Source organism: Pongo pygmaeus, chromosome 6 (assembly GCF_028885625.2).
Source record: "Pongo pygmaeus isolate AG05252 chromosome 6, NHGRI_mPonPyg2-v2.0_pri, whole genome shotgun sequence".
Classification (NCBI taxonomy): domain Eukaryota; kingdom Metazoa; phylum Chordata; class Mammalia; order Primates; family Hominidae; genus Pongo; species Pongo pygmaeus.
This window is the reverse complement of record NC_072379.2, coordinates 155,386,405-155,458,493: the sequence shown is the minus strand read 5'-3', so window position 1 is coordinate 155,458,493 and position 72,089 is coordinate 155,386,405.

Sequence of the window (72,089 nt, the reverse complement as noted above, 5' to 3'; positions counted from 1 at the left end):
CACCCTTCCACATACTGATTTCAATCCTTTGGGTCTACACCCAGAAGTGGGATTGCTGGATCATATGGTAGTTCTATTTTTAGTTTTTTGAGGAACCGCTGTACTGTTTTTCATAATGGCTATATTTACTAACCCATTTTTTAATCTGGCTCTTCCTGCTATTAGAACCGTCTACTGAGGTTTTTGTTTGTTTTTACATTCGTATTTTAAATTCATAATATATTTGATAAATTCACTCTCATATCATCTCTTCTATTTGTATGCATGAGCTATCCTTTCCAATTTCTCTGAATGTATTTTTTAAATATTGATTTTGGCACGTTTCTTCGTATTGTTTTTTTTCTCCAACATCGAATGATTCTCTCCCTTGTTGTGGATACGGCTTTCTGGACGAGGGTGTGGGTTGAGCGGATTTCACCATGGGAATCGGTTCTCCTTGCAGGAAGCGCAGGGGCCCAGGCTCAGGCTGTTTACAGGGAGCAGTGAGCGGGGAGTGGGGGTGGCCCGATGAGCATCTGTCCGTTGAAGGGTGGTGGGCTTCTGGGTGCAGGAACTCCCTCTTCATGATGGCTGTGGCTTCGCCTGGGCACAGGATTCACAAGTCACAAAAAGATATTTGCAGATCTCGCCTAACTGGAAACGCTGAGGCCAGCGAGTTCAGAAGCAGGACCCCACTTTGTGATTAATCACTGATGTAATGAGACCCTGGGCTCCTTCTTCCAGCCTGTGATGTCTCAAATTCTGTGTCTAGTCTGACTGAATTCTGTGGGAAAAGCCGCTTTTCCCCAGGTTCTTTCTGGCCTGGACGGGACTGCTGACTCTTTGTTGGTTTTCATCCTCCAAACGGATCCATTCTGTCCATTCACGAGGTATCTTCCAGCGATTCCTTACTGCTCTGCTCTGCTGGTGGAAACCTTCCTAAACTCAATTTTTAAAAATTTATTTTGTCATTTCAATGAGATTTGAGGAAGCAGGAAAAGTGAACACATGCTAATTCAGCCACCTCTTTAAAAGCTTCTCTTTTATTTTTTCCATATCCTCTTCTCTCAGCACCAAAGTCTACTGGAAGACCTGCTCATTTAAAAACATCTCATACTTGGGGTCATTCCTGCCAGCCCCAGCGCACTAGTCTGTGTGTGCAGAGTGACACACTGGTATGGCAAAAATGTATTTAAATTGACCCTCAGCCTCGCAACCCCTCCCCAGCTCTTCTGATGCTGAGCTTGAATGTCTTTTAAAGATCTGCAGGGACTATCAATACCCTTTTTTTCTTTTCTTGAGTTGCAAACTCTTCAGATCTGTAATTCCAACCCTATCTTGTCTCAAAAATGGTAAGAGTTTCTAACTGAATGATAGTTCGCTTTTAATTTTTCTAGCAGTGCTATGTACTGATCTATTCCCCTTTTTATCTTTTTCTAACATTTCCATGTTAGCTCTCAATAAATATCAGCTATAATAATCTCAGGATCAGATCTAGCAATTATTGAGTGTTTGTTACTTACCAGGCACTTCTCCAAGTGCTTCACATGTATTAACTCATTTAATCATCTTATCATCTTCAATCTTATAAGGCATTATTGAGAGGCCAACTAACGGGTTCAAGGTTATAAAAGCTACTAAGTACAGATTTGGGATTTGGAGAGAAGAATTATTAACACAGTCTGCAATCTTAAACAGAAAACCTTTTATATTTTCATTTTATTAACAATTATACAAGTTATTTGTCCTTTAAAGTTTTTTACTGTCTATAATTATTCCTCAATAATACTAATAAAGTAATACATGGAGGGAGAGAGTATAATAATAAGCTGACCCGGCTTGGTACCAGTTAGGATTAGTTCAGCTGCATATAACAGTAAAATTTTAAATAATAGTACTCTAAACAAGATCAAAGTTGCACAAGATCAATTAATCAGGCTGTTAATTGTGTCCTCTAAAAAGATATGTTGAAGTCCTAACCCTCAGTACCTCAGAATGTGGCCTCATTTGGAAGTAGGGTCATTGCAGATGGAATTAGTTAAGATGAAGTCATGCTGGAGTAGAAGGGCCCTTAATGTGATATGACCGGTGTCCTTTTATAAAAAGGAGATTTGGACAGGACACAGACACACAGGCAGAACAGCAGGTGACCATGGAGACAGAGACTGGGGTGATGAGTCAACAGCCAAGAAACACTAAGAATTGCTGGCAAAGGCCAGAAGCCAGGAGGGGCAAAGAGGGCTTCTCCTCTGCAGGCTTCAGAGAGCACATCCATGCTGACTTTCTGCCTCATAATTTGTGCTACTTTGAGTGGCTTTGCCATATTCTAGGGCTTCACTCTCTTCTCATCCCCATTCAGCTTGTAGATAGGAAAAGAGAGGTGGTGGAGGAGCCCTTAGGAGATACTTGGAAGCCTGGCTTGAACTGGTGGCCACCAAGTTTATTTCTTCTCTAGGAAGAACACACATATAAAGTCCACGGGTAGGTATGGCAGCTCCATTATGTCACTGGCCATCTTTCTGGTCTCTGCTCAGTGTTTGTAAGGGCTGGCTTCCAACCTCAGGTTACCTCATGGTGAAAGGTGGCTGCCTGAACTCCAGCTATCACGTTTGTGTTGCAAGCCACAAGCAGGAGCAAAAGCAGAACAACTAAAGGGCTGTGCCTCTGGCTGAGTCAGCTTCCTGTAATCCTCCTTCTGGAAGTTTCATTTAACATTTCTACTCACATCTCACTGGGCTTACTCATAGAACTGCACCTAACTCCAAAGGAGGCTGACAAACATCCTCTTGTAGCAGGTAGCCAGGTGTCTTGCTAAAACAAGAGGTTACTGGAAAAGGAGGAGCAATATGGTTTGGATCTGTGTGTGTCCCCACCCAAATCTCATGTTGAAATGTAACCCTCAGTGCTGGAGGTGGGGCCTGGTGGGAGGTGATTGGATCATGGGGGTGGTTTCTAATGGTTTAGCACCATCCCTTTGGTGCGGTTCTCGTGATAGAGTACTCACGAGATCTGGTTGTTTAAAACTGTGTGGCACATCCCCTGTCCCACTCTTCCTCCTGCTCTGGCCATGTAAGATGTACCTGCTTCTCCTTCACCTTCTGCCATGACTATAAGTTTCCTGAGGCTTCCCCAAAAGCTGAGCAGATACTGGCACCATGCTTCCTGTACAACCTGCAGACCATGAACCAATTAAACCTCTTTTCTTTATAGATTACCCAGTCTCAGGTATTTCCTTATGGCAGTGTGAGAGCAGACTAATACAGGGGGAATGGATATTGGGGGACAACCAGCAGCCCAAACCTCCACTATTAACACTTTTTACTTCCCTGGGATAATTTCCTAGGAAAGCAACAGCCTCGTGGGCTGTCTGAGCTGTTCTGCTAGATCTGAAGTTAATCTGATTTGGGTTCTTTCTCCCTTGGTAAACTGCCTTAATTCTTAATTGACTTACTATCATCAGTCCATAAGTCAGTAAAAATAACTCATGTAATAATTTTTGAATAAACTGAACCAACTAGAACATTCTTGTTACAAGTCAACATAGTCACATTCTTTTTTCCCAGAGAGTAGGTGGTGTAATGTCCTAGAATAATTAACTGGCCTAGTGATACATTGATCCTATATCAAAGCCTCAATCACAAAAAGAAAATTTTAAAAATTCCTTGAAACTATTAAGTAAGATAAATTAATTATAAATGTTACAAAACACTTCTTTTGGAGACAGAGTCTCACTGTGTCACCCAGGCTGGAGTGCAGTGATGTGATCTCAGCTCACTGCAACCTCCAACTTCCAGGTTCAAGTGATTCTTGTGTCTTAGCCTCCCTGAGTAGCTGGGATTACAGGTGCACCCCACTACACCTGGATAATTTTTCTATTTTTAGTAGAGATGGGGTTTCACCATGTTGGACAGGCTGGTCTTGAACTCCTGGCCTGAAGTGATCCTCCTGCCTCAGCCTCCCAAAGTGCTGGGATTACAGGTGTGAGCCACTGTGCCCAGCCCCAAACATGATTTTTTTTTATTCAATGCTTAATGTCTTTCTTTTTTTAACATGCTCTTCAGTAGCTTAAAGTTTTAGAAGTTGTGGGTTTTCACTAAGTTCTTTTTAATTTAAAATCGATATTTTTTTCTAGTAAAATTAGAAGAGATGGATTTATAGTAATAATAAAAGTCTTGCCTCTTGCCTGGCCCTTCAGTCCCATGTAACCATTACCGACCATTGCTTGGACACCTTGCCATATATGTATGTGTATTTGCACACATGCAGAATCTTTTTACTAAACATAGAAAGATAAACATTATTTTGAAGCTTGTTGTCTTTGGTTTCTGAGACACCTTTATTCTTTCTCCATGGAAGTTCATATAGACTTGCCTCATCAGTCCAGACAATCACAAAATATCCCATTGCATAACTATATCATGGCCCATTCAAGTAGGTTTCTACGCAAAACATTTATTTCCAATATTTTATAATTGCACATAATGCTACAATAACTGCCACTCACACACCTTTGCCTATTTGTGTGAGCAAATCTGTAGGCTGAATTCTTAGTGGTGAAAGCATTGGGTCAAACACCATGCACACTGTAGATTTTATAAAAGATGTTACATTTCCCTCTGAAAGACTGTGTGGATATAAATGATTGTATTCCACTCACAGTGTGTGACAGTATGTTTCACCCCATGGGTTTATTAATGCTGCATGCGTCTCGTTTTTAACCTTTGTCAATTGGATAGGTAAAAATTTTTATGTTGCTGCCTAAAAGAACATAGTTGATCATCTTTAGAAAAATAGACAAGGAATATGCATAATCAGTTCTCAGAAAAAATAAATGCAAATAGTCATGCACCAAAACTCTTAAGCTCAGGACTCTCAGCCTTGCTCCGGTGTAAACACTCACTACACTGAGCCCTGCCGAGAACTCCCGGACACCTGCCGGTCTCCCCCGCACTTGCCTCATCTCTAAAGATGGGAGAGGTGTCTCTTGATGATGCCATCATTCACTAACTTAGACTATTACAAAGCTGTTGCTTAGTTTGGACAAGAGCAAAACAAAAGCCATTACATAAACATTACATAATGGGAAGATTTCTCATACTCATTTTAATTTTAAAAGAGGTTTGGCTTACATGCCACATTTTTAACATTTTGAGGGTCTTGATTTATGCATGTCAAGGTGAGGAAGAGAATCGCCAGGAAATGCAACATAACTAGGCATACTTAAATGAGCTTCCGAAAGAGGAGAGCAATACAGTCACTCCCAACCTTTGAGACCAGGAGAAAAAACAAGTTCAAGGAGCATTTTACATAAATTTATTGACAATCATTTCAAAATTAACTATTAAGGGGAACTCAAGGATGATCAAAAAAGCATTCTTAATCTGTTGAGATTCCTATAATGAAGGTAAAATATGCTTTTCTACAAATCAAAGTCAACAATAAATATTTATAGCTGTGCTAAGCACTGTGTTAGGAGGTCGATGAGGTGAAAAGTTAAATGTGTTTTCTGGGCCAGTGTATGTTGCAGAAAGTAAAACTACACCGTCTTCCCCACCATCTGAGTGCAAGGGATGGGAGGAGGGAGACAAGGAGAGTGGCCCTGTTTACCGAGGAGGGGGCTCCCCAGAAAGCCAACACTGGAAGACTGGCAAGCAAGAAGCATAGGAGGAGAGGCCCAGGACCCACACCCGGGGGAAGAGTGAGGCAGCAGGATTGGGCAGAGAGAGGTGCTGAGCTTGGAAAGCCACCGCCAGACCTCAGCCTGGCCAAGGGAGCTCCAAGGCTGGGTGGCCAGCATGGATCGTCCAGTCCTGAAGCAGTCAGCTGGTGTCTCAGTCCATGCAGGCTGCGGTAATAGAGGACCACAGATGGGGCAGCTTATAAACAACAGAAATGTATTTCTCCCAGTTCTGGGGGCTGAAGTCCAAGATCAAGTTGCTGGCAGATTTGGTGTCTGGCAGGGGCTGTCTCATTGTCTTGTAGACGGCCACTGTCTTCCTGTGTCCTCACAGGATGGGTATGGGGCAGGAAGAGAGAGTATGAGCTCCCTGGGGTCTTTTATAAGGACACTAACCCCATCCACGTGCACTTTGCCCTCATAACTTAATCATCTCCCAAAGGCCCCGCTGCCTTTGGGAGTTAGGGGTTAGGTTCCAGCACATGAGTTTTGGGAGGGCACAAACATTCAGACTGTGGCATCTGTATCGTAGCAACATCCCCTGCAAGCTGACAGCCACTGGGAGGAAGACGGGAATAAGAGAGCAGACATTGCCATTGAAAACTCCCTCCTTGCCCATGGGCTGTAATGTAACGGAGGTAGATGGATTCTGGGAAGTCAGAGAAACATCCACGCTCAAGAAAAATAATAGCAACCTTTGTCATCACAGAGGCTGTCCTGCAGCTAGATTGACCGAGTTCAAATTCCAGCCTCACCCGCCACTTGCCAAGTGACCTTGGACAATTTGAACTCTCTGTGACTCCATTTCCTCAATTGTAAAATGTGGACACTCTCTTACCTCCTTGGATTGTGGTAAGGATGAATTGAGTTAATATTTGTAAATAATTTAAAACACGGCCTGTTGCAAAGTGCATGCTATTTGTGAAGGTTGTATCTGTTATTATTCTGTGATTCCTGCCTCGTCCCACCTCCACCATTCCTCTCCAGGACCGTCTCTCACTGCAGACCCTGGCGTCTGTTCCGATGGCTCCCGCTGGAGCCCAAGTGTCTCTCGGGTGGTCTCTTGCTTCCTGTCATGTCACTCCTCCTTTTGGAAAGTCTGGAGATGCACACGTCGGTTTCCAAGTTGTTGTCTGTATCCATCCGTTCTTGCATTGCTATAAGGAAATACTTGAGGCTGCATAACTTATAAGGAAAAAGGATTTAACTGGCTCATGGTTCTGCAGGCTGTACAGGAAGCCTGGTGCTGGTACCTGCTTCTGGTGAGGCCTGAGGAAGCTTCGAACCATGGCAGACGGTGACAGGCAGCCAATGAACCACCTGCTGAGAGAGAGAAAAGGGGAAGGCACCACACACTTCTAAACAACCAGATCCCCTGTGAACTAACCCAGTGAGAACCCACTCATCACCAAAAGGGTGGCACCAAGCCATTCCTGAGAGATCCCCTCCCCTGATCCAGTCACCTCCCAGCAGGCCCCACCCCCAACACTGGGAATCACATTTCAACATGAGACGTGGAGCGGACACACATCCAAACCTGACCATCATCTCTTTTAAACATTCCATACGTTTAAAACTGGTTCTGGAAAGTTCAGAGTGGCAGGCACTCTTTGTAAGCCACCCCACAGGCACAGCATCCCTCTTCCCAGTAGTAAACATGGACATTTGTTCAGCGGTGATGGAGGCCCCTTTGTCTTCACCATCCCCAGGAAGTAAATCACGTTTGCTCTGCATCAGGGCTTCTCAGCCTCGGCACAATGGGCACGGGGACTGATAGTTCTTTGTGGTGGGGGCTGCTCTGTGCGGCGTAGGATGATGAGCGCCTCCCAGGCCTTCACCCATGAGATGCTCGCAGCACCCCTCCCCACTTTACGGCAACCAAACATGGGGTCTCCAGACACTGCCAAGCTGCCTGCCGTTGAGAAACACGGGTCCAAGGTGGTCTAAGCCCCTCCCATTCACCAAATATTTGCTCTCCTGTTCTCTCTGGAGCTGGGGGCCAATGAAGGGAGTCTCCCAAGAGGCTTTGGGAAAATACATCCTTCCTGGCAAAAATGAATGACCTTTTCAGGAGAAAACCTGCTCCTGCTCCTGCTCCTCCTTCTGACTTAGGACACCTGGAGCTGCTCCATCCACCAGCAGCCCCGGAAGAGGGAGTGACACTCAGGGACGCTGAGCTGCTGACGGGGTGCGGACACTCCTACCTCTGTTCCTCTCGTTTTGTGACATCCTTAAATACCATCATCATCTAAGCCATTTTTGTTTGAGCATTCCATTATTATTTGAGCCAGACATATTTTTAATTAACTCATGCAAAGGATTTCCTCTGTGTTCACCTTAGAAGTGTCAGGCGTCCCCTAAACCCCTCAGAGCTGAAAAATGAGCCCCTGTGTGTGCTCTCTATAATATGATTTACAGACAACAATTTCATTTGCCCACAAATGTTAGCTACTGAGGCTGAAAAGTTCTGTTTTTTAAAGTAATTGTAGGTTTTCTATGTAGAAGTGAGACTCAACCAACTATGGTCAACATCCTTGCCTGTGCCCGAGTTGCGTGTCTGTTTTGATCAATTAGGAGGCATGCATAGAGATGTAAGTTATTACACCTTTGCCACATTTCCAAGGACCGAGTCCCCAGTACGATGGGGCTTCCCTGGAAACAGCTGCTCTCTCTGGCCTTACCCATACATGAGCCTCCTTCACTAAAGCCATTGGCCTGCCTATATATATATATATATATATATATATATATTAATTGTCACTGGAGGGAACCACAAAGGTCAATGGGTTCACTTTTCCTGCTGTACAGATGGAGAGACTGAGAACCAGGGAAGCTCAATGGCCCAGGGCCCCGCAGCCACCAGGTGGAGGAGGAGCTGGAAACAGGACTCTTTTGTGCCCTTTATATTTTTCTCTTTCGTTGTTCTTCCGATTCCTCCCTGCTTCTTATGTTTCTCTACCTGGATATTATGTCCTAAATCACTCATTTACAATGTACCCGGGCACCCCCAAGTACTGTGCCGAGGGCTATGGGGTGCACAACAGAATAACCACCAAGGCGCACTCTCCAGGTCCACTAGCTAATTCAGCTTTCCCTGGGAGGGCCCCTGTGGCCCAAAGCCCTCCAGACTGATAGCATGACTGGAACACCCACAAGCCTCCCTGGAGGGCTCGGTGCCTCCTCAATGTGCCTTTGATTCGGATGCTGCGGCAGAAGAGCTGCGCCATGCCGAATGTGTCTCTGATGAGCTCCTGTGTCTGTGAGCTTCTGCCCAAAGTGCTTTCCCATCCAGGATGCAAGTTAAACCTCCCACTGAGGTGGCAAAGTCAACAGGGTAGACACTTTTCTCAACTACAGCTGAGGGTGTTGATGTTTAAGTCCTAGTCAGAGGTCATGCACCGGGGACCATAGCAGCAGCAGGTACCAGGGTCCAGGTCTCAACTTCATCTGTTCTGGCCAGAAGACCACGTCTCCTTGTCTGAGCTGCAGCGTGGACTTCCGCTTCTTCTGGGGATCCTTGAGCTTTGCTCCCTTCTATCTCTTAGCAAAATATGTAGTGAGAATAAACTTGACCCTCTCGCCAGTATCCTGACACTCTCAGCTTTTTATTTTGGAATGTTCATAATTTCTGGCTTCCAGATAACCTACCTCTGATGCAAATTGCACAGGAATCCCTCATTCTGCATCGCTGATCCTGATGTAGACGCACTTGTAATTTCTCTATGAATAGACGTCTAAGTGCTGGTTAGCTTTCACAGAGCGACACGGGAATGAGCAGAAGTGGGCACAGCAGCACATGAATATCAATCACCTCTATTATGATCCACGCACAGTGGAGCCGCCTCGGCAAATCAACAAAAGCTTGCTTCTCCACTCACGGGGCCAGCACGGATTTGGAGGCCAGACCAAGCTACAAATGCATCTCTTAGTTCAATACACGCAGAATGGCTTTGTTATGGTAGTTTTAATTTCTGTTTTCCAGTTGTTATATGTGACTTTCATGGCTAGAAATCCCAGTGTTGCAGGAGGCGCTGCCCTCCCTGGGCCCCTGCATTGTCTGCATACACGCTGCGGCTCTCTGGAGAGCACATCCCAGCCTTGTCTTGCCCTTTCAAATGCCACCAGTGACCAGAGCACCAGGCACTGCCGTTTCCACAACTACACGGGTTTGGCAGGGGGATCCCCTCTAGATAGATTCCTTTTTCTTACCTTGATGACCAAAATCTCTTATATTACCTTTATCTCACCTACAGCTGCTAAATTGTACTTCTGTAGGCTGAAAACTCATTAATAATTGTAGGACTGTTATCAAAAAGTTTAAGCCTTATTGGAAGATAATGGAAAGTCAGGGAGGTTTTAGTGCTTTATCAGTAACTTTTATAGGAACTCTAATGGGGAACCAAAAGAAATAGCAAATGGGAAAGGATTTACAAATTTGGATTTCTCTTTCTTTCTTTCCTCCTTTCCTTCTTTCCTTCTTTCTTTCTTTCTTTCTTTCTTTCTTTCTTTCTTTCTTTCTTTCTTCCTTTCTTTCTTTCTTTCTTCCTTCCTTCCTTCCTTCCTTTTCTTTCTTTTCTTTCTCTTTCTTTCTTTCTTTCTTTCTTTTCTTTCTTTCTCTTTCTTTCCTCCTTTCTTTCTTTCTTTCTTTCTTTCTTTCTTTCCTTCTTTTTCTTTCTTTCTTTTTTTTTTTTTTTGACAGAGTTTCACTCTTGTTCCCCAGGCTGGAGTGCAGTGGCACGATCTCGGCTCACTGCAACCTCCCCTCCTGAGTTCAAGTGATTCTCCTGCCTCAGCCTCCCAAGTAGGTGGGAATATAGGCACATGCCACCACATCTGGCTAATTTTTTGTATTTTTAGTAGAGACAGGGTTTCACCATATTAGCCAGGATGGTCTTGATCTCCTGACCTCATGATCTGCCCGCCTCGGCCTCCCAAAGTGCTGGGATTACAGGCATAAGCCACCGCGCCCTGCCACAAATTTGGATTTCTTACAATAGATACTTGGAAGTCAACTGAGGCTACTGAGTAGGGGAGCGACTGGGGAGGAAGGAATAGGTTCGGAGGGAGTAGTGGAATTCCAGGGGCATGGAATGGAGGCTCTGAAAGAAAGCAGGGGTGGAGTTTGGCTATTATTTTTAATATTTTTATTTCAGATTTTGTTTTCCATTACTTATTGGCGTGTTTTTATATAGCTAGGTTAAATATTTTCAACAATTCTTTGACATAGCAGGTCTATTTAAAAGATACTAAAGTACAGAAATACAGACCAAAATATACAGGAAAAGTATGTCTATATGCACACGCACACAAAGATATTCTTTGTACATTATCTGTAACGGTAAAAAAGTGAAAACAACTTGTATATACATTAATAAGGGACTGATTAAAAACTTACGGTACATCTACAATAGAAAATATGTGGTAGTCATTAAAAAGGATAAGATAGATCTGTATGTTCTGACTTAGGAATATGGCCACAACGTAGGCAGAGTTATATAACAATTTGCAGAACAATATGTATTGAATAATTGTATTTACAAAATAAATATGTGTGTGCATATAAAAAGCTTTGGAAAGGATGCAAACTAATTTTCTGAGTTGCTGTCTCTGTAGATGGGAAATGCGGTGGGTGTCCCCACACTTCCTCCCCTGTTCTATACTGTGTTGTTTGACCGTTTCCTACAAGCATGTATTACTTTCTTAATAATAACAGGAATGGTTGAAAATTGTAGTGGTTCTATTATTAAGCATATACCCAGGAGAACTGAAATGATACACCCACACAAAGTCTTGTACGTGAAAGTTCAGAGCAGTCTTAGCTGAACCTCAGTGCAGCTTCACTCTCCCCACGCCGCCTTCCTTCTCGTGGTGTTCCAGGCCCAACAGACAGCGCATGGTACAGTCTGCCGCAGCCTTCCCAGTGGTGCGTTGGTATAGATGCTCCCTGGGGCCAGCCTTAGCTTCGCTACCATCGTGCCTGCCTGTAGACCTCTACCTCTTCTGTGAGCTAAAGTGTTCATGTCTCGTGATGACAATTCCATCTAAAGTACCCATTTCTGGTGCTTTTCCTGAAAACTTCCAACTTTCCATTCTCAGAACAACCCCTTCTTCCTTCCTCACTCATGGATTTTCTTAGTGACAGCGACTGCTGCATGTACCACATTTACCTTTTCTCCAGAGTGATTTCTCCATGTGTCTGTCTCCCCACGAGCTCCTGTTCTCTTGGAGGCAGGGACTGCCTTGTACACATCACAGCGTTTCCACAATTTCTGGTTCAGTGTCTTGAAATTGGTACATTTTAGTAACTTAATTGGATCCATTTATGACTTCCCTGAACTTGAACTTTTGTCTGCTACATTTATAATATCCACATTACACTTCCTGGCGAATCCAGCCTTCGCTCCCCTGAAGTGAACTAATTTCAGGTTGGAGGAATCTTTGCGGTTCCTTATATCCAGGATGAAGCCTATCTTTGAAGTTTATGAAAAAGACATCTTTGAATAGATCATCAATATGTCTGGTAACAAAACAGCATTTTACCCAGTATGATTCTGTCTTTTCTCTGTCCATGAAAAGCGTCCAGTGGATCAGAACTGGAACACAGTTCCTTCAAGTCTAAAATGCTGTGAAGCCCAATGGACAAAGAGTGGTCACTGGCCAGTGATCCAGAAAGGGTGCTGGAGACCTTCCATCTGGAGGGCAGGGCGGGCGTTTGGGCTGGACTCTGGTGCACAGGGAGGCATGGCAAGCAGGGTGGTGAGGGATGGGCTTGCTTAGATCCCTAAATGACTGTCAATCTCTCTTCATCCTTTTTCTCTGAGATCCCTCTGGATGATCTGATCTATTCAAACATCTACACACTGATGATTTTTGAGACGGTAGCTCTCCTGAATTCCAAACCTGAATGTTCTTTCTATGGGAAATAGCCGTGTGAATGTCCCACAGGCATCCCAAATAAAGTATTAACAAAACTGAACTCCTTATCTTTCTTCCAAAACCTTCTGGTCTTCCTGGGTCTCTATCATGGTTCAAGACATCACTCTATCTTGTCCTACAAGAAATCACAGGTAAGATTTTAGTCCTCCTTCTTTTTTACCCACACAGAAGCCTGTGACACTACCTGTGAGGCACCTCTGTGGTCCATTTCTCTGCACCCCATGGCCATCCCACCACTCCTAGTCCACGGGTACTTAATAGTGTCAAACACGCCTCTCTCTCTCGTTTACTCATTACTCTCATCACAGTGCTATCTTTTAAAAATATAAAACTGTTATGTTACCCTTATGCTGAAAACCTTTGAGGGATCCTGGAAGGTGGGTAGAGCAAAATGGCAGAATAGAAGGTTCCACTGATCATCCGTCCTGCAAGGACAGCAATTTAACAACTATCTACACAAAAAAAGCACCTTCATAAAAATAAAAAATCAGATAAGCACTCACAGTATCTGGTTTTAACGTCATATTACTGAAAGAGGCACTGAAGAGGTAGGAAAAAGTCTTGAATCGCTGATGCCACCCCTTCCCCACCTCCAGCAGTGGTGGCATGGAGTGGAGAGTGGAGAGTGTGTGATAGGGAGGGGGAGAGGGTAGCAATTGCGAGGCTTCGGATTCAGTGCTGCCCTATTATAACAGAAAACAAAACCAGACCAAACTCAGCTGATGCCCACACATGGAGGGAACATTTAAACCAGCCTTACACAGAGGGGAACTGCTGAACTAAGCCTTGCCTCTGCAAGCTAAAGTGCTCTGGGCTCTAAATAACTTGGAAGGCAGTCTAGGCCAAAAGGACTGCAACTGCAAGGGGAGTCCTAGTGCTGAACTGGGCCCAGAGACAGTGGACTGGGAAGTGGCAGGGGGAGGACATGTGACCTACTGAGAAACAAGCTGGGGTGGCTAAGGGGGTGCTGGCATCACCCTTCCCCTAACCCTAGGCTGCACAGCCTCACAACTCTGAAAGAGACCGCTTCCCTCCTCCTAAGGAAAGGAGAAGGAAGCATGGGGAGAATTTGTCTTGTATTTTCGATGCCAGCTCAGCCACAGGAGGCTAGGGGGCCAGTCAGACTTGTGAAGTCCCCTTTCCAGGCTCTAGCTCCCAGACAACATTTCTAGACACACCCTGAGCCAGAAGGGAAACCCACTGCCTTGAAGGGAAGGACCAAGTCCTGGCAGGATTCATCACCTGCTAACTGAAGAGCCTTTGGGCCCTGAATAACCAGCAGTGATACACAGATACTACATTGAGGGCTTTGGGTGAGACTCTGAGGCTTGATGGCTTCAGGTGAGACTCAGCACATTCCCAGCTGTGGTGGCCATGGAGCGAGACTCCTTCTGCTTGAGAAAAGCAGAGGGAAAAGTAAAGGGGACTTTGTCTTGCACCTTAGAGACCAGCTCAGCCACAGAGGGATACAGCACCAAGTAGGCTCTTGGAGTCACTGATTCTAGGACGTGGGTCTTGGCATTTTTGGACCTGCCCTGAGCCAAAGGGGAGCCCACTGCCCTAAGAATGAGTCCCAGGCCAGGCAACATTCACCATAAGCTGACTGAAGTGCCCTTGTACCTTAAGGGTATATTGGTGATAGTCTGCTGGTATTCCCCGTGGGCCTGTGACAGTGATGGCCATGGGATGAGGCTCCTCTGCCTTTGGAAAGGGGAGGGAAGGGTGAGAAAAATTGCGTCTTGTGGTTTGAGTGCCAACTCAGCTGCTGTACAATAGAATACCAGGTAGAGTTCTAAGGCTTTTGACTGTAGTCTCTGGCTCCCAGATGGCACATCAAGACCCACCCAGAGCCTGGGGAAGCTTGCCATCCAAAGAAGACACAGGCTTGCCTGGCTTTGCTACCTGCTGATTGTAGAACCCCAGGGCATAGAACAAACATAGGCCATAACCAGGGTGTGATTACAGGAGGCCTTAAGTGAGACCCCAATGCTTTAGGTATGACCCAGCACAGTCCTAGTGGTGTTGGCCACAGGGTTGCTTTTTGTCACTCCACCCTCAGTTTGAGGTGGCTCAGAACAGATATAGAGAGTCTCCATTTGTTTGGAGTAAAGTAAGAGAGGAGAACAAGAATCTCTGCCTGATAACCCAGAAAATTCTTCTAGATCTTGTCTAAGATCATCAAGGTGGTACCTCTAAGAGTCTGCAAGAACCACAGCATTACTGGGCTTGGGGTGCCCCCTAAAGCAGACACAGCTTAGATCACAACACCCAAGTCCTTTTGAATATCTGGAAAGCCTTCACAAAAAAGGGCAGGTACAAACAAGCCCAGACCGAGAAGACTACAATAAATACCTAACTCTTCAATGCCCAGACACAGATGAACATCTACAAGTATCAAGACCATCTAGGAAAACAGGACCTCACCAAATGAACTAAATGAGACAATAGGTACCAGTCCTGGAGAAACAGAGACATGTGACCTTTCACACAGAGAATTCAAAATAGCTATTTTGAGGAAACTCAAAGAAATTAGAGATAACACAGGGAAGGAATTCAGAATTCTATCAGATAAATTTAACAAAGGGATTGAAATAATTAAAAAGAACCAAGCAGAAATTCTGGAGCTGAAAAATTCAGTAATAGCAGAATTGATCAAGCGGAAGAAATAATTAGTGAACTCAAAGACAGGTTATTTGAAAATACAGATTCAGAGGACACAAATCAGAAAATAATTTTTTAAATGGAGCACATCTACAGGATCTAGAAAACAGGCTCAGAAATGCAAATATAAGAGTTACTGGCCTTAAAGAGGAGGTAGAGAAAGAGATAGGAGTAGAAAGTTTATTCAAAAGGATAATAACAAAGAATGTTCCAAACCTAGAGAAAGAGATCAATATCTAAGTACAAGAAGGTTATAGAACACCAATCCGATTTAACCTAAAGAAGACTACCTCAAGGCACTTAATAATGAACCCCCAAAAGATTCAGGATAAAAGAAGAATCCTAAAAGTAGCAACAGAAAAGAAACAAATAACATAAAATGGAGCTCTAATACGTCTGACAGCAGACTTTTCAGTGGAAACCTTATAGTCCAGGAAAGAATGGCATGACATATTTAAAGCACTGACAGAAAAAATACTTTTACCCTAGAATAGTATATCTGGTAGATATAGTATTCAAATCAAACTATATATACTATTCATTATCAAACATGAAGGAGAAATAAAGACTTTCTCAGACAAACAAAAGCTGAGGGACTTCATCAACACCAGATCTGTCCTACAAGAAATGCTAAAGAGATTACTTTAATCAGAAAGAAAAGGATGTTGATGAGCAATAAGAAATCATCTGAAGGTACAAAACTCGCTGGTAATAGTGAGTATACAGAAAATACAAAATATTACAACACTGTAACTGTGGTGTGTAATCTACTCTTAAGAAGAAAGACTAAACAATGAACCAATAAAAAATAATAATGACCACAACTTTTCAAGACATAGACAGTATGATAAGATATAAATAGAAACAACAAAAAGTTAAAATGTGGGGGGACAAACTCAAGGCTTAGAATTTTTATTAGTTTTCATTTTGTTTGTTTATGCAAAAAGTGTTACGTTGTTACCAGCGTAAAGTAATGAGTTATAAAATAGTATCTGCAAGCCTCGTGGTAACCCAAAAGTATGCAACAAATACACGAAAAATAAAAAGCAAGAAACTAAATCTACCACCAGAGAAAATCACCTTCCCTAGAAGAAAGACAAGAATGAAAGAAAGAAGGAAGAAAAGACCACAAAACAACCAGAAAACAAATAACAAAATGGCAGGAGTAAGTCCTTACTTATCAATAATAACATTGAAGATAAATGGACTAAACTCTCCAATCAAGAGACATAGGGCGTCTGAAGGGATTAAAAAAAATAAGACCCAATGATCTATGGCTTGCAAGAAACATACAGGCTGAAAATAAAGGGATGGAAAAAGATATTCCATGCCAATGGAAAGCAATAAAGAACAGGAGTAACTTTACTTATATCAGACAAAATAGATTTCAAGACAAAAACTATAAGAAGAGACAAAGAAAGTCACTATACAATGATAAAGGTGTCAATCTAGCAAGAAGATATAAAAATTGTAAATATATATGCATCCAACACTGGAGCACCCAGAATACATAAAGCAAATATTATTAGAGCTGAAGAGAGAGAGAGAGATCCTGATACAATAACAGCTGGAGATTTTAACACCTTATTTTTAGCACTGAAGAGATATTCTAGACAGAAAATCAACACCAAAACATCAGACTTAATCTCCACTATAGACCAAATAAACCTAATAGATATTTACAGAACATTTCACCCAATGGTTGCAGAATGTATATATCTTTTCCTCAGCACATTGAGAACATGATCATTCTCAAGGATAGATCATATGTTAGATCACAAGACAAGTTTTAAAACACTTATAAAACTGAAATAATATCAAGCATCTTCTCTGACCACAATGGAATAAAACTGTAAATTAATAACAAGAGGAATTTTGAAAACTATACAAATACATGAAAATTAAACAATATGCTCCTGAATGAACACTGGGTCAATGGATAAATTAAGAATGAAGTTAAAAAATTTATTGAAACAAATAATGGAAACACAACATACCAAACCTATGAGATACAGCAGAAGGAGTGCTAAAAAGGAAGTTTGAAGCTATAAGTGCCTATATCAAAAAGGAAGAAAACTTCAAATAAACAACTCAATGATACATCTTAATGAAAAAAGCCAAGAGCAAACAAAACCCAAAATGAATAGAAAAGAAATAAACCAGAGCAGAAATAAATGAAATTGATATGAAGAAAACAATATAAAATATAAATGAAAAACAAAAAGTTGGCTTTTTGAAAAGTTAAACAAAACTGACAAACCTTTAGCCAGACTAAGAAAAAAAGAAAAAATCCAAACAAATGGAACCAGAGATGAAAAGGGAGACATTACAACTGATACCACAGAAATTCAAGGGATCATTAGTGGCTACTATGAGCAAGTATATGCCAATAAATTCGAAAATCTAGAAGAAATAGACAAATTCCTAGACACATACAACCTATCAAGATTGAATCATGAAGAAAACCTAAACAGACCAATAACATAGAACAAGACCAAGTCGTAGTAAAAAGTCTCCCAGTTAACTCCTTGACCTAATGACTACCCTGCTGAATTCTTCCCCCTACTGTCCCCTGACATTTAAAGTAGAACTAATACCAATACTACTCAAACTATTCTGAAAAATGAAGAAGAGGGAATACTTCCAAGCTCATTCTATGAGGCAGTATTACCCTGATCCTAAAACCAGACAAAGACACATCAAAAAAAAAGAAGTAAGGAAGGAAGGAAGGAGAAGAAGGAAGGGAGAAAGAGAGAAAGCAAGCAAGCAAGCAAGAAAGAAAGCAAGAAAGAAAGAAAGAAAAAGAAAGAAGGTAAGAAAGAAAATGAATGAACTACAGGTCAATATCTCTGATGAATATTGACGCAAAAATTCTCAACAAAATACTAGCAAACCAAATTCAACAATACATTTAAAATGCCATTTATCAATACCAAGTGGGATTTATCCTTGGGATGCAAGGATGGTTCAACATATGCAAATCAATCAATGTGATACATCATATCAACAGAATGAAGAACAAAAACTTATGATCATTTCAATTGATACTAAAAAAGCATTTGATAAAATGTCAACATCCCTTTATAATTAAAACAACCTTAAAAGCTGGGTATGGAAGAAACATACCTCAATATAATAGACACCATATGCAATAGATCCAGCCGGTATCATACTGAAGGGAAAACTGAAAGCCTTTTCTCTAAGATCTAGAGCACAATGAGGATACCCACTTTCACCACTGTTATACAACATAGCACTGGAAGTCCTAGCTAGAGCAATCAGACAAGAAAAAGAAAGGGCATCCAAATTGGAAAGGAAGAAGTCAAATTATCCTTGTTTGCAGATGATATGATCTTATATTTGAAAACACCTAAAATTTCCACAAAAAACCTGTTAGAAGTGATGAACACATTCAGTAAAGTTGCAAGATACAAAATAAATATACAAAAATCAGTAGCATTTCTACATGCTACAGTGAACAATCTGAAAAAGAAATCTAAAAAATCCCATTTACAATAGCCACAAATAAAATTAAATATCTAGGAATTAACCAAAGAAGTGAAAGATGTCTGTAATAAAAATTATAAAATATGGAAGAGAAATTGAATAAATTGAAGAGGACACCAAAAGCATGGAAAGATATTTCATCTTCATGGATTGAAAGAATAAATATTGTTAAAATGTCCACACTAGCCAAAATAATCTACAGATTCAATGCAACCCCTATCAAAATACCAATGACAAACTTCACAGAAATAGAAGAAAAGATCCTAAAATTTATATGAAACCACAAAAGACCCAGAACAGCCAAAGCTATCCTAAGCAAAAATAACGAAACTGGCAGAATCACATTACCTGACTTCAAATTATACTACAGAACTATAATAACCAAAACAGCATGTTACTGGCATAAAAATGGACCCACAGACTGAAGGAACAGAACAGAGAACCCAGAAACAAATCCACACACCTATAATGAACTCATTTTCAACAAAGATGCCAAGGACATACACTGCCAGATAGCAGGGGTTGATGTGCTCTTCATTTTCATGTTGCTAAGAACTGGCACAGGCTAAGTTCCCAATAAATGTTTGCTGAGATACAATACAAGCCTTACGGGCTGCTGATATGTGAGGGCTTTTGTCACATAGTGAAGGATCTCAGACTACTTTGCTTTTTGAGTTCTTGAGCCTACTTTGATGGTTTTTCTTTCTCTTCTCTTCCTGTTAATCTGTCAGGAGATGGTCTGCTTCCTGCCCTGTGTCCAGAAGCCCCACTTTCCTCTTTCTTAAATTACTGTCATTCTGTTGTATTGTAGAAAATGAGATAACAAAGCTTGTTGGAATCCTCAGCAAAATGAAGCTCTTTGGGGTCTGAAAAAAGGCCTCCAAAAGCATCTCTTCTGAGCCCAGTTTGTGAACCTAGAGAGACATTTCCCAGTGATTGCAGGTAGATGAGGTTTCTGGATAATGGTCCTCTAAATAAATTAGGGTATTATAGAATATTTGTCCTTAAAACTTTCAAATGAGCAATATGGCCATATCTAAGTTGTGGAGAATCCCTGGGAGTTTTCAAAACTTGTGGAATGTAAAAGGTAGGTAAAAAGCAGAAGTAGGAATTTAATGCTATAAATTAACCCTAAAGTAATTCATTCCATGGAAAAGGTTATGAATGAGAATTATGGACAGACAGAATAGGAATATTTATAATTAAATTTAAAATGATATTAGGAAAGTCTGTTCACTAAGTCAATGACCTAATCCTGTCTACACTTTTTTTTCAGCCATGTGGTTCCCAAGCCACTTTATTTTACTCCATGTTAGAGGATTGTGTATTCCCATGAGATCAGCAAAGTTTTTCTGGAGGTCAAATAATCTCCCCAAGCCACTGGGCCCACAGCCTGTGTGTGTGGGGTGTGCCAGTTTGGCTGTCTGGCTCTTTCACTGTGTCCTGAGAACCACCTGCCCCAGGTGGCTCCCTGCCAGGTTGGATCCCTGAGTGAAAAGGCCTGTGGTAGAGGTGCAGCAGCCAGCTCACCACACATGCAGGAAATAAGGGCTGGTCATGACCAGCCCCTGGGATGGGGATTGTGGTTACTGCAGCAAAACTGACTAATACAAGCATTAAAGTATATTTATTTACCTATCTCCTAAGCTTTCCATTAGCTTAGCTTTCATGTTTTAGAATGACTTCTGGTGTATAAATATTATAGGAAGAGTTAGAGCCATACATTTATTTTAAGCTTCTCAAATCAATAAATTGTCATTATTATACTTCTCATAAGTGTCATAAAATCTGAATTAAATAGGACCCTGGAGGTGACCTAGTTGTCCTCATTCTAAGTTCTTCCAAAAGATTGTCTCTCAGCCTCCGCCTAGCTGTTTTCACTGACGTGTGGCAATGCAGACGGGTTCATCGTAGGACAACCCCGATTTGTTGTAAATTCCCCACTGAGCAAGGCAGTTTATCCTCAGCCATAAGAGCATGGACTTGGCTATCAGACAAGTGTTAGTTTTCTATCACAGCTTAACAAAGTACCACACTCTCAGCAGCTGAAAGCAACACACATTTATGATGTTTCTGTGGGTCAGGAGATTGGGGTCAGGTGGGCTAGCTCCTCTGCATGGGTCTCTCAAGGGCCACAATCAAGGCTGCAGGCTGGGGCTGAAATTCTCGTCCAAGCTCACAGGCTTGTTGGCAGAATTCATGCAGAACTCATGGCTGTTTGCTTCTAGAAGGCCGGGAGAAGAATCCCTGATTTCTTGTCTCCCCTTTAGGGAAGGCCTGGCTTGCTGGGTAGGTCAGGCACACCTAGGGCCATCTCCCTTTGGTTGAACTGAAAGTCAACTGAATAGGGACCTTATTTACATCTTCAAAATCCCTTCACCCTCACTGTAGACATAACCTGATTTCAGGAGTGGTATCCTAGCCTGTTCACAGGCCTCCCCACACTGGGGAAGAGGGGCTACACAAGGTGTATACACCTGGGGTGGACTCTTGGGCTGGCTCAGAAGCCTCCTAGCACACCTGCCTTCAGGACTGACCTCTGCAGACTGTGGCTACATCCAGTTGGTGCTGTGCTTCACCTACCTGCTTCTCAGAATCTTCAAAGACAGAGACAAAGATAAAGCATCTTCACCGCAGGGCTGTGATGAGGGCTCCCACGCAACACAGCCCACAGCATGCTTGGCATGTGATAAACTCTAGCATGTTTCTAATGTTAACTTGGGTTAGAATCACATGAATGAGGCCAATCCTTCCCCAAGTAAGATGCTCTGGTATTTGAAGTCAACCGCCAGCTTCACTGGGGCAATTCCGTGACCACAGCCCGGGACTCTCCAGGCGCTCTCTGTCCACCGTTTCTTGGAGAAGCTTCACTGTTAACCTGTTCAGTGTTCTCTAAATGGAACACAATATTTGGGCTGAGATGCACTCTCCTCAGAACGAGAAGGTGCCTGGTCTGCCCTGACATGGCTTCCTGGGGACGTGGGCGGAGGGGGGTGTAGGTGGTGAAGCTGTTCTCCTGTATCAGCCAGTGTTGTGCTCAGTTAACCCTCAGGTGCATTTCAAACGAACGACAAGGGAGCCTTCCAGATCTGAGCCAGATAACTGCGGGGCTGTCTGGAATATAGTTTCTTTGAATGCAGAGAGAGCTCAAAAGTGTGCATTTTGGACAACAAATACGACATGCCCTGACAAGGACAGGCACTCTGTCACCAGCGGCAGAACACAAGAGGCCTTCAGGGCTGGACCATGGAGGCGGGTGCAGCATGAGGCTCAAGCGTCGCGTTCACTGGGTGACCTCACTGCACTGCGGGAGACGCGGGTGTTCTGAGCCTTGATAATCTCCCATTAATTTGATTTTTCCAAGACCTTACAGAACACTAGTTATATTAGTTCCAGAAGGCCTCCAGGAAAGAGTTGGCTGCTAACATTTCCATCTTTAAGAAGATAAAGTGGGTTCTTAAACAAATGAGATGATGCTGACTTTCCTTTTTGCGGGGTGTAGGTGCAGGGGTGGTGTGTCCTGGGTGTCAGGTAGGCATCTTTTGTAGGATTCTGGATGTTGCCTTTACCTTGAGGAATAGTATTACAAGTCCCTGCACAAAGGCAAAAGCTCTGGTTGCTATGGCAATAGCCAATCTGAGGAAGCTGTGACCTAAATCATGACTGAGAAAAATAGTACCTTGTCTGTATCATCGCCGCTATCGCTTCCTTGGATTAGGCGAGGCAGCATTTATTACCTAAAATGAACTCTTTTACCTCAGGAAAAGTGAAACAGTGATATTTTTCTGCAGAAACTTTTAGGGAACACAGGTCATAAAAACTGTGCTGCTGCAGAATCAAAGAAGGGGAAGAGATGGCCCAGGGCTTTCTGCTCCCAGGTAAGGCCCTGCCCCTTTCCTTGCACAGGGGCTGCTCCACCTGCCCGGACCTCCAGGAAGGGCTCCAAGGGCCCAACCTGGAAGCCGACCACCTGCCCATCCTCACCAGGTGTGCCTGTCACACACCCGGCTCACACAGCGCACACACACGGCACCTCACCTCACACAGACCATGCACACAACACACTAGGCACATGCACACTAGGCACACACACAACACGGATCATGCACACACACGGCACACAACACACACCAGACACTCAACACAGACCATGCATACACACACACACGGCACATGCACACACACGGCACACACACACAAGGCACACAACACAGACCATGCATACACACACAGCACATGCACAGTACACACAATACACAGCAGGCACATAACTCAGACCATGCACACACACACGGCACACACACACAGCACACACAACCTACACCAGGCACACAGCACAGACCATGCACACAAACACACACAACACATGTACACACACACAACACACACTGTGCACACACAGACCATGCACACACACGCATGGCACACAACACACGCCATGCACACACACACACAAGGCACACAACACACACCATGCACACACAAAACACACCAGGCACACAACACACACCAGGCACACACACAGCACATACAACACACACTACACACACAATACAGACCATGCACACACACACAAGGCACTTATCATGCACACACACAACACACACCATGCATGCAGACACATACCATGCAGACACACACATAATACACAGCACACAACACATAAAGCACACCACACACAACACACAAAAAACAAAAACATACAACACACACACACCATACATGAAACACACAAACACACACTACCTCAAACACCACATATCTCACACACACCCCACATATCACATGCACCACACAGAAGCACCATGCATGCACACACCCACACACACACACACCACACAGACACACACCACACAGTGAGAGCGCCACGTGCTCTCCTGAAGGCCTCTGCATTGCACAGATGCAGTGGTGATCTTGATCAGTTCTATTGAAATCTTCAATAGAAGGATTCAGGGTGATTGTCACTTTCTGCTCTAGTGAGAAATGCCCGCAAGCTCCCTGACTGTGATGCCTCCTCTAGTCTGGCCTGGCAGCCTGGTGCCCGGGCAGGAGTGGTGCTGAGCCAGTGAGGGCAGACCTCCCCTCTTCAGCAGCCTGGCACGCGTGGACACGTGTGTGTGTGTGTGTGTGTGTGTTGGGGACTTCACTCACTCTGGCACATCAGAACCCACAGTCTCACTGTATAGCCCCACATCACCTTGTTGGTGTTAACTAAGTCACCCCCGACATGGGTTTGGAAATTGGGGCTGAAGTGGAGACTGGCCTTGGTGAAATGGTCAACATCCCTGACCGCCTTTGCCTTTTTTGTTCTTCCTCAGCCTGAACATCCAGGTGATGAAATCCTGAGTGCCTGGGGACAATTAAGGACATTTGGGAATCAAGGTTGATGTCTATGCTGCTCTCAGGGACATTGACAAAAGCTCTTGGCCTGGGAGAGATGATGCTAAAATTGCCTGCCTCCCTAGGCCACCTGCTCTCTCCAACATCTGCCGAGAATCTGGCTCCGAGGCTCCGGCAGCTCCAGGGGAGTGTGCACCGCACAGGACGGGTGTCAATGCTGCAGACAACTGCGCCACACAGGGCGCGCTCAGGGGAGATGCGCTGCAGCCTCGTCAGCTTCCAGGCTCTACCAGGCTGTCCCTGTTCTTAGAGGGATGACTGAGGATGCTTGGGACTCACTTCCCTAATAAGGATTTCCAGTTGCCCAAATTGACGAGACTTTATGCTGTGTCCAGCACAAAGAGTGCGTGCAAACTGGTGGTGAGGACATTGCCCTCATTCAACCCATGCCGCTCTTGGCACCAATCCTCTGCGTCTCAGTCAGCAGAGCCCATGGAGCTGCTCATCTCTCCTCTCTCTTTTATCCTCCTTGAACAGCAGGCAGGGACGGTTGGGATTTGTTATAAAAATAGGAACAACTACCCAGGAGGCTGAGGCAGGAGGATTGATTGAGTCCAGGAGGTCGAGGCTGCCGTGACCTGGCTCACACCACTGCACTCTGACCTGGGCAACAGAGTGAGACCCTGTATCAAAGAAAATAAAGACAAAAATGGGAACACCATCTCCATGTACTTTTTTGTACTCCAAAAGCAAAATGAGAGTTTCAGATTTTCTTTGCTTTTTTGCCTGGAGGGTTTGACGTGGGCACAATCTTCTTTTCCCCCCTCCCCTTCCATTTCAGCGTCTTCATCCAGCGTGGTCCCACTGCATCAGGCATGACAGTGCTCCCTGTGGAACAGGAGAGCCATCAGGAATAGGTCCACAGATGTGAAGGTGTTTGCCATATTCTCCGTCACTTTCACTTCCTCCCTCCCAGCCAGCACTTTCTTGCCCTGTGTCCCACCCTTCAGAACTCTGCGGTGGCGGAGCTAATGTCGCCAATCCTCAAACATCCAAGTTGATAATCATTCCGTATGTCACTCCTGTAGAGGGAACGTGCATTTTATCATGGTCTCTGAAGCATTCGTATTAGGAATGCTCTAGTGCTTAAAGGGTCAGGTGCATTCAGTAGCAGGTAAGTAGGGAATGCATTTGAGGAAGGGGCAGTTGGTCCCTGGGCTGTTCTCATATGTGTGGTTGTCAAGGTGATAATATTTCAAAGGGTAGTGAAAGATCCCTTGTCCTCACTGCCCTGCTGCAGTTCTCCGTTATCCTGCCTGAACCAGCCTGGACTTTCAGCAAAGTCTATGCAAAGACTCCATCCCTAAATGACCACTTTGGTTTGTTGCTGCATTAAGCTGTTGAACAACAGTGCAAGTAAATTAAGGTCCATGAAAAAAAAAGCCATTTGAATGATGAGCTTGCTACAATAATCTATGTGCACAAAAATACCCAGACTCGCTGGTCCTTTAGGGGTTGGGTATTCAGAATAAGCATCTGGGTGGCTTGGCCACGTGAGTTTCTATTCACTGGGCCATTAGCAGGGTGGCCAGGGCAGGAGCTCAAATGCTTTCTGGGAGGGCTTTTGGTGGCTTGTCCCCTCACAACATGCAACCACTGGTTTTTATGAGATTAGGAAAGGCTTAGACCCTGTTCACCACTGAGGCCCAAAGTAGAAAAGCCACATCCTGAAAAGGAGGGAGCAGAAAGAGGCAGACCTGGCCCAAGAGGGGCCCTTGGCTAGGACACTGTCCACTACATAGCCTGGGAGGTCTCTTTCCGCATTGCAGCTGAATAAATGCACAAGTGCGGTCTGCTAGGATGCTGTCCACTACATAGCTTGGAAAGTCCCTTTGCACACTGCAGGTGAATAAACGCAGAAGTGTGATCCGCTCACTCTCCTTGCAGTGACATGGGACAGGGGGCATTTCCAGGGCAGAGGTCCAGTAAAAGCAGTGAGGGCCCCTCCCCACCCAGGACTGGGGTCTGATTTCCTGCAGCCATGCCAGTCAGGGTCCCTAACCACTAAGATGGGGGTAACATGTGGAGTCCACTCACTGGGTGTGTGCTCCCACCATTACCACTTTGCTGAACTATAAAGTGGGGCTGATAATCCCATAGGGTTGTTATGGAGATTAAAGGGTTTCGCACTTATAAAGCACACAAAACAGTGCCCAGCACATCTGCCATGGGAGCGTTAGCACAGGCATTCTTCTTAGTGGTACCATGAGTGTTAGCACTATTAGTATTAGCATCAGCATTACTATTGGCATTCGCATTAAGATTATTACTAGCATTAGCATTACTTTACTCTTGGTATTACCGTTAGTATCAATGTTCCTATTAGCATGAGTATTACTAGTGATATTAGTATTAACATTATTACTAGTGTTACTATTAGCATTACTGTTGGTATTAGCATTAGCACCAGCATTAGTGTTACTATTAGCATTAGCATCACTACCTATGTAATTATAGTATTAGAATTAGCATTAGTGTGTGTTGTTATTAGCATTTTCATTAGTGTTAGCATTATTATTAGTATTAGCATTAACATCTGGTATTACTATCAGCATTAGTATCGGCATTAGCATTGACATTAGTATTAGCACTAGCATTAATAATATTGCCAGCATTAGCATTACTATTGGTATTAGCATTAGTACTACTATCAGCATCTGGCATTTGCATTACTACTGGTGTCAGTATTAGCATTAGCATTAGTATCCATGTCACTATTGGCATTACTGCTGGTGTTAGTATTAGCGTTTGCATGGGTGTTAGTGTTACTCTTAGCGTCAGCGTTACTACTCACATTAGTACTAGCATTAGCACCGGCGTTGGTGGTACTATCGGCATTAGTGTTGCTATTGGTATCAGTATCAGCACCAGCATGTATATTAGCATTAGCGTTCTGCATCCTAGAGCAGGGAGAAAGATCCCAGGCAGCACGTCAGAACTGGTGGTAACGTGTGTGGCTTCCCCCGTGTCTACTGAATTTGAGAGTCACCTGGAGGATGTCACGGCGGGCAGATGCCACAGGGGAGACAGGGAAGCTGCATCCCATGTCCCGTGGCTGCCCTCATTGGAAGTTCCACCTCTTGTGACCCCCACCTCTGTCCAACCATCTCTTCTGTTCTCTTTGACTCTCTCCCAGAACATGCTCCTGCAGGGCCCTCCAAGCTCTGGGGACCTGACTTTATCACATAATCAGCCTCTCCTGGGAGGACACCTGTTTTCTTTCCCCGTTCCCCGCAGCCCTGCACGGGTCCTGGTGGTGGCTCTACCTTCCTCCAGGCCAGGTCCACCTGCAAGGTCTTGGGGCTGCCCCTCCCCCTCCCCAGAATGGCATCACGAGGCCCGGGCCTCCATGCAGACCTGTCCTGTGCCGTTTGAGCCGCCCAAGGACCCCCTGCCAGCGGTGGGACACATCCATCCAGGGAGGCCGGGACCTCGGGGAGAGCCCCCCCTGCTCCACTTCTGTGCTCCCTGCGGGCTCTGTGGGTGGAATGCGCCGCTTCCCACGTGCTGCCCTTGTCGTTGACATTCTGATGCAGTCTGTAATCAACGCAAGCTTCAGCTCCTCTCATTACTGGCTCTTGAAGGGATTCTTCAGACTCAGCAAGAACAGCCGCCTCGTCAGAGGACAGCATCTGCTCCCCCCGACCCCGCCCGCCGCCCGCGACAGACAGGGGGGTGCGCATTTGCATTCGGGTGCTCAGCCCCGGAAGGTGCCCGGGAGGTGCGGCCTGCTCTGCCGCTCCTGTCCGGGCTCCGTGGACTCTTCCCCTCACCTGAACCACAGGTGGCTCCTGTCCTGGTTCTGGGTCATGGGAAAGCAGGGTTCTAATGGGGACACTGGGCACTATGGTCCCCACTCCACCTTTACAACATGGAATCTGACCAGAGAATGGGACTGGGGGCAGGAGCGTGTCCTCATGGATTTACGTAATTTAAGCCCCACATATTCCCAAAAAGGACCTATCACAATTCAATTACAATACACATATCATGATTAATTAAAAAACTAAACGGACATTAAGAAATGCATATGTGTGCACACACATGTAAGCGTGTCTGGTGGAGGAGAAACGTGCAGAATTGCAACAGGACCAGAAGCCGGCAGGGACGCAAGCAAGTGCTGTACGATCTGACGTGATTTTTAAGACGGAGCAGTAGGTTCAGCTCTGATTGCACTAAGAGCGAAAATGAAAAAGGAGTTGTGACATTTTCCAAAGTTTATTTTTGTTTTGAGCTAAAGTCACACCAGTTGCAAGGTCAAGAAAAGGTGACTGAAGAGGATCTCAGTGCTCAGAAGGGGACACAAGGTGGGTGCAGCCAGGCGGCAGCCAGGCCCTCATGAGCGTCCTACAGCCAGCCAGGCGGGTGCAGGCTGGCAGCACCCACAGAGGACCCTGGGATTTCAGGCCAAAGGAATTCTTCAAGGGGAGATAAAAAAGAGACAGCTTTTTAGTGTCTTGGCTTAACGGAGAGATAAAGGCAAAACACCTAGAAGAATAGATGGGTCTGAGCAACTTGTCCCAAGGCACAGTAGGTGAGAGGCAGAGCTTGGTCGCGAACCTGGATCTCCTGACACTGTGCCCAAAGAGCAATGCCAGTCCCAAGCTGCTTCCAGCTGCCATGCCTCTCCAAGCCACACCTGCCCCTGTGGCATTTCTCTGTTCCCTGGGTTCAATCGATGATGATGTTATGGATATTTGAATTCCATTGTAATTTCTAGTTTTTTTTTTTTTTTTTTTTTTTTTTTTGAGCAGAGGAGTCTCGCTCTGTTGCCCAGGCTGGAGTGTAGTGGTGCGATCTCAGCTCACTGCAAGCTCTGCCTCCCGGGTTCACGCCATTCTCCTGCCTCAGCCTCTCAAGTAGCTGGGACTACAGGTGCCTGCCACCACACCTGGCTAATTTTTTGTATTTTCAGTAGAGATGGGGTTTCACCGTGTTAGCCAGGATGTTCTTGATCTCCTGACCCCGTGATCCACCCACCTTGGCTTCCCAAAATGCTGGGATTACAAGTGTGAGCCACCGTGCCCGGCCGGTAATTTCTAGTTTTATCCTTTCCCACTATGAACATTTAAGGTCCATTAAGAAGGCTTGAGTTACCCATGTTTTTAGTGGTTTTCATAGCTACCTTAAAACAAACAAGAAAGCATCTATAAGTGTTTTATTTTTGGTGTAATTTCAAATTCATCTGTTGCCTCGTTTGAGACTAAGAAGCAAAAGATTAAAAACAGTCTTACTAAGGGACAGTAACCAGGTAAGCCACAGTGGTTGTTCTTCCCAAAACACTGAAAATGTATTTGGTTTAAGAGGCAGACATCTGAAAATTAAACGGAGAAAAGCTCCCTAAGGGGGACCACAGGGTAGGTTGCAGCAAAAGTTTTCTCAATAAAAAAGGAATTTATATGATTTGAGAGGCAGACATTGGAGCAGCAAAAGGAGATGTTACAAAAAAATAACCTGTCCCACCACAGAGAAAATTCTGTGCAAGGCACAGCCATCACTCAGAGATCTGCCCCAAATTTATAGAAAATACAGGCCAGAAAGGGATAGAATTGAAGCTGAGTTGTTTATTCTCCTGAAGTGAGGAAGAGCAGCTAAAATCACCTTGATTGCTTGCGAGCCCCTGCCATTCCGTGGAATAGCTGTACCAACGGGACACTTTACTGTAACACAGTCCTGGGTTTCTTTTCTTCCCCCACCCTGCCCCTGTGGGACAATGGTTTGATTAGACTGTATCAGCCCAGAGTCCCCTGGCCAATCAGAATTCAAAAGTTCCTTCTACCAGAGATACCAAAGGATCCATTTCTTTATGTATATATAAAAAGAAACCCTTAATTTATATTTTGAGGGCTTTTTCTTGGTCACATATGCACGTGTAAAAAAAATTCAAAAATTATAAAAAATATAGAATAAAAAAGGATTTTCCTTCCCACTGCTGTCCCTGTTGCCATCTGGAACCTTCCATGGAGGTGGCTATTGGGCTCTTCCAGAGGTGAGTTACACATACATGGGTGCGCAGCAGGCACACAGTGGGCACGCACACCAGCGCATGCCCGTCCCCCTTATGTCACATGCTCTGTATGTCCTGCATTAACAACAGTTATAGCAGAATTTTGTTTCATATAAAAGCATCTGAAATGGCTCCGTTCTTCACACCTGCGTGACATTTCATTGCGTAGCTATAGCGTGACTTCTTTGACCTGTTCCCTCTGCTGTTCTCAATCTTTTGCAATTAAAATCAGTGCTACATTGAGTGTCGTTGTATGTATGCCATTCTCATGTACAGGACAAATCATTAGAAGTGGAATTGCAGGGTCAATTGTTTGAGAGATTTCAATGTTTATAGCTCTTACCAGGTTTTTCCCCTCAAAGCTGCACCTATTTATGTCATCACTGCGCTGCAGAGCCCGCTTCCCCAGCTCTTAACAATGTAGTATGTCGTCAAGTGCTTTAATCTTTGTCCAACTGACAGACGTCTAAAAATTATTTCCTTGTATTTTTAATGTATACTTCTCTTATTCTGAGTGAGAGTTTCTTTTTATATACCTAAGAGTTATTTGGATTTTCTTTTCAATGAAGTACCTGTTTGGAAAAATTGCCAATTTTTCTATTGTATTTTTTGGCTGTTTATTTGAAAAACTCTTTATAGATAAAAATTGTCTCTTTTCTATGTTATGTCTTGCAAATATTTTCTATTTTCCTACTTTGAATTGTTTTTTGACTATATTTCCCACACTTTTCCTTATAAAGATAATATTTTATATTTTAAATATTATATCATTTTTTATGACTTCTGATTTTTGTATCATACTCTAAGATTTAAAGAAACCACCCCATATTTTCTTAGACTATTCTTATATTTGGGGTTTTATGTGTAAAATTGTATCATTCTAAAATTTACATTTGTTGAAGAAGTGAGCAGTGCTATAACTTTATTTTCTCCAATGCTAACCCACTTATTACAACACTATTCATGAGACCATTCATCTTTCTCTCTACTGATTTGAATTTTCACTTTTATTCTACATGAAATTCTATATGTATTTGTTCCTATTAATGGACTTTGTCTTCTGTTACATTGATCTATTTATCTATTCATGTTCCAGTGTAATGCAGTTTGATAATTGTAGCTTGATTCCTTCCCATTCATTTCTCTTCTGTAAAGTTGTCCTGGTATAATAATTTTTGCAAGTTTTCCTTTCTTTTCTTTTTTTGTGACCTGAATCTGCCTGGTTGTTTTTTTTTTTTTTTTTTTGCATCCTTTTATTTTCAAAATTTCGGAGTCACTGTTGAGGTGTGCTTCTTGTGTATTATGTTGGCTGCCATGGTATACTATTAATATACCCTACCTAATCTTTTTCTTTAAATATGGGAGTTTATTACATGTATACTTCTTAACTAATGGATATTTGGTTGTAACGTTGATCCATATTTGATGTTGCTGTGGTCTTCATGTTTGTGTGCCTCTCAAAATAATAATATGTTGAATTCGAATCTCCAATGTGTTGTTGTTGAGAGGTGGGGCCTTCAGGGGGTGAGGAGATCATGAGGGTGGAGCCCTGTTAATGGGATTAGCGCACTTTTAGAGAACGAGCTTATTTATTCCTCTTGAGCTTCTGCCACGTGATGGCACATAGAAGGTGCCATCTCTGAGGAATAGTCTCTCACCAGACACCTAATCTCCTGGCACCTTGATTTTGGACCTCCCAGCCTCCAGAACAGTGAGCAATGAAGTCATGTTGTTTATAAATTGCCCAGTCTCAGGTATTTTGTTACTGTAGCCCAAGACATATGTCAGGCTTTGGATATTTATTGGTTCTTTTGTTTCATAGTATGTTATACTATTTTGTTGTGTTTTGCTTTGGTGTGTTCTTTATGCTTATAGATTTGTTTTTATTTCTGGAAAGTTTTTTTGAATTATATCTTGAAATATTTTTGTGCCCTGTTATTTTGGTTCTCTTCAGGGATGCTAATGTATGTGTGTCAAGAGATTTCTTTTGTCTAGCTTTCAAATCTAACATTCTGTCCCTGTCTTTTTCTCTTTGTGCAGTAGTTCTATTTCATTTTCACTTCTCCACGTCTGTCACTGTGTTCACAGATGTGTCTCATCTCCTTTGTGCTGTTTCTGATATGACTTCTGGTCTGTGGTGATTTTATGTTCTGCTCATTTCTGGAATGCCTCCAGCTCCTGATCCATTCTGACGGGAGTCTTACTTTGTGTTCATAACCACTAACTTCATGTGCCACTTCCTTCCTCCCCTCACTTATAGCAAAACTCTACAAAATGCTTTTCTATCCTTGTCTGACCTTCCTCTTCTCCCATTTTCTTTTTACCTCACTCCAACCAGCCATTTAGCCTTCCACCATTCCATGGAAATTGCTCCTCCTCAAGCCACCAAAGGTCTGGAAATTGTCAAGTCCAGGGGTAGATTCTCAGTTCTCACCTGACTCCACTTATCAGTGGCTTTCACTCAGATGCTCACAGCCTCCTTCTTAAAAGACACATCCAGGTGGCCTCCAGGATATCCATCTCTCTTTGTTCTCAATCTACTTCACTGGTTCTTCCTTCTCAATTTCCTCTGATGGTTCATCTTTTGGCCCCTAAAATTTTCTTGTCATGGGGCTTCCTTTGGTCCATTTCTCTTCTCTGTGTACCTTCATTCTCTTAGTGATTTCATTTGACCTGGGAGGTATATTATAATACTATATGCTAAAAAATATGCAGAATCATACGTTGAGCCCATATGTCTACCCTGAAGTCTAGAGTTACATTATCTGCATGCCTTACATCATCATTTGTTTGTTTTTTGACATGGCAAACTTGATAGATCAGAGGGCTGATCTCCACCCCTTCCCTGCCCTCCTCCTTTTGATGTCTTTCCTACTTGGAAAGTAAACCCAAACCATTGGAAGAATGCAGTTCTTGAAACAGTGACCACTCCCGGGCTGTTTCTGGAAAATAAGGTGTTGCCTTGGGACTGCCATTGGTCAAAGGGTCCTGGAAGTGGCAGTGATGGACCAGAGCTATTGGAACAATGCAAGTCTATTTCTTCAACTGTTCAGGTCCAAACTCAGACTCATCCATGACTTTAGTCTTTCATATCTCACATCCAATGTGTCTGCAATTCTTGTCAACTCTACCTGCAAAGTATACCCAGAACTTAACCACTTGTAATCATTTCTAACACCACCATTAGGTCCAACCCATTCATACAAAATGAAGCAAACATGTGTCTGATATTTCTGTGATTAAAGTCTGTGCAGATTTAATTGCATGTGGATCATTTCTATTGCTTTTTGTTCATGGTGTCTTGCTTTCTTGTGCACTTTTTGTTCTTGAGTCTGAGCTTACATTTATTGGAATTTTATCTATGGGGATTTTCTGAGGCCTGGTTTGAAGTTAGGTTCTTGTGGAGAGGATTTTCATTTGCTTCTTCAAATGCCTGGGTTTACTACTAAGCCCAATTCACCAAGAACAAAAACGTTGGCTTGAGATTTTATGGCACTGGATAATACAAATTTGAAAGACAAACTTGCATGGGGACAGCTTTTAGTTTCGAAAACTCACAAGAGATATATTTTCACCTCTTCTACTCAAGATGGAAAATGCCCAGTCTCCTGAGATGTATTTTTCCTAAATGCTTCATTGAAGTCCTTTAATAAGGACAATGAAAATTCACGAAAAGAGTTCCTCTAAACACCTCAGGCTGCCTTGAGCACTGTCCTCTTTCCTCCAATCCTGAGAGGCGATGGGAACCAAGGGTCAAGTCCACCTGGTTTATCAAGTCCAGAATTAGCTTCTGTCTTATTCTTTCTTCTGTATTAGGCCTGATGAACCAAGAGATCACTGGTTGATGCCCCCATCCCTGACCCCTCTGGCACCTGCCTGGTACACTCCTGCCCTCATTCCTCTGCTGGCTCAGTAGAGCAATTTTTTCGGGGCTGCTGCTCAGTCTTTCGGGCATGATCCTGGTCCCATCTCTGGATCCTGTAACCCTGTCTGCTCTTCTATTTCTAATTCTGCAGTAGTCTTGTCTCTTAAGTGAGCTCTGTCTTCTGATTCTTCCCAGTCCCCCTCTTTGCTGCCATTTGTGAGAAGAACATCCTGCTTCACAAGGAGATCCTGAGTTGTGGCATGGAATAGCTTGAACTTTGTTTTTCAGTGGCTGGCGATGACTTGAGCCCTGCACTGAGAGAAGTTGCTCAATCACAATGAGTTTTTAATGTGGTGCTTTGTAATCTCACACGGCGCTCCAACAAGGTCCCAGTGGAGTTTCTTCTGTGGTGACTTATATATACTCACGGAATTTATACTCAGAAAACAGAATGAGTGTCTGAAGAATATCCCATGACACTCACAGAAACAGAAAACCTCCACTGACAATCCTTTCAGATAGAAACCAAAAAAGCAATCACATGTGTCATACCCTTGGGATTCCATGCCATGTTCACCTCACAGTGGCCTGTTCTTTTCCAGAGCTTTGGAGGGTAGTTGAGGAAAGAAAACATATTGATCATGGTTTTAAAAAGAGATAAAGCAAAAAACTAGAAAAAAAAAAGAAGGCACTATACTAAAAAATGCCAGGCACATTGTGAAATAGTGCATGTTTTACAGTTGCCTTCTATGATTTATATTCTGTGGCACACGTTTCTGCTGTTGGTCAGCCTTGAAAGATGGCTCTGTTTAGACAACTGTATAGAGATGACTGGCACTTGGAGTTGCTTCAATATGAGCCCTTGAAAATGCGTAAGCAGAAGCCTTGTTATTATTATTTTTAAGCTGACTTTTGAGACATATTCCTATGGAGGCTGAAGTTTTGTGGTACGTAGATGAGGAAATGAATGGCTGTGTCAGGCTCTTACCACCTTCTCCTCCTCCTCTTCCAAGCTGGTGCACCTTGTCATTCAGCTGGGCCACACAAGCCCTGGCAATGAAACTCCAGGTTTAAAAAAAGGGAAGTGTCACTTCTCAAAGATTCCAGGCAGGACCAGTGCTCAGTAAGTTCATGAAGTGGTCTGATTTTCTTTGGTACCCTTCACCTCCTCTCTTTTTCTCTTGTTCTACCGTCTTGCTACATCCTCTAATTTCTAAGGATGTACCAGCTACCTTTGCCATGTATCTCACCAATGTTTTCCTAATATTACAAATGAGTAGCAAAGCTTATCAGAATTTCTAGACAGATATAGGAAGTTTGAGCTGAGCTTCTCCTTTCTTTGACTCTGATGGTAAAATAGGATAAGAAGTACCTATTTGCACGTACCAGGTAAAACACGAGGATTCTAAGAAATGAATGGCTCATAAACTGAATATTCAATAGGATTTTGCTACCGCACAAGGTTGCATAACCTATTGAAAGTATGAATGAAAGAGAAATGCCTTGGCTTCAACTTGGCCATTCTCCCCTTTGCCAACTTATGAAAAATGGAGCTCAACATTAGTTACTGAACACGTAACTATTATGCCTATAATTTCTCCTTCTGAAAAATAATTGTGTTGAAAAATGTAAAGATTCATTACAGTTACAACGTCTATTTAGTTAGTTGGAGTAGATTAGTAATCTATAACTACATAACAAATTACCACAAACTTAGTGGCCTGAAAGAACATTTGTTATCTCATAGTTTCTATGGATCAGGAGTCAGGCATGGCTCAACCAGGTCCTCTGTTTCTGGGTCTCACAAGGCTGTAGACAAGGTGTCATCCAGGGCTGTGGTCTCATCTGAGACTCAACTGGGGGAGGGTCTGCCTCCAAGCTCACTCACATGGCTGTTGGCAGAATTCAGTTTCTCATTGGCTGTTGGCCAGAGGCCATCCTCAGCTCTTTTCCAGGAGGGCTTCTCCAACATGACAGCTTGCTTCATGAAAGCATGCTGGACAAGAAGTCAAGACCAACATGACAGCTTGCTTCATGAAAGCATGCTGGACAAGAAGTCAAGAGAGAGAGTGCCACAGAGATGGAAGTGACAGTCTTTTGTCACCTCATCACAGAAGTGACATCTCATCAATTTTGTCTTATTTTCCTTGTTAAAGGCAAGTCATTAGGTGCAGATCACACTTAAAATAAGGGGATATCACAAAGACGTGAAGAGAACAGGGCTTGGGTTACTGAAGACCATCTTGGAAAGATGCCTGCCACAGCAAGGTCTGCCTGCATTTCACCCCAGTTTCTTGTTCTTTAGCAGTTTTCATCTGGTCCTGGCAAGGCAGGGCAGCCTGCTCCTCGATTCCTTGGAACCCTTTCATGAGAACAGACACTCTGGGCTTTTCCTTCCTGCCTCCCTCAGTCCGGAAGTGGGTTGGGAGGCAGCAAGAAGCTAAGGAAGTGTGAGTCCAGCAGCTCCACTGCCTCAAAGGAAGCCCAGGAATGCCTCGTCACCATCAGAACAGATTCTCAGTGTTTGAGACAAACGCTACAGCCTTGGCACAGGGCTGGGGATTTTATGTACCCCAGTAATCCCCATAAAGTCCTGTGTCTTTAATTATGCAACCCACAGAAACTCTTAAAGTGGATGATTAAATAGGAGATAATTAATGACTTTCCATGGAAACCTGCTCATTTGCCAGTGGAAATCATTGGCTAGAGAGCTGCCTGAGTGTTCGTGCCAGCTAGAGAGTCTGTGTCCTAATCTTCCAAAAGGCTGGGAACCTCTTGCTTCTGAAGCCCCTGGCATCTTACCCCTGCTGCACCCAGGTTGAGCACCACTGTGTGGCTCCATGGGCTGGTCCCCCTGGGAAAGCCTGTGAGGCCTCTGGGGCTCCAGGCTGACGTTGTCACTGCTCCACTAACAGCCCAGTGGGAGGGGGATGCATTGCTGCTGCAGTACACACCAGCAAGCAGAGGCCAGAATGCAGGGCTTGCCAGGGAATTGCCTGGTTCCCCACAACCCAGAAAACCCTTGAGCAAACTTTTCACTGATAATGGCTTTGCTTTAGACTTTGGGATTGAGCCTTCACCTGTGAAAAGCTTAGCCTACTTCTCCACCAATGGAAACAATTGTGTGTGTGTGTGTGTATGTGTGTGTGTGGGACATACACACAGTGGGAGAGAGAGAGAAAGATTCAGAGACAGAGAGAGATGGAAGAGGTAGAGAGAGATAGAGATGGAGAGATAGAATCAGAGAAAGAGACAGAATCAGAGACAAAGACAGAAAGAGGCAGACATAGAAAGGCATAGAGACAGAGAGAGCAGAGACAAAAAGAGACAGTCAGAGAGAGAAAAAGGCAAAGACACAGAGACAGAGATAAAGAGAAAATAGAGAGAGAGAGATGCAGAGACAGAGAAGGAGATGGGGAGGAGAGGAGAAAAAGAGAAAAGAGAAGAGCAAGTGAGAATACAAAAGAAGATGGTTGTTACCAACCTGTGGTGTTTTATCCCAGCATTATCACTGATGCTGATAGAGGGTGAGCCAATGTTCCTGAAAACAGCCCTGGGGCGGTGCAGCCCCTCCTGTGAGTAGCTGGCTACAGTTGGCATTGCTTCAAATTAAAGGGCAATTGTGACACAACTGAATGTATCACTGTTACAATGAAAGGCAAATGCACCGAGAATCAGAAGCAAAGGCGTCTGCATATGATTCTTCTGGAGAACAGTCTATTTTTTTTACTCATAGCTATTATCCTAAATGGGGCCTCTTAGTACATGAAAGTCAAGAAACACTAAAGGTTTCACATAAGTGTGGGAAATCAACACATTACACTCTGATAGACGTTTGCCCACTGGTTCAATAACATAACTTCCTAGGCAGTTACTCCTTATTACTTTGTGGTTGATCAGCGGAGTTGTTGATTTGCAGACTTAAGTTGTGATGACATTTTTCATGTAGCTTCTGCTGAGTTTTTGCTCAGAATCTTAATTCTGGCTTAGAGGAGTCATGTTAATGCAATAAACTGAAATGCCCTTCCCTGCAGTTAAACCTGTCCACACCATTGGGCCTCTCGTGCTTTCTGCACAGCCTGTGTCCTGTGGGTTCGCTTGGTCATTGTTGCCTTCTCATAGGAGGAGTGAATGATTTGGCCTCAGCACCATCCACTATGTTGGAAGATGGAGGGAATCTGCCTCTCCTCTTGCCTCAAGCCCCCCAGGTCCTGAGCATTTGACCCTTTCTACAAGCAGAGGAAAGCTGTGCACAGAGCAGCTTCTGCAAAAACCCATTGTGCTTTTCCTCCATGTTCACTAATCACAGCTTGGCCTACTGCAATTCGGGATGAAGCCTGATCATAGGGGCTGCCAGGTAGCTTCTAGGCAGCACCCATGGTGTGGGTCCAGGGGAAGGGAGGGGAAGCTGGTCTTCAAATGGAAGCGAGATTTGAGTCTAGTTATCCCCAGTCACCCAGAGTGTCTTTACCACTAGTTATGTGCAAGGCACGAAGCTTTGTGGCAAGAGGAAAGAAGTCTCTGCCCTCAAGCAGATTTTAGAAATGGAGGAAATCCTATGTAATGGGAAGGTGCTATTCGTTATTATGCCTGGGGCAAGCTCTTCTCTGGAACTAGCACAGGGCCAGTGTCCCCAGCCAGGTGCACAAGCCTGCCAGGACTGCCGCAATCAAGTCCTGCAGACTGCGGGGCTTGGACAACTGAAATTCCTTCTTTCACCATCCTGGAGGCCAGAAGTCCCAGATCAGGGTGTCAGCAGGGTTGGTTTCTCCTGAGGCTGCTCTCCTGGGCCAGCAGATGGCCGTCTTCCCCTGGTGTCCTCTCTAATGTGTCTGTGTCCTCATTTCCTCTTCTTAGAAGGACACCAGTCATATTGGATTGAGACCACCCTAATGAGCTCATTTCACCTTAATAACCTCTTTAACGTCCTCATCTCCAGATACAGTCTCATTGTGTGGTACTTGGATTCAGGACTCCAGCATATGAATCCGGGGATAGGGTGGGATACAATTCTGCCATAATGCCAGGCTTTTTTTTAAGATAAGGAGGTTTTTACAGGCAGGGAAAAAGAAGTAATGTTCGTGGAGCAACAGATAACAGGAGCAGAGGCAGCAGGGTGGGCTGTACACAGTGTGCACAAGGGGCTGCCCTGTCCAGAGCCCGAAGCCCACTCCAGCAGAACAGGGACCTTACTGCAGCCTCTGATAAAGAAAGGTTTTCTTTTGCAACCAAATCATCTTTCAGAGGAAAGCCTTAATAAATAGGTTCAGCATAGTTTGATACCCATTTATAAGAAGATACTAAAACAAAAATTAAAGGTAAAACATTTATTATATCAACATATAATCTGTTTGTAATTTAGACTAATGACAGTCTTGAAACCTGTCATTTTTAGGCCAAAGTCAATACCAACATTAAAGAGGGGAACATGATCAATCCAGGTGTTTCCTTTAGCAGGACAATCTCAGCAGGGAGGGCCCCGCATTTCAAAGTTGTTTAGAGGATGCTTAAACCATGGGATTTGTGTCCAGTGCAGAGACCCGGTTGATAAGAACTCTACGCGTCAAATCCTTGCTTCCATGAACTCAGCTGCCTTCTGCCTGTGCTGGAACTCCCTTGCATCTTATTCTTCTCTGAGCCCTGAAAGTCTCTCATTCTAAAAGCATGTGTGTGCTAACAGCTAAGAGCTGTGAGAGATTACACGGCTCTGACATGCACAGAAAATGCATGTATTTTCGCAGGCCACAGGCCGGTCCCCGCGGGGTAGAAGCGGTCAGTGTGGCTGTGGCCCCAGCCCTATTCTTCCTAGCAGTGTCTTCTCCCCATTCTAAACTTCAGAATTGTTTTATGAGCATGGTTGTTTTGTATACCATGGGTGCGTGTATGTTGTGTGTGCTGTGTATTTGTTCTATGCACATACCACACAGCCATCTGTGCACATGCGTCATTACACACACAGTGTGTGTGGTGTCATCTATACCATGTGTGCATGTGTGTCTATGAATTCCAGGTTATCTTGGCCTCATTTCTCCAGCAGTTGAGATGACGGAGATTAAAATGTCAAAGCTCTGAGCTGACGAGTGGGTTCTCACGGTGCATATCACCTGTCTGTTTTGACAGTCTTTGGCTGTTAAGAGTGATTAATGGAAGGCATCACAGGAATGAATGTGTCTCAATTCTGTCCCATTCTTTGCAGCTAATAGCCCCAGTATATGAAAATGTTAATGTGTGGCTCCCAGGGAAGCGTCACTGATCCTAATATTGTTACTGTCGTGGTAACGTCCATGAAGCTCGTGCTGGAGCTGGAGGAGCTGGGGCCTGCAGTACAGGGTGGAGAAAAGCCTGATGCCTCTGCCTCCTTACCATGAGCCCTGCACCCCAATGTCCTCTCAGCATTTGGGTGTTTGAGAGGAGCAGGGAAGAGGGGCTCTGTGAGAAGAGCAGGGAGACAACAGGAGGCCAGGAGGGGAGTGCTCAAGGAAGAAGATGAGAGCGGGGGACAGAATAGATGTGCCAAGTATTCACCCAAACCAGAGGGCAGCAGGACATTCCGGAGCCACCTTCTTGCTCTTTGGAGATGCATTTGCATGTCTTGCCTTCCTTGGAAAATTCAAGTTGTCATGAAGTCCCCAATCCTCCTGGTACAGGACTGGCTTCACAACACCCCAGAGCGCTCGCCCCGAATGCCTGCTCACTGCGTTCACTCTCTGGAGACAGCACACAGCCTGTGGCTCACCGCGTTCACACACTCTGGAGATAGCACACAGCCTGCAGCTCACCATGTTCACACACTCTGGAGACAGCACACAGCCTGCGGCTCACCATGTTCACATGCTCTGGAGACAGCACACAGCCTGCAGGGTAACTCTATTAGGACCCTTTTCTCCTGCGATTTTCCTGAATTCCCTCTCCTGTGTTTCTCTTAATCCTCAGGTTTACTAGACAAAAAAGAGCAGGAAGAAATCCTAGGCATATGTGAAGGCAACTCCCCTCTTTTCCCTGGGTTTTCTGTGGCCTCTGCTGGAGCACTGGGTCAGGAGCAGTGTCTGCTTCTGTCGCTCATCCCGACTGCAACCCGGCAAGAAGGGGGCAGGCAGAGGCCGTGCAGGTTACAGAAAGCATCCTCAGAGGCCCAGAGGGGCAGGTGTGGGAAAATCAAACTGTCTACCACATCAGTCACAGTTTATGAGGAAATTGTTCAACAACAACAACACCTCCAGCCCAGCTTCTCTGAGAAGGAGTGGGCTGTCTGAGGCTCATAAGGCAGGTGCTGCTGTCGTCTGAGCCGGACTCACCACTGTAAGTCAGCCTGGTGCTTAAAGGAAAGGTGAAAGCCTCCAGGATCCCCTGGGACCCATTGCAAAGGGCGCACAGAATGGAACAAATAGTGAAGACCAAAATAAAAGGACCTTAAGGGATGGGGGGGACATCAAAGTCCGTGTTGGATTGGATGTCTGAACAAAGGAGACCAAGGAGAAGCAGGAGAGTTGGAAGTCCTGGTCCCATGGGACAAGGCGGGGATGCTGGGGAGGAAGCAGCAGGGCCCATGCGTCACTGTGGGGTAGGGAGAATCAAAGGCTCAGAGGATGCAGCTTCAATACCTCCTGCTGCTGAGGACCTTCTCCTGCTCCGTGCTCCCTGCAGACTGAGGACCTCCTCCTGCTCCGTGCTCCCTGCAGACTGGGACCTCCTCCTGCTCCGTGCTCCCTGAAGACTGAGGATCTCCTCCTGCTCCGTGCTCCCTGCAGACTGAGGACCTCCTCCTGCTCCGTGCTCTCTGCAGACTGAGGACCTCCTCCTGTTCCGTGCTCACTGCAGACTGAGGGGACAGTGGGGTGGTGCTCCTTCTGTGGGGCCTCAGCCGGGATGCATCAGCACATGTGCACCCCCCTTGACAGCTATCCATCTGCTGACGCATGTGGCAATGAAAGTGGCACCCAAAGGAACCTGAAATACACCCAGCAACTCGTCAGAAAGAGAGCTCGCCTCCCAGACACGTAGGCAGAGCTCACCTCTCAGACACGTAGGCAGAGCTCACCTCTCAGACACGTAGGCAGATGTCTTCATGAGGGCATGTAAGAATTAAGCCTTCAGAGTGTGACCAACCTCAGTTTGGAGGCTGCTTCTGTTGATCTCCAGTTATGTGACCTTGAGCAAAGTCTACCAGATTCAGCTTTTCCTCTAAAAAGCAGGAAGAATGACGCTGCCACTCAGAGCTGCGGCAAGGACTCAGCCAGATGAAGCAGGTGAACGTTAGGCATAGTCTAATACAGAATGCTTGCTCAGTGTACAGGTACCCACATTTTAGGATAACAGAGGGAAAAAAGGTTCAGGTAAAATTATAAAAGCAGAAACTACTTTGCCACAAGACTATGCCTTTGAACACTTAGCTAAAAGTTGGAGGATATTTATCAAATATGTGAATGTACACAATTAACATGTTGCATATTTAATCCAGTTTCAACAAGATCGCAAGAGCTTTAAAGATTGCCAGGTCCTTATGCATGAATTTCACTTAAAACCATTTACAGTAAGAAAATAATCAGAAGTGCACAAAATGATTTATGAGAGTGTTCATTGCAGATTGATTAATACTATGCAAAGATTCGAAACAACCTAAATATCCAACAATAAGAGTTTGGATCATTTTTATTTCCTTGGTTATACTTTTCTCTCTTTCTAAAATTCCTATTAGAAATAAAGGAAGACTATTAAAATAACTCAGAAGTCTATAAAAATGACTAAGCTGTGACAAGAAGAAATGGAAGATGAGTTCATACAGTCTTCTGTAGTTGGGTCCAAAAAGTTAACTCTGTTAAAAAAAAATAAGAGAAAAATACTTTAAAATATCATTTTGTGAGAGATTTTGTTTTCACTGACCTCAGTAGGAGTTGTCAATGAGACATAAATTCCCCAGGAATATTTCTTAAAGCCTATTATCTACTCTTCATTTTTGATGACCAAGGCAGTTCATAACATATCTCAAGAATCACATCGTTTCTGGCGATAGAGTTGTAGGAGAAGGGTCGATAAGGAGCCTGAGTAGGTGGAGAAGCCAGGTAGGGGTCCTGGGACCTGTGCCATGGAGATAGCTGAAAGATGCCCCAGAAGAGAAGATACAGAGACGATGGGAAAGGTGTCTTCAAGGGCTAGAAGGGCCGTCACCAGGCTTCTCCTGTCTGGCTCCAGCGGGAAGTCTCCAGAACTAAGGGTGAAAAGTTGTGTGGAGGCGGATCTTGCTGAGCATGATGCTGGCTTCCTCAGCAGGGATCACCAGGGAGGGTGGGGCAGCAGGAGCCCAGAGGCCTTGGGTCCCTCTCCAGGAGGCGTGGGAGCATTTTTCAGGTTTACCCTTCCCTAGTCCCTGTGCTGTGTCAACTAGTGTCTAGACCCTCCATCCCCTTGACCACAGCAAATGGCCAGGGTGAGTGATGCTGATGTGCTTGCTCCCCAGCTTCCAGGCCCGGTGGGTGGCAGCCGGGTTGGGTAGAAGAAGCTACAGGAGCAGAGAGCTGCTCAGAAAAACAAAGAGGTTCTAGAACATAGACAGAAGGTCTTTATCATCCAAGGTCACTCAGCACGGGGAAAAGTTTGCTCAGAAAGAATTCGGTTAAAACATAAGCCAGTATGTTTTAGTAAATAGTAAAAAACAAAACAAAAAACAAAAAACAAAAAACAGAGTCGATTGGAAATTTGTCTAGGAAAAATAGGAAGCTAAAAATATGAAAATATATTCCTTTCTTCTAGTCAACAAAACATGCTATCGTTGTAATTATGTGCTAATTTTTAAAGTAATAAATGAACGAAGTGTTGACTAGCCATGTCATAATCTTCTGGATAAAGTTGTAAGGTAGCATTATATAGTATCCCATACTTCACATTTGAATTTCCTGACATCATCAAAAGAGAGTCTTTTTTTTAACACACAACAACAAAATCAAGAGTAGCATCAATTTTACCAAGAGGTTCTCTAAAACTTCTTAAATCAATCTCTTCTAAGTGCATATTTTATAACTATCTTTTAAATGTCTTCTCTCCTGTTGTTCATAGGTCAAACTCTGCCATATCCTCATTTGTGAGCTGTGTCCATTTGCTTAGAACGTGAAGAGTTCTACGTCCCTTTCACTGACTTGGAATCTGCCATGTTGTGTCACGCTCTCAGCGTCTCCTTGGAACTGACTCCTGTTGCATTTGCCCTATGTTCTTGGGTGTTTGCAACTTCAGACCATCACTGACTCACCAGCCAGGGGAGACTTTGACCTCATGGATAGAAGAATGGAGGCTACATATTTTAAGCGTTAAGTTCATTAGTGAATGTTTTAATCCTTCGATGTTTCCTTGTTCTGTCTGCAGCCTCACGATGGAAGGAGCTCAGATGCTGGACATGGGGGAATCAGGACCATTTATTTCACCTGCAGGTGGGGCAGGCATTGGAGGCTCAGAGACATACAGGGCCTCAGGTGAAGGAAACCTGTTGTTGATGGAAGACAAAAGCTACCTCCAGTGGGGTTCACTCTTCCTTCTACATTTGAAACCCTTGGGACCAGATGTGTTTCAGAAATCAGAGTGGCTGCGATTTTAGAAAGGTGATAAAGTGCACACAGTGAGGATTATGCAACAAACCCGGAGAATCTGGAGTGCCCCCGAATCAAGCACATGAATTCTTCTGCAAAGAAACCTGAATATTCACATTAAGTGGAATAAATAAAGACTAAAAATAGTTCCGTGTCAGTTCAGAAGAGGATTCACCGAATGAGTGAGAATGTTCAGTGCTTAGGGTGTCGAGGTTGGGCTTCGGGGTGCGAGGCTGTGAACTGGACTGCATGTTGCATTTGAGGACCTCGAGGTAAGAGGATCCTGTGGCCTGTTCCTGTCTATGCAGCTCGTGGTGGAACTTGTGTTCCAACCCAGGTCTTCTGTCTCTGACTCCGGCGCGTTCTCTGCCACACCCAGCTCTTGGGGTCGTATTGACTAAGGTGGGTCCGTAACTGTTACTGCAGTGGGCACTCAGGGGAACCCTGGAAAGCCACAGAGAAAAGCCACTAGCACAACTGCACCTTGGGGAAAGTGCTTTGTGTGTTTGTTTCAGCTATTCAAGGAGTCCTGAGCTCCTGTACAATGAAAATGTTTCTTCATCTCTGACACTTCTGTGGGGCTTCGCATACAATGCTGAGTTACATCGCGAGTTATCAACAAACATTTCTGGAATGAATGATCCACTGAGTTGGGAGAGAAAAGCCAAGGGGGGATTTTAACACAGGGGGCTTTCTAACTGGGACTAGAAACTGGTGACTCCATGCCCCTAGGAATAAAACAAAATAGGAGAGAACTGAAATACAAGGTTACACATCAACAAGAATTCTCCATTTTAAAAAGAGAGAGAGAGATGAAAGATCTAGAGGGGCTGTGTGTCAGACCCTGATGTCTCACCTCTCAGAACGGCCTTCCTAGACTTCAGGCCCCAACTGTCTTAGCAATTCCAAGAAAAGGAACTTCGAAATGAGGACCATCCATCCAGGAAGCGTGTGTCTGGTCCCAGGTGGTCGGTCACTAGGCGTTCCTCCTCTGCCCTTAGAAACATGCCAGGGGGCGTATTTCTCACAGAGCTCCAAGGGCTGGGGTGGCTGAGGGCAGGAGGGTGGGGCCTTCATCTGCAGCATTTACTGGTTTCCACACTGTGAATACTCCCGCCAGGACCAGTGTCACTTAAACTGGCTGGCAAAATTCTTGCACATTTCACACTCAGCTCTCTCCAGTCAGCCTCACACACCACTGGGACCTCTCTAAATCTTAAGGTTTTTTGTTTGTTTGTTCTGAGACGGAGTCTCGCTCTGTCACCCAAGCTGGAGTGCAGTGGCACGATCTTGGCTCACTGCAACCTCTGCCTCCTGAATTCAAGTGATTCTCCTGCCCCGGACCCCAAGTAGTTGGGATTACAGGCGTGTGCCACCACAGCCAGCTAATTTTTGTATTTTTAGTAGAGGCACGGTTTCACCATGTTGGCCAGGGTGGTCTCGAACTCTTGGTCTCAAGTGATCCCCTGCTACCTCGGCCTCACAAAGTGCTGGGATTGCAGGTGTGAGCCATAGTGCCCAGCCCTAAATCTCAAGTTTAAGGTGGCATTGCCCAAACAGGGGAGCCATCCCTGAAGCATACGTAGTATCTGAAGGAGCATGCATATCCTTCCCATACACAGTATCTAAAATGAATATGCTGGCTGAATTTGTGTCAGCAAAGACTCTGAATTCTGAACCTCTGGTCAATACTGAAGACATGCTCATGAAGGAAATGGGTGAACAAACACCAGTGATGGCAAGGACCATGCCAATCCCACCGCACGTTTCCACAGATCTTTATTTTTTAAGGTACTTACACAGCTATTAGATCATTGGACATCCTCACGTCTCTATGAAAGGAACAGAGTGGCTATTTATTATAATCATTTGCAGATAAGGACATGAGACAGAAAGACTAAATGACTTGTCTAAGATCACACAACACATTAGTTCCAATTAGGCACAGATTTCAGGTTTTCTATTTCCTGATCCTTTTCCTAATTCTGCCTCCCCCCACCCCCAGCTCCCAACAGGGCTAAATAAGTCATTCTCAAGAGTAGTTTCACTTGAATTTTAATCAGAAAACCTCTTTTACTTCCCAGACACAGTACTTTCTGGTTGCTCTGCAAGGAGGAGAGTGTCTGTGCTGGTGATCTAAGCTGCAGATCAGGCATCTAGATTTCACAGGCCATTTCAGACCCCTCCTGCAGGCCCACGAGCGGCACCCAGCAGCCAGAACGAGGTCCTCGCTCAAGGTCTCTACCGATTCCTTGTAGACTCAACTTCCAGCCCTGTGGCATAATCCAAGCCCTGCAGCAGAGAGAAAGGGGGTACATCCCTCCAACCCAGGCCCAGGACCTCCCCTCTCACCCACAGAAATGCACGTGAGTCCCAGCATCATTGCACTCGGGCCTCGGGCCAGTCCCTCTAGAGTTCTGCCTGTTATCCAAGGCCTCGACACCACAAAGCTGGGCTTCAGAGGCAGCCCAGCCTCGGTATGTTAGGCAGAAAACTGGAAATTGCGATACTTGCCTTCAGAGTAAATCTTCGGAAGCTGCAAATTATTTTTTCACTATGAAAAAGTTAACTTGTGGCCCGGCGAGGTGGCTCACACCTGTAATCCCAGCACTTTGGGAGGCTGAGGTAGGTGGATCATTTGAGGTCAGGAGTTCAAGGTCAGCCTGGCTGACCTGGAGAAACCCATTAGCCAGGCATGGTGGTGCTTGCCTGTAATCCCAGCTACTCGGGAGGCTGAGGCAGGAGAATCACTTAAGCCTGGGAGGTGGAGGTTGTGATGAGCCGAGATCACGCCACTGCACTCCAGCCTGGTCGACAGAGTGAGACTCCATCAAAAAAAAAAAAGGAAGGAAGGAAGGAAGGAAGGAAGGAGGAGTGAATTTGTAAACTGAAGTCTGTGCTTGGGCAAGACCTCATATGCATGGCCTGTGCCTACCTTCTGAATCAGCAGGTGTCTCCCAGGAGCTCTGTGGGGGACACCTGACAATTCCTGTCATGGAGCTCCTAACCCAGAGACATAGAAACATTAAGAGAGATGCACAATTTGGCTTTTCCTCAAGGCTGTGAGTTTAGAGAAAGAAGCAAACCAAAGCCAGGAGGTCTCAGAACCCCTCATGGGAGACGTAGGCTCTGGGACTTGTGTGGCAGTAGATAAACACTGGCTCTGGGCCTGTGTCGACCAGGGTTCGAATCCTAGGTCTTTTCTCATGGTTTTGGCAGATTATCCTCTGGCAGAATCCACCCCATAAAGGGCTGTAAATGTTCCATCATGTTTTGCACATTTCATTAATTCTTAAGGCAGGCATTGATAGAAAAACAGAATGCAGACTGGCAGAATGAATGGGAGAGAGCAGCGAGAATGTTGTGATGGAGATTGAAAGTGTCTAGCAGACAGATTTGCCAAAACACTTGTGGAAAAAGAAACCAAGTTGGAAAATCAGGTGACCTGGCTGTGGAGAGGCCCTGAAGTCTGACTGGGGAGATTTCTTGCTATAGAAAGTCAGGAGCTAGAGAAGAGTTTTTGAAGATGGGCGTAAGCATCATGAATTAGGTTACTGCAGTCTACAAGAGTCACTGCAGGCTTTGCAATATGCTCAGGCTTTGCAGGTGTCGTTGAAGCATTTTCAGCGTGTACGCTGACTGATCACTTCAGATGGAGGCTTGTAACTCAGTTGTCTCACTTGTGCAGTCTCATGATAATACTTGCTAAAAATTCTGTCTCCAGTGTGCCATCTTTTCTTTATAATGGGCCCCTGCCCTAGCCCCATGAAAATCTTTATACCATTTGTGTGTGAATTTTCTCTCTCAACCATCAGTTACAGCCATTGCTAATTGGGCATCAGAGACCACAATCTAGCTGTTAGGAGAGCAGGTTCATAAAAAGAGGAGAGCAGGTTCATAATAAGAAGAGAGCAGGTTCAGAAGCAAACTTCCTGGGGTCACATCCTTTGTCCATCACTTACAAACTGAGGGCTGGGCTTGGACAAGTCAGTGGCCTCTCTCAGCATCCATTTCCTCATTTGTAAATGAGGGTCCTGACAGTGCCTCACCTGGGTTGTTGTAAGGATTGAAGCAGGTGGCACAGGTAACCCCACAGCCCCTGGCTGTCATCACCATTGTCATCAGTACCTTCAGGGTACCTTGGCCAGGCAGGGCTGGGCTTCCTAAAACTGCCTACTATTCATACAGTGGCAGAAGCCTAATTCCACCAAGGCTGAAATCAATCATTGTGTGAAGATTAGCAAATGCTGCTCTATTAATGATTTTTAACTATAATTTTCAATACACTTAGGGCTAGTGTGTACATCTAGAGTGAACCAATGAGCTGTTTTGGAGTGGTACAGATTCATACTAAAATTCAAAGATTCATAGTAAAAGTAGTAAAAGTCTGAATTTTTCTGTACCTTATTTTTTGTTGTTCAATTAAATGCCATATCTTCTACATCACCTGTTAGGGAATTTTTTCCTGGAATATTGAATGTTCTTTTTGGCAGAGAATCAATAAAATGTTTGGCATCTATGAATAAAGGGTGCATACGATGTACACCTTAGCTTCACTGCCTTTATGTATTGCGTCTGTGATCACCATTGTCTTAGCTGGGGATTACGACGCAAACATTCTAAACATTGAAGGATTACTCAGGATATCCACTGTTGTGCATATGCATATCGTGTGTAAAGCAACAGGCCTGAAGTTTGAGCAAATGTGCAATGTTAGATCCCTAACTGTGAAAACAGCATGCAGGTGTCCAGCCCACACCGAAAACCTTGAGCCCTGATCTGCTCCCAACCAATGGGGTGGCCGGGGGAGCTGTCTGGGGACTCTGGGCGCTGCAGGTTGACAATAACTTTCATCCACCTGTAATGATCTGGTTTGGTTATTGGCAATGGCCAGAACCATTGAAGAACAGCTCCTTATCTTCTTTCTTTGGTGAATATAGAGAGACCTATGACAAAATAAAGCTGTATATGACATTTTCTTTTGATACTTGAAAATAAAAATAGTTTGTGGTTCTGTTAAGATTTCTTGATCATATTGGGCAAAATACTACATTCAGTGAAGTTATTGTGTTGTGCTTGGTTCAGGCCCATGTTACCAAGAATTCCACTGTGGAGTCCAACATTCAAATTTCTGAGAGTGTGATTTTTTTTTTGGCTTGTCTTTTGGATATTAGAGATTTTCTGATGCCGAATGCTATAAATTCAGTCTCCAGTTGAAAATTTTTCTTCTTTGTAAATATTTGGTCATCAATGAAAAGAATCTGGAGCTTCGGGGACTTTAAATAAATTTCCCTAATTTATTCAACCTAACCCTAATTCCTGAGATGCTCTAGTGAGTGCTGCTCTAGTGAGTGCGGGTAATTTGGCCATGTCTTCTCTCATCTCTCTCTCCGGCACAAAGGGTACGTACAGTAAGTCGTCACTTAACTTCCCTGGGATCCAGACGGCAGTGTTTCCCAGAGAAAGGAAGAAGTGTTGAGTCTCAATGCCCTCTGGAACATTCTGGTTATTCATGAGTTAACTGACAGGTCCCATAAATAAATTATAGGTGCGTTTTTAGAGCACTTTGCTAAGAACAAGGATGGCAGAAAGGATCACAAGGCTGTCAAGTCACATTAAAGCTCGACTACTTGCCATCTCTGTGGGGAAAACGGACAAACTATACTTTTTGTCATGTATTAAAACCTATTTTACTGATTGGCTGCTTGGAAAAGAAATTTATCCATCACTGTTTCCTTCACTCGGAAGCAGCCTTCTCCCAACGGCTTGTTCTTCCTCTACTGTGTAGGGCTCAGTCAGGGACATATTTCACAGACATAAATATCATCCATTAGGGCCTTTAAAAGTGAAGATAATATCATTTTTAATGTGGATTCCATTATGGAGAAAGCTGCCCAGGATGGGGGTTCTGTCTCAGCGCCATCTGCTCGCCTCGGCTGGATTCTCGCTGCCGCTCCTAATGCGGATGCCCCACCCCTTGGAGCCCTAACCTTCAGGTCCCTCACTGTGGGAGCTGGGGTAGGAGTTTGGGCAATTGCACAAAGGAAGTGACTTAGGACATTACCGTCCAAGAAGAGGAGGAAAAAATCAATATCCATCACCATCAGATGGAAGCTTGTCACCATGGCTGTGAGGCAGGCCATTTTCCCTCAGCCCCCACTTCTCATTGCTGTGGGAAATAAACTCCCTTCCTGAGCCCATGGATGCCCCCAAATATCACAGATCCACCAGGTCTACATGAACCTCCCCTATCATCTTTTCTGCCTGTGTCTGAGGCTTTTTTCACTTGCAAATACGATAAGTATTTACCAAGCACCTACTCTCTCTCCGGCATTGTTCTCCAACCCTCACTCTATAGTTAGCTAAACCAGAACTTTTATCTGAGAAACTGTATTTTTTTCAGCTACCTCATACTGCATGTGTAGTCTGACATGTGATAGGGATGAATTTTTAAAACATTAAAATAAAAAAACACAAATTTTTAATGTATCCAACGTGGTCTACAATTCATTCATTCGATCTTTCATTTATTCCACAATATTTACAGTGTCTCCACTCTTTAAAAGCTTTTCTGCAGGAAAAAGTCTCCTTCAGATACTGATGTCAGGTCTGGGGTGGATCTGGGACCCTGGAAACTGTAGGATCATTTAGAACAGAGCGCTCAATAGGGTAGGAAGGGTCTAGGTAAGAAGTGGCCGTGGTCAAGAATTTAGCTCCTGGAAGCACAAATAGGGAGAGCATAAAAGGAACCTGAAAAGAGCTGATGGGTGTCAGAGTCCTAGACAGGTTGGATCTAAGACGCTCATTTACTGCACAGCCTGCGGCTGGGGAAGAGCAATGACCTGAGGCGCAAGAGGAGGGACAGATTGGGACTCCCAATCTGGGATCCTGGGTGATGCCAAACCAGGCCTGGAGTCTGGCTAAAAGTATAGAAAATTTCCCCAAAATATGGGCAAGAGGATCAGAAACCCACAAGCACTAGCCGAGTCCTGTGATGCTCCGGGAACTCGGCACAGCCAGGCTGGCGAGGGGGCTGAGCTCGCCTTCCCTTTTCTGTCTCTCCTCCAGCGATGTTCTCTTCCTCTTTTCCAGCCTTGGAAAATGAGAGGGTTGATTCCAAGAAAATGGAGATAGCAATCTGCATCAGACTTTGTTTTCGCCTCCGACCTTGGCCTTTCTCCAAAGATAAGGAAGAGAAGTTTCCCAAGAGCAATTCTCACCAAACAACCGGCCAAGCTGGAGATAATCCTGTCTGGTAACTTCCAGTTCTGGGCCCCTTCCCTTTGCCACCGATGCAGAAACGTGAAAACACCCGTGTCTGAAAGGGTGGATTTGAAATCTGGGAGTCCCCTGTTTATATTTTTGGGACCTGGGAAGATGTTGATCCCACTGGGGCTCTTTTTATGGTCAACCAAAAGGAAAAGCTTCACAAGCCTCAGCATGTGGCTGGATTAAAATGCTTCTCCACTGGAATCCGGTCAGGTCTTCCTGAGTGACATAGCTTACTGGTGCTTCCTGCCACGATCAAGAGTTAAGGTCACCATGAAGTGCCCATGTTCTCCAACCTGGATCGGGGTTAAAGATCCATTCCTCAGGAAATCTCTCTCTTTCTGAAGAATCTTAAGGCCATTGCTTCTCTTCCAGAGGGTGGTACCCCGTGTTAGTTTAGGCTCTGTTCTGCAAGCCACAGGAATGAATTCTAACTTATTAAAAAATTGAGAAAATCAGAAAAACCAATGCTTGGGAAAGGGAGGGATTAGGGCAGCTCTAGGAATCTCTGCAGGGGGATCCTGTGGACTTCCCATTAGGTGCCACCATCAGATGTGTTGGCACTGACTGTCTTCTGTTTATTTGCACTCAATGTAAAAGTCCCATGAGAGAATTCTACTTCTTCATTTCCTCTGGTGCTCACCCAGTGGGCCTGCCACCTGATTGGGGAGGTAAGATGCTATGATCAACCCAGTGAGTTTCACATGCCTGCCCTGTGGCCAAGAGATAGGACTTGCTACCTGAATAGGGTCGGGAGGGGTTGCTAGGAAGACTAAAGACACAGCCATGGTATGGTCCACGGCTTGGCCACCTAGCACATACCACACTCTCTTCTTCGTGTTGATGTCCACGTCACCCCCACCTCCACCTGCAACGTAATGGAGTTCTGCTGCTACAACTGCAAATGTGCTCACTTTCCCACCCACGGGAGGAAAACCCAAGGTTATATACAACCCTCTCACCCACAGTTGGTGCCGTGGAGTCACAGCTCTCCAGGTGGACAATCTCGGCTGATGTGCATCCCATTGTGATCCTAGCAGGATCCTGCCTATGGAATACGTGGCACGTTTTGCCAACATCAATGCATTATATATATATATATATATATAAAATATATATATATATGTACATACACACACACACGATGTATATATATTTATATAAAATTATGTATATATATGGGTTTTTTTGAGAGAGAGTCTTGCTCTGTCGCCCAAACTAGAGTGCAGTGGCACCATCTTTTTTCACTGCAGCCTCCGTCTCCCAGATTCAAGCAATTCTCTTGCCTCAGCCTCCTGAGTAGCTGGGATTACAGGCGTGCACCACCACGCCCAGCTAATTTTTGTATTTTCAGTAGAGACGGGGTTTCACCATATTGGTCAGGCTGGTCTTGAACTCCTGACCTCAAATGATCTCCCTGCCTTGGCCTCCCAAAGTGCTGGGATTACAGGTGTGAGCCACTGCACCCAGCCCAATACACAATATATTTTAAAATGGTAAGCAGAAAGAAGAAAAGAAGTACTTTTTAAATTATACGAAATAGCAAGGAAGGTAAAGCAAAATCAGGAAGCCTAGTGATGACAGCTGGCTTAGGCTACAGCCAGTATCAAGTGCATTCGTCCTTGTCCTTGGCTCTGTCTCTTTCCTCCTTCTGTGGACCGGGCCATTTTGCTTGGCGGGGGCTGCAGCATTTATTCCTACAGGGGCTGGGTCTTGGCCATTCTTCCTCAAGAGGGCTGCAGTGCTTTTCCACTGCTGTGATCACTGAACACGATACTCTAAGGAGAGACCTGCAAGAGTCACCATATTTCACCATATACTTCCCATCGATTTTGATTCAGAAATTGTATGTCGCTTTGTTTGGTCAGGAATGAAATCACCCTGGTTAACCTTGCACCACATGCATCGTCCAGTGGCAGACTGAGGTCCCAATTCAGTGGGGAGAAAGAGTCGCATACCCTGGAAGATAATCTCTCTGTTGAACACCAAGCCGTCTGGAAAAGAGAGCTCATAATTCCAGGGCCGGGGGCACAATCCTGGAAGTTTTTTCAGTACTTAGCCATGAGACAACCATCGCCTCTTCCACCAACGTGACTTGTGACCAAAACAAGGCCAGAGGGGAGTAAAACCAGAACACTGGGGAGTCTTTCACTGGGGTGGCAGCCCCTCTGTTTAGTGACCTTCTCTTCCCTTTAATGGTAACCTTCAGGAAAGGAGGAATTTGATGCCAACTTCTCACCACTTGGAGAAGAAAATGGTTACCAATATGTTCCATCTCACTCAGAGCGTTTCCTCTTTAAAGCCTTCTTCAATTATGGAAAACAAACAAAAAAAACAAAACAAAAGTACCTGTTTCTAGCTAAAGAAATTTCAAATACCATTGATCTGGCAGGAGAAGAATTTAGAGGCAGGGGTGAAGCTGGATGACACAGGCTGCCACTGTTTTGCCTCTGTCTGACTCCGGCTGGGCCTTCTCAGCTCTGTCTGTGTTGCTGTTTTTGCTGTTGTTATGATGTTAAACCGAGATCCACGCTGCATTGTGATTAGACAATGCAGGGGCAGTGAGTGAGGTGTATGTCTGAAGAGGTGAGTGGGGAAAGTACGTTTCATCCTTCCTCAAACAGTGTAGGGGACTTCTCACAAAAGAGCCCTGCTCCTGCATGTTGTCCTGCCGGTCATCACAGAAATCACAGATGTCTATGGCCATGACGATGACCATCTTTACACTCTCAGCACACGCCTGCATTCAGACAATTGCCTTGCACTTAGGAAGTAAATGCAGGCTGGGCGCAGTGGCTCACGCCTGTAATCTTAGCACTTTGGGAGGCCGAGTTGGGCAGATCACTTGAGGTGAGGAGTTCGAAACCAGCCTGGCCGCAGAGACGAAACCCTGTCTCTACTAAATATACAAACAAATTATCTGGGCCTGGTGGCAGGCACCTGTAATACCAATTACTCAGGAGGCTGAGGCAGGAGAATTGCTTGAACCCAGGAGGCGGAGGTTAAAGTGAGCTGAGATCACACCACTGTACTCCAGCCTGGGCCACAGAGCCAGCCTCTGTCTCAAAATAAATAAATAAGATGCAGAGTAAAAAAAAAGAAATCAATACTCTATATAAGGCACATTAAAATGGAGCATTGGAGTAATGAAGACTCTTCTGTTAAGGAAAAAAGTAAATTTGGAACTGAATTATTGGGACTGAATAGCTGGAATGGTCTGATCCGCTAGACAATGTTCTCCCAGATAACTCTTCTCTCTGCTCGGACAGAAATGAGTGGGCCCAGTACCACAGAGGACCAGGCCAGAAGGCATCTGCCATTTTCAGGTTCCGCGTGGTAGAAAGAAGCTGTCATTAACGACCTTTGGAAATCTGTTTAAGTGGAGCTTCATTGTCCTCTGAGCTAGAACCTGAACCAAACTGGTTCCCTCCTTGCTTTGATTCCCATAAGTAATTTGAGCCCTTTCTCAGAGCCCAGGAAACCACTTTTCCACTGCCTCCTTATTCCTTCTAGGATTTCTGTGGCTTTTTATTAGTTTTAATTTGTGCAGTATTCTGAAACTTTGAAGCAATTTGAAACACGTTCTAGGTCTGCTGGAATTGACAGAGTAGGAAAATATGAAGTCAGGGATCCCCATAGGAGAAAGGGCTGGGAAGGCCAGTTGCGGTGGCTCACGCCTATAATTACAGCATTTTGGGAGGCCGTGGGGTGCGGATCACCTGAGGTCGGGAGTTCGAGACCAGCCTGATCAACATGGGGAAACCCTGTCTCTACTAAAAATACAAAATTAGCCAGGCGTGGTGGCACATGCCTGTAATCCCAGCTACTCAGGAGGCTGAGGCAGGAGAATCACTTGAACCTGGGAAGTGGAGGTTGCGGTGAGCTGAGATCGCGCCATTGCACTCCAGCCTGGGCAACAAGAGCAAAACTCCATCTCAAAAAAAAAAAAAAAAAAAAAGAAAAGAAAAGAAAAGAAAACAAAGGGCTTGGGAACCAAGGCAGAGGCTATTAGGGGATCTTCCTGACAGGACGCAGATTCTGCTTAGAAATGCAGGGAGAGACGAATGGCGAGCAGAGAGGGTAATGAGAACTGACAGGCTAGGCAGTGAACATACATGACACATTCTAACAGGAGAACCACTCAGGGTTGAATTCCACATGGACTGGGAACTATTTACAGAAACATTAAGCTGCATTGGTGGAAAGGACTTCTGAGGTCAAGTCGTATTAGGGAAATAAGAGCTTATTCAGCATTGACTCAGGGGCCTTCCCTTTCAGGTGTGCATGTGCCAGGGTGGATCTGTGTGGTTGGCCATTGGGTAAAGATGTAGTGTTCTTTGTTTAATGCCAGACTGAAGGCAGACTGGGGTCTGGGGGTGCAATAATGGTTAGAAGCACGGTGCTCAGGTGATGGAGGGCTCAGGCACTGAGATGGAGGGGTGATGGTGAGCGGTCCTGTGCTCAGATGTACAAGGTCATCATATACAGGTTGGGCATGGTCAGTCTGTCTTGGGCTGACTTAAACTTTGGTAGCCCTGATTTCACTCTTAACTAACTTTGGAGTTATCTTGCCCTATCAGGCACCCTGTAGTTCTACTGCTTCTTCAGGTACACAGATCTCTATAGATGGACTGTTTGAAAAAATTACCATGGGTTCCATTCACAAAATCCCATTGTTTTGAGATGGATAGGGGATGAATGTGGGTTTGAGTCAGGAAAGCTTATAGGATGCAGTAAGGGCTGAGATGAATTTGACTGTGTGACTGCAGGTCAGCAGTGGATTCAAGAACCTTTGACTCAATGGATCTTTACATAAGGTATAAGGATTTCCACAGAAAAGACCTGGGTCTGCTCCTGAAGCCCCTCCCTCCTTGGGCAACAGGTCTCTCTTGAGCAGCCCAGCCTTCCCGGCCTCCCCCTTCCTAGGAGTGAGAGCAGTGGGCTATGTAGGCCTCTGGAAATTGCCTTGTGTGTCCATGGACAAGATGGCTTGATGGGCCCGGGCCTTGACTGAGGCAGGGAGGATTTCTCACCAGTCTCCAGCTGTCATCCACCCCGAGCAGACATATCGTGAGCAAACCCAGACCCTGCAACAGGGCGGGCATCCTACCGGGGTGAGAGATGCCTCTCCTTGCCTATGTTTTGCTTCTCGCTTTGGGAGCTTGGCCTCATCGGTTTTGCAGCAAAGAGGCTCCCGTTTTCATCTCTTCTCCATGGAGTGAAGACATGATGGTGCCATGGTGAGGACATTGATACCTCCCGGGGTCCTGCTTCTCTCTCTCCAAATGCTCCCTTTGGGGCATCTTCCTGCCTGTTATTCCAAACCCACGAAGGTCAAGAGCTCAGAGAGACGTCTCTATGTGCCTGGCCTCTAAGCACCAGACAGCAGAAGGGAAGCTTCCCACAGCCAATGTCGTTGTCCAAGACGCCAAGTAGAGCTTTACATCCTGGGGATCAACGGAGGGCAAGTTAGGCGACGCTTTACTGAGCGGCCTGGAGACCTGCGTCGGAATCTCCCTTTGATCTTTCAGGGAGAACTGGTGTCGTGCTCTTCCCTTCCTGAGAATTGAACAAAGGCATTTGAGCATGGTATGTTTCACAGGGGAAAACAAAGACACGATTACAGACTGAAATGATCCTGGTAAACAATTATTTCATAGAATTATGAATATACAAAGATTTCCAACTCACCTCTCCTAAGACTATTAAAGTGCTGGAATTTTGAATAGTAAAACAGACAATGGGAGATATTCAGAAGTTCAAATAAATAAAAACAATCATTTTCCTTTGCAGCGGCAAATAGTTCAGTAAATATATGGGAACGGTGAGACACTCCCATGAAAAACATTAATTAAGTAAATTCTATGGGGCTGGGGGTGGGGAAAGCAGACTCAGAGGAGGAAATCTGGGCCTCGGGGACACCTGACTCTTCTTTAAAGGCAACCCACCCCGCAGGCGGGACCAACAGGACTACGCCAGCCACAGCACCACTTTCATCTTAGAAGGTCCTGGGTTCCTCAGACCTCAGAGATCCAATGACACCGAAACTCAGAAGATGGCAGAACATTCTAGATGGGAGGGTCTGTCAAGGGGGATAATCTTGTGTCATAAGCACCCAACTGTGGTTGGGGTTGGTCAGGGCTGTGCCAGGTGCAGAAGAGCCTATGGGGGTTGGGGCACTGCCTCAGATTTCTGTAGAACACGATCAGAATACATCCCCCTAACTTTTCTTATGTACAAAGCACTGTGCCCATGGAGGACAAACAAGAATTCCTGTTTTTTCAATTTAAGATGACATCTGCCTCTTCTTTCTTCTCATATTTGATGTTTGTCTTTTCTTTTTTTGTTAGCCCTGCCAAAGTGACTCTTCCCATCAAAAGCCAGATCCTGGGCTTCCGTCCTCTAGAAACCCCTTCCTCAGGCTGGAACCTGGCTTGCTGTTTGGAGATAAGTTGCTGATGACTAACTAATGGCCATACATTTTTCCCTTGCACATAGCACCATCTCATTCGCGGGAGCGTGCTGAGGGTCAGTAAGGAGAGGACTGGGCTGGAGCCTGCAGCCTCTGCAGGTGTGGGAACTCCCTCAGACACCTCCTCGCAGATGTGGGCCTGGCAGATGTGGCTCAGACATCTATGGTAGCCACATATGCTGTTTTACTTGTTTGTACTTTGACTCTTTTAAGCGACATCTTAGACAATTAGAAGCTACCTGTCACAAAATGCTCATTGCAGTAATCTGCCAGCCGGCGGATTTTGTTTTGGAGTCAATGAGATGATGGAGAATCTTGTGGCCATCTCTTTCCTGGAGCAGAGCCGACATTCCATAAATTCATCAGCATTTTGACCCAGTGAGTTTTTACTCCCATGATGGTAATGCTTCCCTCTCCCTCTTTCCACTTTCTGGTTGATAAGACCCTAAAAGTTCTTACTGGAATCTGCCACTGAAGATTCCAACAAGATTTAAGCCTTGACGGATCTGAGCTTCTGAAAAGCAGGCATCCCTGTCGTTTGAGACACACTGGGAGCCTGGAGTCTGGCATCTCATGTGTGCTCCGTGGGCCTGCACTATCTGGAGCCCAAAGTACAGTCAGAGACCAGGTGAGCCTCCTTGGGGAATTCCAGAAACTCCCTTTGGTCTCACCAGAGGTGAGGCTGGGTCTGCTGAGTAGAGGTATGGGACGAATTATTAACAAATGTTTGTTGACGACCTGAGTGACAAGCTCTCTCATCATCCTGCAGCAGGCAGTGGTGTGGTGTGCAGAGCCACCTTGGACTGGCTCCTGACACCCAGTGGGGACATACACTCTAGAACGTTTACACCACAGGAATCAGCAATGTGCTACAAACCAGGGGGCTTTCTCCCGTCGAGAGAGCTGTCACCAGCACAGCACTGCGACTCTCAGTGATAGAGTCAGGGTGGAGTTCAGAGCTCAGGTCAAATGAAGCCGGCCCCTCCGGACTCTAGCAGAGGGGGTCGTTGGGATGCTCCAAAGGGCGTGGTCTGATCTATGCAACATCCGTGTAAAAACAAGTTGTGTAATAACAGGCCTCCAGCTTATTTCTTAAATCTCAGCATCTCTTTAAGCCAGCTTCCTGAAGGTGTTAACTTCAGGATAAAAGGTGAGGGAAAAAAGTGCAGCCTTTCATCTTTTGCCTGTCAGAAGTCCTACATTCCCTCTGTGAATTAATATGTCCATGTTTGTTTTTGCTCTTTGGCCTTAAATGCATAACAAATATTTTCTAGAGACAAACCAATAGGAAAGGATTTAGAATACTGTTTGTTTTAGAACCAGGTAGCACTCAAGGACAAATAGACGTAGTGTTCCCATATATTCTTGGGAAATTCTTAGGGTTACTTAACATCCTCTAGTTAGATACAGTTAATTAAAGCCAAATAATTCTGAACCTTCTCCCTAAATTATCTGGATATTTCAAATACACACAGTATTTGGATCTAAGCTATGTGGTACAATTCACTGGCCCACATTATTTTTCTTGTGAAGAATTAGTAAATGAACCACATGTGGATCTTTTGTGCTTTACTAGTCCTTCTATGTAATACTCTTGACTAACTTCCCACAAGACAAAAGCTTTCTGAGTCAATCTTGGTCCCCAGAGACTTGCTGTCTTGTTTTTGATTCTCCTTGTAACAATTTGGGGTTGGCTAATGGAAAACCCACTATTCTTGATTTCTGACTCCCCAGCTCACCAGCATATCAAAATAGGCCTGCACAAATAAATGTCACCATGGGGCCAGTTGCTGGCACCAAAACAGAGCCACTTGGCCATCAAGAGTCAGACCCGAGCCCCCGCTCCCCTTGCTCAGCTAGCCGGGAAACTGCAGGACACCTACCCTGTGCTGCCCCCTGAGCCAAATGGCCACGCTCCCCACTGCCCTGCTCTTCTCCAACAAGCTGTGTGGAGAGGGGTGGCTGCTCTCTACCTTGTCTTTAAGGAAACATTTTGATGCTTTCTCCTTAGGAAGATTAATACATGAGGCCACGGAGTACGTGAGGCCATTCAGCACAAGTCCTGAAGTGGGATCAAAATGAAGTGTTTGTGGGCTGCAGTGATCTGAGGCAAAGCAAGGGTTTCCCCCAGGCCAGAGAGATGGTCCTCAGGGTGGGTGCTGCTCCCTTGACACTGCAGTGACCTGGACAGTGGCACTCCTGGGCAAGGCGATGGAACCTGCTGTCAATACTCAGGTACAAAGGACAATAGTCATCGAAATGGGGGGGACTCACTCACCTACAAGCAAGCTCTAATACACAGCTTCAGAGAAGAAGAAATCCAAGGACGCACTTGCAGTTCTCTGTGATCCTCTTTCCCCAACAAAGGAGAGTAAAGTACAGGAACAGCAGCCCTGGCCCCTGGAAAAGAGCCTAGGGCAGCAACTACAGATTCATGTGGATCAGCTGCAGAAAAGGAAAGGGTCGGGGATGTGTCACCCACAGCCAGGAGTCACCTGAACTACAGCTCAGATGTGGAGACCCAGGTGGAATCACATTGCTGTGGCTGGGGACAATTTATTGGCCATATGACAGCACTCAGTTTGATAAGTCACTTGGCATTCTTTATAGGATTCAGTACGCCATCCTCATGCTGCCAAAATAGATTAGGACAGAATCTCAAATGACATCAATTCCCTGCTATCCCCCAAGAGGTAGCAGGAAGGACGAGGAGTGCGACATCTGCCTGATAGCTCACTGCAGCGAAGCAGGAGTGAGACACAGATGCGCCTTGAGGATGAAATGTGTTGAATTTGTCCACACACCAAATGAGGGCTCAAGGCGAAGATTTAGGGACCTCTTTCGTGAAATGGGAGGAGCACTCACCTGATGTTATTAGGAGCCAACATTTTATAAAGGACCTAGTATCTTCTATAGGTGCCATAGATAGAAATTAAAGTTCTGTTACATTTCTTCGTCTGGTCTTTTTGGCTCTGCACTTTCTGAAACAGTGGTTCTTGAATTTAGCTTGCAACAAATTACCGGAAGAGCTTGTTAAAAGTATAGATACACAGGACACATCATCAAAGAAACTGACTCCATAGGTCTGGGTGGCACAGAACTCTTCACCGTTGTGGGGCTCTCAGTGAGTTTGGAGACCACCCTTTGAGAAACCCAGCTCAAACACAGGGATCTGAATGGGATGCTTCAGGGAGATGTCACAGGGCAGGCTCCCCAGGAACCAGCTCCGGAAGGGAGCCTGGTGGCTAGGAGATGGTCCACACCTGCAGGTGGGGCAGAGGGAGAAGGTGAGCAGCCTCATGGGCCCCCAGGGAAACTAAAGGCTGGAGGGCCCTTCCGAGGTGTCCAGAGCTGTGGAGCAAGGGCTGGGTAGTACGAAGACCCCAAATGGACTGATCTAGGATGTAGGCAGCTCCTGGAACTGTGGCCTTGAGTGAGGCAGTTTTGTTCTTCACCTGAGACAATTCCCAGAGTTGACTGTGAGGACTCAAGGAGCAGGGACTCCCATGGCTGGGGACACAGCACTTCACCCCAGGGCAGGGGTATCGTCGAGGTACTCTCAGTGGGGCTGTATGTGGAGGCACTGCCTCTGTCGGGTGTTCTCCCCACTAGGCCTGTCTGCCTTCCCCTCTGTCTCACTCTCCCTCCTCTTCCCTTCCTTCCTTCTCTTCAGCTTCTTTCTCTCTTTTCTCCCTAGTCTTCTAGACTCACATTTTCTTAATTTAAAATTAACCCCTTACCTTTTGTTCAGAGTTCCTCTTTGCACCATCTTCTTCTCTTGACGGCTGCAAATAAACATCCTTATCTCTCCTATGGTTTCCTCGAGCTATGAGTGATGTGTAAATTCCTTATCACTGATCATACAATGCCATAGTGCAATCATTTATTTATTTGTCTCTGGTAGGGTCCTGTTTTCTCCAGGAAAGGACGTATGCTCATTAAAATCCAGACTTAAATTCTGTATTAGGAAATCTAAAGCCTGCTCCCTTTAAGAATAAGCCAAGAATACCTGCTCCCCTGAACTGGCGCAGGACTTGGGCTGACCCGGGCAAGGCCCACCCATGTGGAGCAGGTGAACTGAGGACACCTGGGGGCAGCTCCCCTTGGCTCCTTGTGGTCCCGGGAGATCGCATTGGCACCTGTGTTTAATGAGTCACCTTATGGTAAGTCTAGCTTGAGTCATTGACAGAAATAATCTAACAAAGCATATGTGGATCTCATTAAGCAGAGGGGAGCCCTGATGGGCACTTTCGGGGAGGCTGAGAACGCGTGAATCACAGGCATGCCAAGGAAGAAGATGCAGACTCAAAGCAGAATAAAGGCAGTGACTTGTGCTGGGAAAGAGTCCCTCCCGTTCTGACTTTTCTCAGGGCATACGCCTGAGGCACCCCCCTAGTGTCCTCCACTGTCACTTTATTCTGTTCCGTCGTTCGGTCAACACAGCGTTGGAGCCCTTACTGTGATGTAGGCACTGTTCCAGGGGCTGCAAATCCGGAGGCTTCGGCACAGAGAGACTGCACCTGGGCCCAGGGATGAAGGTGGAGATGGCCCCACATGTGACCCTGTGGCTTGTGCAGAGCTCCTGCGGCAGGATTACTGGAGGAACACCTGGAGAGAGGGCTCAGGGCCCAAGCCATCACAGCTGCTTCTACTTTTTATAGTTTTCCCTAAACTGAGAGCATCCTAGGGATGAAGATAGAGTGGTTCTCACTGATATGTTTATTCTACAGATGGGGAAACACAGGCACTGGAGCTTAAGGGACTTCCTCATCACACAATTCTTTCCTACTAGGGCCGAGACAGATGTCATCATGGGTGGCATGGTGTCCCCCACAACTCTCTGCTACCTTCCTACTTAGAGATTGGAAATTCAACCTCCAGCAGTTGTTGGTGAGACAGGTCATTCCTGGGACCACAGTAGGCTTGGGTCAAAGTCAAGTTCCTACAGGAGACAGCTTGTAAGTAACTTAACTCATACAACCCTGACGGCACTTGGCATTTGCAAACTTGTGTTGTTATTATTATTATTTCTTCTTTATAAGGGTGTCCTGTATCCTAAGCTATGTCCTGAGTCCGAGGGGGGAGATGCTTTATGTTTCGACTCCTATCAAGGTTAGCACCTTCTAAGGAGTGGGTGTGCAGTGCCGATGTCCAGGCATAACTTCTGAGAGCTGAGTTGACTTGTTTCAAATCCATTCGCACAGGACGTGCCCAATGTTGTTAATGACTGTAGCACAGGGAGCGCTGCTCAGAGATCACCACACACAGCTGGAAGCAGAGCTCAGTGATACCAGGAGGAGGCCGTAAGCCAGAGAAGGCAGGTGGCCTTGAGAAGCTGGGAGGGTCAAGGAGACTTCTGCCCTGGAACCCCCAGGAACCAGTCCTGCAGCCCATATTAGACCTCCGGCCTCCAGAACTGTAGGATAAGAGACTTGTGTGGTCTTAAGCCACGAAACGTAATTCGTTACAGCAGCCGCGAGAAGCAAATATGCCATCCGTTTTAACAGAGCACGAATCATATGAAGAACCCGTTTTATTTTACAATACAGTGATCCCAGTGTTTCCGTAGTTTCTTGTAAATCACACCGCCTTCCCTGGCTGGGAAAATGGGTAGATGCTTAGATTTGGGGCCATCATTGGAAAGTGTAGGTGGATTTTATTTTTAGTTCGGGGTGGTCATGTTGCCTACAGAACCATTTAGAAGAGAAAGAAAGAGAAGCTAAGAAAAAAATGAAAATAGGAAGAAAGGAGCAGGAGAAAGAAAGAGGAAATGAAGAGAGGTGGGGAGAGAACCTGAAAATGAAGGGCCTTGGTGTGAAACAAGCGGGAGGAAAGCTTCCTTGTCCTCTGAGCATTTGCTGATGCAGGCCGCGGTTCCCCACACTGGCCGAGGCCACACCATGTCGTGATGGCAAGTGTGGCCTTTGCAGCATGACCAAAACCTCAGACCAACACTGGACTCAGTTTCCTCCTCTATAAAATGGATCTAGTGACAGTGTATATCTCGTAGGCTTGCTGTGAGTATGAACAGCACTTAGTGGTGTGACTGGCACATAGTAAGTCAGTGGAAAACGTTGGCTATTACTTATTTAAAACAAACAAACAAACGAACAAAAAATCATGAGCTGTGATGACATTTGACTGTGCTGAGAGATTTTTGCAAAGAAGATCCTTGTAGAAGGTGGACCCACCCCAGCACCAAGGAGTATAGACCATCAGATGTAAGGAGACACGGCGCACATTCCAGCCTGGAAAGGGGCTATTCTCTTGTCACACACTTTGAATAGGTTTCAGATGAAAAAACCAAACAGCAAAGAAGCAGTGGAATGGGCATGCATTCGTGTGAGTGAGTGTGTGAGGGTGCGTGCTTGACTTACTGTGGTTTCCAAAATGCCTTGTAGCAGACGCTTTACCCGTCCAATAGACAGCTTCGGCTTTGGTTTTGGTCAAACTCACCACGCTGCAAACATCTACTCCTGCTGTATTTACTCTTTCACTCTTTCCAATCCTCTGTTCATGTTGGCTGCAAGATAACACAAAAGGTTAAGTTTACAGTGATCCACAGTCGTAAAGTACTGTGCCAAAGTAACAAGATTAATACCTTTTTGACAGAGTTTAATAATATGGTTTTATAATATTTAATTTTGTTCAGCAAATATCTCTCAGTAGGAAGCCTTTTTTCCTTTACTTACCTAACATTGTTGCTTTAAAACAATTTAATTCCTATTAATTGTTTGTTCCTGGCACAAAGAACTTATTATGTAGACATGTTGTGATCTGATTCTTATAGGCCTTTGAGGGATGGATTAACTTCAAGTTAATTTGGACATCCAAACAATTTTGACAGGCAGAGCTGTCAGCCTACTGCAAATAAGGGTTGTTAGATCTGGGTGTATCTTATTTTATGGATAACTGACAGAGAGAAACATATTGTTTTGCTTCAAACAACAGGGGTTCTTTCCAGTTGGGTTTTCCGGGCATTGGAGGTGGGCATCATTAGCCCTGTTTCCTTGTCTCCCCTGTCGGTTTCTGAATACAGCTCACACCTAACTGCCCCAATTACCTCTCTAACCCCCCAAACAGCGATTTACCATCCATTAGGAAATTCCTAGTGGAGTCTTCTTGCTAATATCCTAGTGACAAAACCAATAAAAATAAATTGGTTCTGTGGAATATACTCTGATGAGGCTACAGTTCTCTTCCTACAGTGAGAAGGGGGAGGAATTCAACTTGCCCCAAAGGGCATTGTCAGCAGTTGCAAACAGCCTCTCGTAAGTGTGTAAAATGACTTTTTTGAATGATCTACACGGTGTCCTCAGAACCATTATACTTAAGGGAAAAAACGGACTCTGGACCCGTGGCTGCCTGGCGTCCTCACTCCCGCCCTAGCTCTGACACCCGCAGTGGCACTCTGTGGCTCCCCGGGGCATGGCAGGAAATAGATGCCTTACACAGCTGGCAGGAGGGGCAGCCCTGGAGACCAACAGGGAGGTGCCTGAGACCCGGCCATGGCTCTGCACTAGTAACGCTGAACCTGGTAATCAGATGGGACCTGGCTCTGCCTGTCTCTCCCTGCTCATCTTTGCTCCCCAAATCCTTTTCAACATGTAGCCCCATTGCAGAGGCCCAGCTGTGGTCATTTCAGAGGAAAACTCCAGTGAAGATATCAGGGTTAGGGAAAAAAGAGCAGAAAGAGGCCAACAGGATTTCTGAGTGACAAGACTCTAAGATTTAACTGCACTTCTAAACAGGGTGTAGGAGCGCGCAGTGACCATACATCACTTTTAAATGTGTATAATAGCAGCTTATGTTGAACTCTTCCTATGAGGTACTGGCACGGTGCAGAAGGTTTCATACACATCATCTCTGTCTCCCTCAAAAAACACTATGGTTTACATTCTATTATTATCCACATTTAATTGAAGGGGCAATTTAAAAAGATCACATGAGTAGTCAGCGAGAGAACTAGTTTTTACGTGAGATATGTTTATTCCAAGAAGAATAAGTACGGAAAAGAAATGAGTAAACACATCTAGCAGTCTCTGCATGTGAGCTCCAGCCTTTGGAGGAGATCGCTGGGTCACCGTGGAGGGGATGCTGCCTGTCCCACCCAGATCCTCCAAGCAAGATACTCATCTCCAGCCTGTGGAGTCCTAGAGCTCCCCTTCTCCAGGAATTGTCCCCCAATGAAGGAGATGACTTGCCAGGGTTAGGGCCTCTCCCCAGGGGCACCCACATTCACTGACCTACTGCTACAGGGATTCAAGGCCCCATCCCACCCGGATTTGGAATAACTCTGTAGCGGGTCAACTTCTCTCTCGGCCCAGTTCTGCTTCTCTTACCTTTTTATAGGTGCTATTCCCAAGAGCTCTCCCACACCCCTGCACACCCATCTCCATCTCAGAGTCTGTTTCCTGGGGAATCTGACTGAACAATTCATGGGCGGGGCAGTCGTAGGTCACAGACTCTAAACTGGGATTTTGGAATTGGATCTCCTGCTGGCCAGCTGGAAGTGAGAATGTACCATTGGTGGTGGATGAGGTGCTGATGGCCCTGACATGCAGGGGGGCATTGCTAAAACTGCACCAGCATGAACTGGGGCGATGCACCATGGAAGAGAACCATACGTGCCACATCTCAGGCGTGTGAGAGGTGCTGGGGCAGGAGTAATGGTAAGGGGCATGGAATTGGATGACTTCTGCTGGGAGTCACAGAGGTATCAGAGGCAGCCAATGAAAGCCTGGAGGTGCAGTGTGAGTGCTGCAAGGCCTCCTGGGAAGCACACAGAGTGATAGGGTTTGGCTGTGTCCCCACACAAATCTTATCTTGAATTGTAGCTCCCATAATTCCCACATGTCACGGGTGGGACCTGGTGGGAGGTAATTTAATCACAGGGTGGGTCTTTCCCATGCTGTTCTTGTGATAGTGAATAAGTTTCATAAGATCTGATGGTTTTATAAAGGGCAGTTCCTCTACACGCACCCTCTTGCCAGTTCCCCTACACATACCCTCTTGCCTGCCTCCATGTAAGATGTGCTTTTGCTCCTCCTTAGTTTTCCACCATGATTGTGAGGCCTCACCAGTCATGTGGAACTGTGAGTCCATTAAACCTCTTTCCTTTTATTTATTTATTTAATTTATTATTATTATACTTTAGGTTTTAGGGTACATGTGCGCAATGTGCAGGTTAGTTACATATGTATACATGTGCCATGCTGGTGTGCTGCACCCACTAACTCTTCATCTAGCATTAGGTATATTTCCCAATGCTATCCCTCCCCCTCCCCCCACCCCACAACAGTCCCTAGAGTGTGATTTTCCCCTTCCTGTGTCCATGTGTTCTCATTGTTCAATTCCCACCGATGAGTGAGAATATGCGGTGTTTGGTTTTTTGTTCTTGCGATAGTTTACTGAGAATGATGATTTCCAATTTCATCCATGTCCCTACAAATGACATGAACTCATCATTTTTTTATAGCTGCATAGTATTCCATGGTGTATATGTGCCACATTTTCTTAATCCAGTCTATCATAGTTGGACATTTGGGTTGGTTCCAAGTCTTTGCTATTGTGAATAATGCTGCAATAAACATACGTGTGCATGTGTCTTTATAGCAGCATGATTTATAGTCCTTTGGGTATATACCCAGTAATGGGATGGCTGGGTCAAATGGTAAACCTCTTTCCTTTATAAGTTACCCAGTCTTTATTAGCAGCATGAGAACAGACTAATATAGAGAATCTCATCTCCCTCCAATTGCACAGCATCCCCTACGAACCCTCCCTCTTTTTCTCCTAGGCCCTGGACCAGTAGCTAGGATCCGGGCTCAGCATATCCTGGCCGTGAAGGTTCTGGGCCTCGGAAGGGAAGAAGCGCATGACTCAGCAGCACAGCCGAGAGCTGAGTCAGCAGGGCCAACAGAGGCTGGAAGAGATGTGGACATGGATCCCTGGGGGCCGGATCAAAGGGAAATTCAGGATCTGAAGTTGGGCAAGGAAGAGTCTGGCAAAGATAAACCATGTTGATAAACCCCTCCCTGCACTGATCAAAAAATAAATTCCCAGGATCAGGAATAAAAGAAAGATTATCGCTACAGATCCTAGGGAATTAAGGGGATAAAGAGGGAATATTATGAAAAGGTTTATGCCAACAAACTTAACAACACTTAGATGGTAGGAACAAGTTCCCTGAAAAACTATAAATGCCCATAGGGAATGTACTGGGGAGCGGACGTAGGAATCTCCGAGAAGCTCCTTGGTGACCATTCTCAGTAGGTCCGCCCTGGCGGAAAGAAGCCCATCATGGAGCTAGACGTGCTGACAGCAACGACGCAACCAGGAGCAACAGAGGCCAAATGGCAGCACTCAGGCATTTTTGTTACTAGCGTCCCATTTGGAGGGGTAGCTCAGGGCCTGAACTACAGAGAGTGGTTTTAGAGAAACATGTACATTTTCAAAGAAATGTAGTATTTAAGGCTGGGTGTGGTGGCTCGTGCCTTAAATCCCAGCACTTTGGGAGGCAGAGACAGGAGGATCACCTGAGGTCAGGATTCTGAGACCAGCCTGGCCAACATGGGGAAACCCCATTTCTACTAAAAATACAAATATTAGCCGGGCATGGTGGCAGGCACCTGTAATCCCAGCTACTCGGGAGGCTGAGGCAGGAGAATCGCTTGAACCTGGGAGGTGGAGCTTGCAGTGAGCTGAGATTGCACCACTGCACTCCAGCCTGGGCAACAAGAGTGAAACTCCATCTCAAAAATAAAAAATAAAAAAAAAAAGAGTATTTAAATAGAAAATAAATGGGGAGCCAAGGAGGTGCCACACAGTTTGTGCTATCAGAAGAAATCCAGGGTGGCTGGGTGCAGGTCCTCCAAGCAAGCATCATAGCTTCTCTCCTCGTTTCTGGGCCTGAGCCCATGGACAGAAGAAGAGGGTGGGGTCCCTGAAAGAGGCCTCCCGTAACCCAGCAGATGTTCCTAACAATGATTCCAACACATCCCATAGGGCTCTGCAGCCATTTGCCCAGGCGGTCACACCCTGAGGAAAGAGGAATAGCAAGGATGTGACAACTTCCAGCGGGCACAGCCAGGGGAGATGTTTTGCCCCCAGGGACTGAAGTGTCGTCTGTGTTAGAATAGGGGGTGGAGATCAGGCAACACGTGGCATCCTGGATGAGGACTGGCTCACCTGGACCCCGGGTCCACAGGCCTGCCTCAAAGACATATTCCCAGCCCCAATGTACAAGGGGACCAGGCACAGTTGGCCATTTTGCTTCCCCTCTAAGGAACTTCAAGTGGAAGACTCAAAAATGTCCGATGACCCCCTGACCCCAGCCATGCAGTAAATAAAGACAGTATCGTTTCCCAGTGGAGATGGTGAAAATCAGTGCCACTCGTAAAGATGGCAAGGTTGAGAGCATGGTGACCCCAGCCTATCTCCATTTAATTCCCCAGTCCCTTCCCTGCAAAACCAGACAGAGGATGGAAGCTGACAGTAGACGACCCTGACCACAGGCCTGGCTGAATAGTGGCCCCATTGCAGCTCCTGGGCCACAGGCGGTATCATGACAAGATAAAGGGTGCAAAAATTTCCATGCCTGCTGCAGCGTAAAATGTTAGGCAGTTCAATGGCCAAGGACATGCTGAGTGTCCCATTTAAAGTAAAGAATAAACACTCCATCCTGCCACAAGGAAGCAGGTGCAGTGTGTAGTAGGCCTCCTTGGATTCCACAGGCAGCATAGACTGTACCTGTGAGCGGTGCTCCCCCCACCAGTTTTCTGTGGAGCCCAGAGCAGGAAACAGCTATTCCACATGCCCAGGCTGTGGCACAAGCAACCCAGCACTTGGCAGCTCCCATGGCATTAGAGATGTCATTGCTGGGAGAAGATGCAATGGGAGAATCTCAGGCAATCCTCTAGGATTCCAAGAAGGCCATGCCCTCTGCAGCAGAGAATTACATGCCTGTTGACAAACAGCTCCTGGTGTTCTACTTGGTTCCAGTGGAAACAGAGCACCTGGCCATTAGACACAGAGTGACCTCACAGAGACAACTGCAGGTCACAGACCCACCAGATCAAAGATTCGCATGAGCCCAGCAATCCGTCATGTGGATTGTGCATGTGAAGAACCACAGGGCACAAGCAGGCTGCACAGGCAGGGAGCCAGGGTCCTGGGACTTTCGCGACTGTTCCAACACCACCACTCCCTCATCCCATGCTTAGCGCCACGTGGAGGGTCACGTACAACCAGCTGGTGGGGAGGAAATGCCTGAGCACTCGCTTTATGAATGAGTTGCTTTGATCCCAATATGTAGGTGCCACCCAAAAGTATCCGAGCACTGCACTTGGGTCTTCTGCCTGAGTGATGTTGCATGATCTGGCCAGGAATGTCCTCCCAGTGGGCGAGGCTGCAGGGAGTCCATGGCCATCCACTTGATGTGGAACAAGAAGTGGCTCAAAGTAAGAATAAATTTTGAGAAAACGAAAAGACACTGGGCAATGGCAAACAGTCTGGCTGGCTAGTCAGGGGCTTGGAACGGGAGAAGCTGGAATACTGGGGACAAGGAAATCTTGGCTTGTGGCTGGACATATGGAGTGGGCACAAAGTGCAAGTATCTTTGTGTGGAATATTAGTATTCAACAAACAACACCCATCAGGGAAGAGGTACTAAAACCTAAAGAAGACACAAAACCACAATGCTGGCCCAATGGCACCTGAACAGGGGAATGCTATTGGCAAGGGTGGGAGTCATGCATGGGCCCCAGGCTTCTAGTACAGCCAACACACCACATCAGCAACAGAAACCCATGCTTCACCCCCCAAAAAGGCTCCATATCTTGAGGACACTTACCAGCCACTCAGTGGCAAGTTGACTGCACTGGATTCCTTCTGGAGGAGAGGGGCAGTTATTCATCTGGACTGGGATGGACACACATTACAGGGATAGGATAAGACTGTCTTCTCTACCTGCAGGCTAACATAAGGCTGGATCTGCTAACACAAAACATGCCATCATATCTCCTTGGATGAAAGCCACATCTCACCAAAGAAAGTCGGTGGGAGGCACAAGATCATGGCAGCCACTGGTCCATCCCAGTGCCATCAACCTGATGGAGAACTTGTTGGCTTGAAGATGAATCCCTGGGGCATCTGTTGGAACTCTGCCCAGCTTTGATGGTAAATGGGCAAGCACAGCAGTTACATCCTAAGAAGAGCATGATTATCACAGGTGGGAATATGGTTTTCTCCACATCGATAAGCCACCCAGGGCAGCAGGGGTGCTGGCCAGGGCTGAGGTCTGCCATGCGTGTGTGGAGTTGCCTCAAGACCACTGCAGTAGCAAAGGTCAGAACTTCTGGGGGCTGATTCTTGGTGAACCTATCTTATGATACATGATTGGAGCTGCTTTTGAAAAATTAGAAATACCATTTCTGGAATTGTTATTTTATTTATTTATTTATTTGAGATGGAGTGTCTCTGTCACCCAGAGCTGGAGTGCAGTGGTGTGATCTTGGCTCACTGCAACCTCCGCCTCTCGGGTTCAAGTGATTCTCCTGCTTCAGCCTCTGGAGAAGCTGGGACTACAGGCGCCTGCCACCATGCCCGGCCAATTTTTGTATTTTTAATAGAGACAGGGTTTCACCATGTTGGTCAGGCTGGTCTTGAATCCCTGACGTCAGGTGATCCACCTGCCTCGGCCTCCCAAAGTGCTGGGATTACAGGATGATTTTATTTTTGGT